At 31.8% G+C, this 69792-nt stretch overlaps 6 protein-coding genes across 7 annotated transcripts; 5 read left to right on the top strand and 1 right to left on the bottom strand.

Annotated features, from left to right (window-relative positions):
* The first annotated feature begins 20687 nt into the window (after window positions 1-20687).
* LOC129287822 (disease resistance protein RPV1-like) lies at window positions 20688-21643 on the top strand. The gene is made up of 2 exons (XM_054924073.1): window positions 20688-21287; window positions 21507-21643. Exons 1-2 carry the CDS (start codon window positions 20788-20790, stop codon window positions 21556-21558), a joined length of 552 nt encoding a protein of 183 aa, XP_054780048.1. The 5' UTR covers window positions 20688-20787; the 3' UTR covers window positions 21559-21643.
* Window positions 21644-21665: 22 nt separating this feature from the next.
* Window positions 21666-22162, top strand: LOC129289355 (TMV resistance protein N-like). The gene is made up of 2 exons (XM_054926114.1): window positions 21666-21682; window positions 21733-22162. Exons 1-2 carry the CDS (start codon window positions 21666-21668, stop codon window positions 22160-22162), a joined length of 447 nt encoding a protein of 148 aa, XP_054782089.1.
* A 270-nt stretch (window positions 22163-22432) lies between these two features.
* On the top strand, window positions 22433-25166 carry LOC129289412 (disease resistance protein RML1B-like). The gene is made up of 3 exons (XM_054926174.1): window positions 22433-22574; window positions 22701-23000; window positions 23097-25166. The coding sequence occupies exons 1-3, from the start codon at window positions 22452-22454 to the stop codon at window positions 24513-24515; spliced, it is 1842 nt and encodes a 613-aa protein (XP_054782149.1). The 5' UTR covers window positions 22433-22451; the 3' UTR covers window positions 24516-25166.
* Window positions 25167-34087: 8921 nt separating this feature from the next.
* LOC129289354 (disease resistance protein RPV1-like) lies at window positions 34088-34579 on the top strand. The gene has a single exon (XM_054926113.1). It carries the CDS (start codon window positions 34088-34090, stop codon window positions 34577-34579), a length of 492 nt encoding a protein of 163 aa, XP_054782088.1.
* A 7862-nt stretch (window positions 34580-42441) lies between these two features.
* On the bottom strand, window positions 42442-47732 carry LOC129288062 (phosphoglycolate phosphatase 1A, chloroplastic-like). The gene is made up of 10 exons (XM_054924385.1): window positions 47318-47732; window positions 47023-47090; window positions 46795-46887; window positions 46634-46705; window positions 46212-46283; window positions 45555-45614; window positions 45417-45469; window positions 43719-43816; window positions 43265-43364; window positions 42442-42802 (listed from the first exon to the last, which is right to left on the bottom strand). The coding sequence occupies exons 1-10, from the start codon at window positions 47598-47600 to the stop codon at window positions 42592-42594; spliced, it is 1110 nt and encodes a 369-aa protein (XP_054780360.1). The 5' UTR covers window positions 47601-47732; the 3' UTR covers window positions 42442-42591.
* A 4498-nt stretch (window positions 47733-52230) lies between these two features.
* On the top strand, window positions 52231-57190 carry LOC129288061 (disease resistance protein RML1A-like). Of its 2 annotated transcripts, none has more exons than XM_054924383.1 (4): window positions 52231-52758; window positions 52946-54026; window positions 54130-54429; window positions 54518-57190. In XM_054924383.1, exons 1-4 carry the CDS (start codon window positions 52262-52264, stop codon window positions 55988-55990), a joined length of 3351 nt encoding a protein of 1116 aa, XP_054780358.1. In that variant the 5' UTR covers window positions 52231-52261; the 3' UTR covers window positions 55991-57190. The 2 variants fall into 2 exon arrangements, with proteins under 2 accessions (XP_054780358.1, XP_054780359.1); XM_054924384.1 differs by having other exon boundaries at window positions 52625-52758; window positions 53038-54026.
* Window positions 57191-69792: the final 12602 nt, after the last annotated feature.

Raw genomic sequence — 69792 nt, 5'->3', positions numbered from 1 at the left:
AATAAATGATAGGATTCTCAATCTTAAATAAGTGCTGGGATTTAATTATTATATTTTTCAAATTAAGAGTCTGTTTGATTTCTGTTCTCTTCTTTTATTTTTAAAAACTATTTGTGATACAATTTTTAAAATAATTTTAAAACAAAATAAAATAAAAATTTATTTGATTATGTCATTAAAAAATGGATTGATAGTAATGGTCACAGACAATTAATGATTGTGATTAATAAGAAAAATTAATGAAGTTAATTATATTTTCTAATAATGAAATGTTAATAATTTTAAAAATAAGAAAAATAAAATAAAAAACTTAAAGTTGTTTCTATTTTTTAAAAATAAAAATAGTTTTGGAAAATGAAAAATATTTATCCAAATAAATTTTTATTTTTTTCAAAAATAAAAAATAATTTTTAAAAGATAAAAAACCCTAGGTAAATTTTTTTTTTTTGGATCAAACTCGTGCACTCTGTACTTCCCCTAAAAAAAAAATTCATATACATACACTATTTACTATTTATTTACCCTTGTCTAATTTGAACCTACAACCTTTCTATCTCCCTAATGTCCAGTGGTGGAGCCAAAAATCTTAGATTAGGAGGGGCAATGATAAAGTTAGAATTTTCAGTAAAAAAAAGTCATTTTTGTCTTTTTTAAATTAATTATTTTTTTTTTTTGTTTCTCTATCCATCCAGCTTTCAATTATAAATTTGGAAGTGCAGCGAGTTAGTGAAAAACATTCACCCAATTTCTCTTGAGTTTTGAATTTTTATTATTGATCATTGCCTTTTTTTTTTCTAACTAATCCCTAGCTAAAAAAAATAAGATTGAAATGAGTTTAAATTTAAAATATGAAATATGAGGGTGCAAAGTCGAATAAGTAAAAGGTATAAATTGTAAATAATAAAATCTATACTCTCAAACATATTATTTTTTTCAAGTGAAAGGGGCACATAGTTACATGTACTTCTATCTAAGCTTCACCACTGTTGTGTCATTAGGCAATAGGCCACTAGCCTAAAGTAAGGGAGAATAACATTTAAGGTATTTTCAAAAAATTTATATCAAGTCCTATCAAATTTGAATTGAATATTCTCATGTAAAAACATATATATGTTGTCATTAAAAATTAAACATTAATTTATTAAGTTTTACTGACAAAAAATACAAGTAAATGTTTAATTTTAACAACAATAGATACATGCATGCATACATTACATACAATACATCATACATACATAACATACACTACATATATATATATATATATATATTTATAAGACAATATTTAATGCAGAATTTATGAATTTTTATTACGATAAATTCTTTTAAAAGACCTTAAATATCATTCTCTTTGGAGTGAACTTATCAACGATTTCACTGTGTTGAGAGAGATTTATCCCACTTTATGTCACAAAGATTATTATATATGTATTGTCCAAGTAAAGAAAAAAAATTGAAATAGTTAGGAAAAGGCGGGAGACATTCATTACCGAGGAAAAGGAAGGTTATACTTAGATCTTGGCATATTTATATGTGCATTCATGTTCAAATAAAGAGGAGTGCATATGAACCAAAGTAGTGATTACTTAAGACTTAATCTTTCTTTTAAAAACAATAACAATGGCATTTATTTAAAGATGAAGATGAATATGACGAGAAAGCCACAACATGAAAAGTTTGTACTCCCTGGATCCTGGGTTTCATGAAGCCTCAATTCTGCGATTTGTCACATTTTGCAAAGTATGTTATGGATCTAATTTTGCAACTAAAAAGCCAACACCTAACTCTTTCCTAAAAGAACCATAGTCCCACCTAATCTTATTATGCCAAACTTTGCCTCTACCTAGATTAATAAACAAGATATATTTACTTTTTCTAAAGTAATATTATTCCAACTTTACTTGTAGAAGCTAATTGAAGTTGTGTGGATTCTTTTTATTTTCAAAAGATATAAAAATTATATAAAAGAAAAAATCTATATAAAATTTATTTCAAATTTTTAAGTTTTTAAACCAAATATCCTCCATTAATCTAAACACATTTAAAAAATTTTTACAAATCAAATACATGAGGTAAACAATATGTATTACTGGGCTCAATAAAATAATTGTATGTAAAATGGAGAAAAGAATATACACGGATATACGTTAATATTGTTTTTTAATTAATATTTAAGTTTTCTCTAGTTTTTTTTTTCACAAACACTGGTGGCAAAAAGATATATATATATATATATATATAAGAAATTAGTTAATTATCTTTAAATTAATATCATTTTCTCATATTTTACTTTTATTTAATAAGGGATTTTAATTTAAAATAAATATAAAGTAATTTATTTTTATGAGTACTTTTAAAAGAAGCATATTAATTACATCTTAAACAATTAAATTTTTTTTATATTTTTTAATTATCAAACTCCTTAAAAACTATTTTTATATTTTCTAATAGAAAGAATATATAAACTAAGACTTCAATTAATAATTGGTCATAGCTAGTTTCAATGGGCATAACTTTGAGCTGAATCAAGTTTCAATGAAAGTAGCTCTACCAAAGTTATCTTCTATACATTGATGTGAATTTAAATATTAGATATTGTGTTTAAATAGTATAGCCTTTTTTTTTTAATAAAATCAATATCAGGTAGAGACATTTTTCTTTTTCTTTTGCAAGAACAAAGCCATCTACTTTATCCAAAAAAAAAAAAAAAAACAAAGCCATCTATGATAGATGTGCATTAAAATATGTGCCTGCCTTCAGCTTCAATAGGACAGCATGGGGGTTAGATTAGGGTTTAATTAAGGTACTTTAAGTTCTTGTCAAGAAGAAGGGAGGAATAAAGTGAAAAAGACACTTTTATTTCTTTTCCATGGTGAAAAACACTTTCTTTAATTTCTTTGTTTTCTTTTTCAAAATTGTTTCCATACCAAGCTATGCGTTGCTTGATTCCATATAATTAAATAATTCATGAGAATTCTTATATCTTAAGAAATATTAATAGAGAAAATTGTATTCAAAGACTTTTTAATAGAATTATTCACAAATAAAGAATAATACAAAATTATTTGTTGTTAAAATAATAATATAAACTTTTTGTTTGAATGGTGACTTGTTGTTGTTGGTCTTTATCAGCAAATAATTTTCTTGGGTGATCATTGGATGCGATTCTCTCTATTAATATCTAAAACCTCACATGCATCTCAAAATTTTAAGCTATAATGCTATTGTTTGGTCATAACCATACACACACACACATTCCTTTCAAACCACAATATAACACATTTTTTAAAAATCTACTTAATTCAAAATATAAAAAATTGTATAACTTTTACTCCCTTTGTTAAAAAATATAAAATATTTTTAACCGAATCTCATTTTCAATAAAGTATTTATTTACTTTTTAACTAACCATATCTTTTCATATTTATCCCTGTTAAATACCCTACAATAAATATAAAGTCATTATCAAAAGGGGCACTTTTGAAAAAAAAACAATGATTACATCTCGAAAGACTAAAAATGTCTTATATTTTTGAACATCCAAATTCTTAAAAATGTCTCATATTTTTGAATGGAGAAAGTATAATTATTTTTTAACTATACCCCTACTTTATTTATTAGTCTTTTTGAAAAAAAATGATATCTTAAATTTTAATTATCACCATCAAAACATTTATATAAGGTATTTAATGAAAGTAAAATTAAAAATGTGTAATTTTTTTTAAAAACCAAGATTTTAACTAATATTTTTTTAAAATCATAAATTAGCTACTAATGTTCTATATTTTGGTCTGGTGGGAGTATTAATAAATCAAAAGGTTTCGTTTGTTTTTTTTTTCCCAATATGAAAGTGGTCTATAACTCTAAGGCATTTGTGGGCTTTGAAGCAAAAAATAAAAAAAACAGAGAGAAAATATAAAATATTTAAATATTTTTAATTTAATAATCTAAATATGTTAAGTTTCTTTAATTTGTAGGGTATAATATAAAAATTCATGAAATAAAACCTTGTGTTCTGCGCGTCTTTCCTCTCACGTTTGCACTTTACACACACACACGCACAAATACTTAATTCAAAAGGCATATTAGAGTAATATTGTCCCAAAAAGGCATGTTAAAGTAGACAAGTCGGACTTCATTCCACATCTAATCATCCTTTAGCTTTCTTTTAGCTTCATATAATTGATTAAATTAATGATTCCCCATTTTTAATTTTTTTTTTGGTAATAATGATTCCGTTTTTTAAACTTGTTCAAAGAAGCTACTATATATACAATATACATGATCAACCATGCAACTCTGGCTTAATTTTTTTTAAAGGTATAATTTGCATTTGATCCCTTCTTCAACTTTAACCAATCAAGAATTTTCAAAACTTGACAATGGACTACCATATCTATTAGTAATATAATGAATTAATTAATGATAAGAAAAATAGATCAATCAATTAAAAAACTTCATAGTCAAATTTTAAAAGTCATGTACATCGAGCTCAAGTGTAAGATAATTCTTTACAATTTAGAACGACGAGCTGGAGGGAAGAAAAATCAAGCACGCAACTCAAAATTTTATAAAAGAAACTATTAATTGACAGAAAATAGTAAGCAAGGGACATAAAGCTTGTCAATCATGCATTAATTACAGGGCGATCAAAACGTCATATAATTAATGCAAGTAATTGAGGAATTAAGTTAGCTTAGAAGAGAGATTAGCAATGATAATAAATTATTTGGGTATGAGTAATAGAAGGATAATCATAGAAGTGGACCATAAAATCACATGCCTTCAAACCAAAAAGGGAGGGAAAGTTGTGTGATTGCTTTTGTGAAAATGTATATAAGTCTCGACCATTCACATTACATGGAATGTATGAGAGTGTAGGAATATATAGCATGTGAAAGCACTTTGCTGTGAGAGCAGAAGAATGATGATGGTACTCCAATGGAGAGCTTCAATCATTTCTGTTCATGATTCATCCAGGAATGAATTTGCATTCACTAATGATGCAAAATTAGATAAATATAATGATTAAATACTACGTTTGGATTTGGATGATATATAGATCGTGTTCAATTGAAAAGGTTGGGGTGGGTAGGAAGGAATCCTCAAACATATTAATTAATGTTTTCAATTTCTTGGCTGTGCACGAGTGTGTTTTTATTAAAAGTAATCATGACTTTAAGGGATGATAGAATATTAAAGGTAAATATATTTATTACCGAAGAATTAATCTTGAGTTCATCATGTGATAAGAAATTAACTCATTCTGAATAACTTAATCTCCATTTTAAGGACGGACCTAGGTAATGTTTGAGTTGGGGGGATTTTTTTTTCTTAACTTTTTTTTTATCAAGTTAAGAGGTGATTATTTATAAGGAAAACATTATTGCTTTGGCCCCTCAATCTTTAAACTTTCATTTTTATCATATTTTCACCATGTATTTCTTATTCCTTAGTCCCTATGCAAGCATGCATTCTTTACTCTCTAGTCCCTATATTTATTCATGTGTAGCCTTTTCACTTATAGGACGGAGAGATAAGTGTTTTTTTTTCCTCCTCATTTTATAAGTTAAAGTATTAAATTTTTATCATAATTTTTTTATTCTCTATTAAATATTGGAGAGAAAAAGTATGTTATTAAAATATATATATATTTAATAAGGTCAAAATTAAAAACTTATTAAATTTTTTAAACAAAGTTAATAAGTTTTAAGATTTTCTAATTACAATGAAACATGTTAAAAATGACTTATAAATAAAATCATAAAAGTATCTTTATAAGTAATAGTAAATAAAAATATTAATTTATTATTAATTTCTTTTAAATTTTATAGCATGGGTTTTTTTATATATTTTGAAAATCTTTTTCTTAATTTTTTAAGTCTTTTATGAATAATTTGTTATCTTGTAAATTTTCTTAATTTATTGTAAAATTATTTCTAATTATTAATAAAAAATTAAATAACTTGATCTATATATAATTATATATTATAAAATTGGCGCCCCAGCTTTACTAGTCTGGTTCCGTCCTTGCTCCATTTGGTTGATGTTTTCTAAGTAATCATTTTTTTTTCAGAAAAAAAAACTATGGTTTAGACTGTGTTAGAAAAATGTTGGAGTATAAAATATAAATATATAATATGTATTATAATTACACTCGTAAGTCATTACAAGTATACAATTAGACTTATGTTAAGTGATAATTTTTTTTTTTGAAAAATGAAGTAGGAGTTTTTTTTTTTTGAGCAAAGAAATAGGAGTTGATAGGCAAAGAAATATGGTGAAATTTTATATCAGATAGATTTGTGTTATAAGATTTTAAAGAAAAGAGTTGAGTGACATAACCAATAAACTTATTAAGATTTCGTGTTATAATATGATATTGAAGTTTATATCCATATTAAAGTTTAGAGGGGAATGATTTCATCCTAAAATACGTACTTCAAAAAACTTCACCAAAAGATCATTAGAGATGAGTGTGATCATTTATGCTCTTCCGGCTAATTGGATTGTTGTTGAGGCTTTAGTTCAACTCTATATAATATTAATGGAGTTTTTTCTCCCTATTTTTAACTAACTTACACTTGACTACCAAGGATAAGCTTTGCATTTACTACTGGTTTTGTTTTCAAAGATTTTCTCTTGGTGGCCACAAAATGGAATTCGATTTTTGTTTTTTGTTTTTGGCCCACAGAATGGAATCAGATTTAAAAAATGAAGTTTTAGTACGTTCTCCATTATTGTTCTTATCAAATTATTGTTCTTTCATTTCATGTCAATAAATTTATCTTTGATGTGCCACTTTCTTTTGTTTCTTTTGTTTTTTAATTTTTGTTACAGGCTAAAATAATAGCTGATTGTACAGTTAAAGACAAATCATTGGCTCTTAGCCAGGGATGTGGGAGCAATTATTGGGGAGGGAATAATAATAATAACAATAGTGATGGGCTGTGTCCAGAAGGCCCACATTCTCTCTCCAAGCATTCAGCATCTTCTGGACTCTAGATAACGTTTCTAATAAACGCTCATATGCTATCCAATGTCTTGATCTGGCGGTGAGGTATGCCCCAAAGAGGTGCTCGTAAGTTGTCAATCGAATTAATTTTGGTCAAGGATCAAGGATACCAAAATAGAAGGGGAAAAAACTCAATATTGTTACATGACTTTTTTTCCTTATAATTTCTCACATTATAGAAAAAATATGGATATTTAAAATCTGACAGAATAGGATATGGAAATTAATATGATCATATCATATGTATATAAATCTAAGGCCATATATATATATATATATATTTGTTACAAAACCGTAACTATATTTTATTTTATACTTAGAATACAGAATTGAGATGCAAAAAAAAAAAAAAAAAACAGAGAGAGAGAGAGAGAGAGAATTGAAACCGTAAATATTTCATCTGAGAATTTTCATCACAGGCATGCACCTATTTTAATACCTAACTTTTAAGGTACACATCGGAGGAAATTTAAATAAGGAAGATTTGTCTATTTCAAAACACTTTAAATTTAAATAAATACAAAACCTAATCCAAGTTTGCATGCTTGGTTCTGCATCGACCAACATCTTTGAAGGGGTCATGTTCGGTGCCAAAACTAGTCCTTCATTACTCAGTAATTATTATTCTTTCCAATAACAATCTTTTTTCCTTGACCGGAAAAAACAATCTTTTTTTTAGAGCATAAATATAACAATCTTCAGTAAAAAAGCCAACGTTAGAAAGATTTGTCACTTTGAAAAAGTGAAGTAGTTCACATCGAATTTGGTAAATCGAAAAGCCAACAACAACAGATAAACTATCTGTTATATATTTATAATCTACTTATTAGCCGTTGCTGCTACTCTTCGTATACTTTTATGGATAGGACGAAGTAAAAAAATTCATGTATGAAAAAAAAAAATGAAACTAATGTACTGGAATAGGATTAATTAGTTCATCATCCTAAAGAAGAAATGTTGATCATGATAGTGGTGGACCATATAGTCCACAAGCCTCAAAGGTTAAAAAGATCGGGGTGCCATTGGCTAGTGTGCTATTCTATTAATTAATTTATATATATCCGGTGAATCAACAAAATATGTAATGTGTCACACTATTTATAAGTTATTCATTCAATATAAATTTATTAGAAAACTTGTCTATCACCCACACACACACACACACACACACGATGCTACTTTGGGAGATTCGATCATTTTATTACTAATTCGTTACTTATAGTGACTAAGTACTCATTATTACATGGTAAAAACATGGTGACCTGTAATTTCCTTATTGTCTAACTGCGGAGCAAAAAATTTTCTGATACATATTCATCATAACACCTAGGGCTGTGCAAAAGTCTCGTGATCTCGTTCGATTCGGTTCGACCCATGAAAATCCGATCCTGTCCAGTCCTGTAAAATGCTGGTCCTATAGGATCAAAAAGACCAAAAAGACAGGACTGATTTTTCGGGTAAGACCAGACTAGAGACCAAGCATCTGGACTAAGTGGTCCGGTTTGATCCTATATAATTATTTTAATATAATTAAAATTAATTTATAAATTATTAATTAATAAGCCTTAGAAAAAAAGTCTTAATCCTGCCTTGCACTTTGCACTCTGATCGAAAAAAAAACCTCAGCATTGTCACTCAACAGCACTTAGCGTCTCAGCCACTCACTCAACTTTGCTCTTATTCTCAATTTCTTCAGTGCGCCAAAGCCCTAGCCCCTACCTTGCACTTTGCACTCTAATCTTGATCTGTTCGAACTTTGAAGGAACATGTCTGTGGGCTAATTTTTATTACTTCTGTTCTTGCTGATTTTTTCCTCTGGTCTATTTTTGGTCTTTCCTCTGATTTTTATTAAAGTTATGTATTTAAATTATTTGGAGTTTGGCCTGTAACTAAAATATTATTTTCTTGGTTTTAGAAATTATTATGGATTTATTATGATTATAAGTGTTTTTATTATCTTAATTGAGTTTGTTAAGTTGAAATAGATTATTGGTCATCATAGAGAAAAAAAAGAAAAAAAAGGCCAACTGAGTATTGGACTAACAGGACCAGTCTCCCAGTCCTATGGACCAAGTCCAGTCTTGTTAATCTTCAGGTTTTCATAGGACCAGACCGGACTACGGGTTACCTAAGCCAGTCCTTTTCATGAAAAGGACCAGATTTCGGGTTAGGCTAAAGTCCAGTCCCGTCCAGTCTTTGTGCAGCCCTAATAACACCTGTCTAAAAAATCTTGTCATCCCCTTTTATATGTATGTATGTATGACGGTGGAATAGTTTGTCAAAAAGTCAGTAGCAAAATCAATTTGAACTGTTTTTGTGTGTGGCAAATTTCCTTTTTTGTTGTAGTTTTTGTATGTCTAAATGGTTCTAGTGAAGGTTTACATAATTTATCAATATATTTCAATCTGAACTATGTAATTCGATAACTAAGTGATTTCGATATAAATAGGAGCAGATTAAAGTATTTGCTGGATTTATTTTGGTGTAGAGCTTTAGAAAACTAGGTATTCTGATTGAAGACAAGACTTGATCAAAACCTATATCAATTCTAGATGTTTTAGCCAATGAACTCGCCTTGAACCTTGATGTATGGTGTGCAAGCTTCTCATAAGTCACGAGTTCAATTCCATTTATAATCTTGGGTTGTTAGTATTTGTCCCTCTAATTTAAAAAAATTCTAGATGTTTTAATTTACGTAGTTGGCTGTAGTTTCTAAGTTGAACGAATTTGAAGCTAGTGCACCGCATAACTTTCTGGCAAGAACAATAAAAAATAAAAAATAAAAAATAAAGTATACTGTGTAACTTTTATTTATTTATTTGGTCAAATGAAGTACACCGCATAACTTGAAAGTTTATCAATGCCTCTAACCCTTATTTTCCGTTTTAGAGTACAAAACATATCCTACATAACTTTTTGACTACCAAGTACCAATCGCTCATTTCGATGGCCACTAAGACTACCAAGTAATAAAATTCACTCTTTTGATGAAAAGACTATGAATCCCTCCGTCCTGAAAATTTCATGGCCTACACGCACTCATATTAGACCTCACTGAGGAGTATTTCTTTCTAGTTTGATAATTGGTCTATTAAATATTCCATTAATTTAGCTTATTTTGGGCTATAAAGGCTTTATTGATAAAGAAGAGAAGTTGTTTAATTATGCACGATAAAATGGTGAGTGGAACAAAGAGAAAATATTAGACTGGCTTGATATTCCTGTTGTGAACTGTTTGACTTGTGAATGCCCACCCTATGAGGAGAGAGGATACGATAAATACTATTGAAAACCATCTTTGGATGGCTATTTCACTGTTAAATTTCCCTATAATTTTCTTTCTGCAGGCATGCAACAATAGGTGGATGCTATACGAAAGCTCTTATGGAGATGGCCCATTTTGAAAAGATCAAATCCTCCATGTGGCTCTTCACACATGGAAGGTTGCACACCGCGGACCTAAGGAAAATAAGTATCTAGAATCACGATGTTGGCCTAATAGGATGCAATTCTAAGGAAGACACCATGTGCCTTCTTAGAGACTGTGACAATGCTTTCAACTGATAGAAATGTGGTTTTGAATAGTAAAATGGAGACTTTATGCTATCTCTAATGAGTAGATTGGGCCAAATGGAATTTAAAAAAAATGAAAAAGTTAAAGAACTAAGTAAGAAAATCCCTTGGTCGATAGTGTTTGGATATTTATGTTGGGACATTTGGGTTCATCGTTGTAATGTAATCTTTGGCTATGAAGAAATAAGGAACTTCCAGGATAGTTTTTCTAGCTTAAGTAAAGCATGTATGGATAGGGATCTTATTAATAACGCCCTTTTGTTTAATCATATATCTAATGCTCAAGCACAAAAAAGCAATAGTGGAGATTATTTCTTTTGACTTTATGAGGATGGATTGGTCAAAAATAATGGAAGCAGTAGATGTGGAGGTGTCATACGTGATGACTATAACAATTGGATATGTGGTTTCAGCTCCAAATTGATTAATGTTCCCCTTACAGTTGTAGAGTTGATCGAGATCATGCAAGGACTCACCTTGTGTTAGGAAAGGAACCTTTGTAGAGTGACAATTTTCTCAAAATCTTTAGAAGCAATCAACCTTGTCATTCGTGGTTGTGATTAGAACTATCCATTTAGAGATATTGTAGAATAGGCGAGATCTTTCTTTTGCAAGGAGGGTCAGATTACCCTTAATCATGTACATAGGGACTATAATTGTGATGCTAACTATTTATCTAGGCTTTTCATTCTTTACAGGTTAATCTTTGCCTCTTCAATCATCATCCAAGCTCAACCTTGGAGATGGAAGATGGTTAAAGAGGAAAGGGGCTTCTAGAATTTCTTTTGTATTTACTGTTGGACTTGTTGTTATCTTTTAGATTGTTTGTGTATCTTTTTTAGTTTCCACTCAAAAAAAAAGTGGACTTATGTTAAGTGATATTTTTCTATGAAAAATGAAGAGTGAGTTGATGTGAAAAGAAATATGGTGAAATTTTATATCGCATAGATTTAATTTAAAGAAAAAAGATATCAATGAAATAACCTATAAACTTATCATCTTAAGATTGTGTTATGATTTAATATTGAAATTTATATCCATATTAAAGTTTAGGGAGAATGATCTAACCCTGAAATACATACTTCAAAAAACTTCACTAAAGACCATTAGAGGTGAAGCGTGATAATTGTTAAGGTTCTTCCCGCTAGTTGGATCACTTGTTATTGAGGCTTTCGTTCAACTATATATAATGGAGGTTTTTTTTTCCCCTTTCCTTTCCTTTTCTTTTTTTTTTTTTCATTTTTAACTTACACTTGACTACCAAGGATAAGCTTTGCATTAATTGTTGGTCTTGTTTTCAAAGATGTTCTCTAAGCCACAAAATGGAATTCGATTATTTTTTAACCTACATAGTGGAATCAGGTTTAAACATGAAGTTTAGCCAAAAAAAAAAAAAATTTGGACATGAAGTTTTAGCACATTCTCTATTATGGCTCTTTAATTTCATTTCTTATCAATAGATTAATCGTTCATGTTGGGGGAAAAAAAGGAAAATTATAGTGAAGGACCTCTAGAGCATTCTATGTATAGAAAAGAATCAAAGATCTTGAATTTACTTTGCAGAACTAAGAGATCAAAATGTAACTGAATTTTAGTATGAAAAGACAAAAGTATCCCTCATTTTTTTAAAAAAAATCCCCCTACTGTCATCGATCACCAGAGCTCCGATGCCAATGGTCGGATCGGATGCCGGATGGTCACCGAACCAATGAGGAAGACAAATTAAATTTTTTTAAGGTGGCCAAAGATGGTTTGAACTCACATCCCTTTGACTGCCAAAAAGATTATTAGCCACTAGGCTAACAATTCTTTTCAATTATATAATACAAATCTTTATACACACACACACACATTACTTTGTTTTTACTTTTCATACTAATATTTGTCAGGAGTTTAATGATTACTTGTCATTTTGCAAATAGCTATTTGTTAACTATTAATAAAACTTGTTAAAAAAATTTAAAATGCGCTTACTTTTATAAATATTTATTTATTTTTATTATCAAAAGCTTACATGTCAAAAGCTTATATAAATTTATTATTTTATTAAAATTTACTTGTTAAATTATTAAGAGAAAATTTCAAAGCCAGTAACAGCACTTTTTATTTCATAAATAATTACCTATTAAATTATCAATAAGGACTTGTTTGTTAAATTATCAAGAGAAATTTTTAAAGTTAAGAACGAGACTTGTTATTTTACAAACGGTTATTTGTAAAATTATCAATGAGGACTTGTTAAAGAAGTTTAATATGGAATAATTTTTATAAATGTTTATTTATTTTTATTACTAAAATTTTACATGTTAAAAGCTTATGCAAATTTATTATTTTGCTAAAATTTACTCGTCAAATTATCAAGAAAAATTTTCAAAGTTAGTAATGAGACTCATCATTTTATAAAGGTTATTTGTTAAATTATTAATATGGACTTGTTAAAGAAATTTAATATGGAGTAATTTTATAAATATTTATTTATTTTTATTACTAATACTTTACATGCTGAAAGTTATATGAACTTGTTTTTTTTTAAAATTTACTTGTCAAATCATTAAGAGAAATTTTTAAAGTTAGTAATGAAATTTGTCATTTTATAAATAATACTTGTTAAATTATCAATGAGGATTTGTTTGTGAAATTGTCAAGAAAATTTTTTAAAGCTAATAACGAGACTTATCATTTTACAAATGATAACTTATTAAATTATTAATGGGGACTTGTTAAAAAAAATTAATATAGGGTGATTTTTATAAATATTGATTTATTTTTATTATTAACACTTTACATGTTAAAGTTTATATGAGCATGTTATTTTGTTAAAATTTACTTATCAAACTATTAAGAAAAATTTTTAAAGCCAGTAATGGGATTTATCATTTCATAAGTAGTTACTTGTTAAATTATCAGTGGGGATTTGTTTGTCGAATTATTAAGAGAAATTTTTAAAACTAATAACAAAACTTGTCATTTCATAAATAACTAATTGTTAAGTTATCAATGGAAACTTGTTAGAGAGATTCAATATAGAATGATTGTCATAAATGTTTACTTATTTTTATTACTAAAGTTTTATATGGCAAAAGCTTATATGAACTTATTATTTTATTAAAATTTACTTGTCAAACTATTGAAAGAAATTTTCGAAACTAGTAATAAGACTTGTCATTTTATAAATAGTTACTTATTAAATTACTAATTGGTATTTGTTTATTAAATTATCAAGAAAAAGTTTTAAAATTAGTAGCATGTCTTATCATTTTACAAATGGTTATTTGTTAATAAAGTTATTTCAGTCAACTCTTTAATTCCATTAAGTCCCTCACATGTGCAAATTTTTTTTTAAAAAGTTTTGATTAAATTAAATTGGATCAAAAAGTTTTCACAAAAATCTTGGTTGAAAGTCAATACCCAAAAGCTTTTACAAATCACGACTTAAAAATTCAATACCCTCAGAGTGTGAGTGTAACTTAAAAGGTATTGTAACTAAAATAAAATGTTGCATCTATTAGCTCAATCGATAAGGATTTGACTCATACCTCATAAGGTAATGGTATTAAATCTTACTATTGATGTAAGGACTTTATTGTTCACCGATCTGTAAATATATCTACAGACATTTTTTGAAACTAGAGACATACTCCAATCCTGATGGTCCCTAATATTCCTTTCAATTGAACTTTTGTTTATTAAAGGTGTTGTTAATTAGATGCCCCCTAATGTCATAGGTTCGTGTTTTTCTGAGTATTTTCTTCCTATTTGGGACGTATTTAGTAGTTTCTTACAACTTTCAAGTTACAGATTAAATTTCAAGGAAATGTTGCTGCAATTTCTGAGTTGAACATATTTGAAGCTTGTATGCGACGTAACTTTCTGGCAAAAAAGAAAAGAAAATATATATATTATATATATATCGACCGTATGACTTGAAAGTTCACCAGTGCCTCTAACCCTTATTTTACGTTTTAGACTACAAAACATATCCAATATATCTTTTTGACTACCAATCGCTCATTTTGACAGCCACTAAGACTCCCAAGTAATAAAGTTACACTCTTTTCGATGAAAAGATTGTGAATCCCTCCTTCCTAGAAATTTCATGGCGTACGCACTCATCTTGGACCTCACACTCTTCTCTATTTATACGTTGCTTCTGATGATACTCCTTCTACATTTCCACCTCTGATATATTTTCAGACTTCTCAATATAACAGCACACACAGTTCTCTCCTTGCTTCTTCATCAAATGGATATGGCCCTTGTAGCTGGTTCGTCCTCTTCCTCTGCTCAATCCCTCCCAAGAAATATGATGTTTTCATCAGCTTTAGGGGTGAGGACGCTCGCTCCAACTTCACTAGCCATCTTACGATGCTTTCTGCAGAAAACACATTAGAACCTACATAGACTACCAACTCCCGTGATGTGGGCGCAACTATAATAGTTTGGACCTTTGGCATGTGGATGAATCAATATCAAGTTACTTTCTCTTGATATGAAATAACCTTCGATTTATATGTTGTATCACCAGGATAGTATAGTTTTCTCAATAAGCTTTTTAAGTTTTATATTTAATTTAGAATTGAACTTAATAACACTAGTCAAGCCTGTATTGCCTGTTAGTGCTAGTTAATCCACATGCTTACTAGTATTTTAAGTTAATTTTAATTTGAATTTTGAGTAAAACAATAACAAAGCATGCTAGCCAGAAGTTATAAACAATAAAGCTCATTCATAAGATACCATGCAACATGGAAGGGCCAATATCTTATTTGAATTAATAGAAAAGATTGATATTGATTAGATCAAAGAGTGTCGTGCAATTTTATTAGATGTCCACAAAGGCATGTATGTGGAGAGTATTGTTTTGGAGATAATAATTTTTTGATGCTTAGATTTTTTAAGAGATTAGTTTCACGGTTGTCGATTGCAGGATATCTTGAGAAACACAAAAAAAAAAAGTGTATTGCAATTTTTTATTTTAAGAGAGAATACTATATATTTTGAAAGTAACAAAGGAGACATATGGTATTAATTTCAATTTTACAAGAGAAAGGTATAGATTTTTAAAATAAAAACCAAAGAGATGTAATTTTATAAAAAAGTCAAAAAAGGGATTGAGATGTAATTCTATTAATGAGTTAACTAAATATTTGGGGGGAAAAACCAGCTAGTGATGAAAAATCTCTTAATATCATCTAAATGCATTCACTCCAAAGTTAATTTACAAAAAAAATACAAAATTTATTTAAATTCAAACCCCTTTTTCTAATTTTTAAAGGTTTGGGAAAATTTTAGTTGACCTAACTTAATTTCAGTCAAAACTCAAAATTCTAAAATTTTATTGCACATGCGGGATATTGAAATGAAATTAAGGAACATATTGAAATGAGCATTTTGTCTTTGGTGAATAAAGCATATGAACAATTCATGTAGGGAAAATGAATAATTGATGTAGGCAAAATTTGCAACTCTCATGCATAGCACTACTAAGAATTTACAACTCTCATTAATAACATAATACTACTATAAATATAAACAAATGAAGGATAATAATAAGGTCATTTTAGTCAACTCTTTAATTTCATTTTAGTCTCCCACATATGCAATAAAATTTTAAAATTTTAAGAGTTTTGACTGAAATTAAGTTGGGTCAAAAAGTTTTCATTGAAATTTTCTAGATTGAAAGTCAATACCCAAGAGCTTTCACATATCACAACTTGAAAAATTAAAACACCCTCATAATGTGAATGTAACTTGAAAAGTATTGTAACTAAAATAAAGTTATTGTACTAATAAATGTTGGTCTAGTTAGTAAGAATTTGACTCATAACTCAAAAGGTTATGATATCAAATCTTGCTACTAATATGAAGATTTTATTGGTGAATGATATTTCTATAAGTTTTTTGATTTTAGAGACACGTTCTAATCCTGATGAACTACTAAAATTCAACTCAACTTTTGTTTATCAAAAGTGTTGTTAATTAGATGCCGCCTCATTAATGTCATAGATTCTTGTTTTTCTAAGTATTTTCTTTCTTATTTTGGACGTATTTAGTAGTTTCTTTACAACTTTCAAGCTACAGATTAAATTTCAAGGAAGTGTGGCTGTTGTTTTTGAGTTGAACAAAATGAAGCTTGTATGCCTCATAACTTTCTGGCAAAAAAAAAAAAAAAGTGTACCGCGTAATTTGAAAGTTCATTAGTGTCTCTAACTCTTAATTTGCGTTTTAGAGTCAAAACATATCCTATATATCTTTTTGACTACCAATTGTTCATTTTGATGGCTACTAGGGACTACCAAGTAATAAAGTTACACTCTTTTGATGAAAAGGCTGTGAATCCCTCCTTCCTGGAAATTTCATGGCATACATACACTCATTTTAGACCGCACTTTTTGACTTAAGTCACAAAGTGTCAGACTTTACGTACAGAAACATAATCAATTCCATCTTTTCTAGGAAATTGCCAAGCCTGTATTAAGACATAAACCGCGTGGGCCTCTCTCTTCTTCTCCATCTACATACGCAGCTTATGGTGATACTCTTGTCTACATTTCCATCTCTAATATATTTTTAGGCTTCTCATCAGTACAACAACACGCACATTTCTCTCCTCTTGCTTCTTCATCAAATAGATATGACCCTTATAGCTGCTTCCTTATAATTTTATGAGTAATATGTGATGTCTTAGCTAACAATGTGGTAAGAGATCCTTTCTTGTTTTAGCTTTTAATTTTATTATGTCTTCCTTATAATTTTATGAGTAATATAGACGTAATATGAGTCGATCTACTTACTACAGTTTTTGTTTTTTGTATTTAGGGAAACAAACAAAGTTGAAGGAATATAATGGGATGTTACTCAAATTAGAGACCTACATTTAGAGGCTGACATTTTCAAAAAGATGCGTATATACAATTTCTGAAATTTTATTCTCGTTTTGACTACGACTCAAGTCATGTGCAGCTTCCAGATGGTCTCGAATTTCTTCCTAATAAAATAAGGTATCTAGAGTGGCATGGATTCCCACTTAAATCTCTGCCATCCACTTTTTTGTGCCAAAAAAGTTGTTACGCTTTCCATGCAAAATAGCCGTCTTTAAAAGCATTGGGATGGGGTGCAGGTATGTATAATTAATCTTATTTGTTTTTAATGTTTTACATCTATTTGAAGCTTCACGGTAATCTCGTTTGCATTATCTATCTCTATTGTTATAGGATTTTTCGAATTAGAAGAGATAAACCTCTCAGGATCCAAACAATTAAAGGAGTTACCGGATCTCTCTAAAAGCTTGAATCTCAAAGATTTAAAACTCGCTAGATGTGAAAGTTTGTGTGATGTTCATTCATCAATTTGGTCTCTCCCCTCGCTTCATTCGTTGAGGTTGAGTGGGTGCAAGAAACTTAAGAGTTTAAAAGTGAGTTTCCTTTGAAATCTCTAAAATGGATTGATGTGTCAAACTGCTCAGATCTCATGGGACTTTCAGTGTTATCAGAAAAAAAAAACGCACGATCGGAACTATGTAGTACAGCATGGTGTTTACTTCTGACTGCGAGTATTTTAGGAGTCAATTTGAATTAACAATAGTCGATATACAACGCTCAACACTTGTGGACCTTCCAGCCAATTATCTTGGTTGAGAAGTTTGACGAAGCTTAGACTTTCTTATTGTGGGAGTCATTGATGATTTGAAGCTATATATCTTATTTGATCGCATGTTGTCTTTGAGAGAATGTGCTCATGGGGTTTTGTTCTAACATAACCGAACTTCCTAACAACACCAAACATCTTTTAAAGATTGGAAAGTCTATACTTGTATTCTTGCGATAGGCTGCGTTTTTTACTTACCGAAACTACCACCATCCATAACAACCATAACAATAAGCTATTGCAAGTTGTTGGAGACGTTGGCAGCTTATGAACCATTGAATGGTGGCCAAATACTGTTCTCATTTTTGGAATGCAAGCGATTGAATAAAGAATCATGTCACAATATCAATGGGGGCTGTCTATTCCGGAATTTATCATGCATTGCCTGAAAATAAGAACCACATGCAACTCTTATGAGATACGTGTCGCAGGAAGTGAAGTACCAGAGTGGTTCAAATACAGAGCAACAAAAAGCACTGTAAATGTTGAGCTCCCTTAAATTTCAGACTTGCTGGATTTCTCCTTCTGCATTGCTTTTTACGATGACATTGAAAGTGACATGTGTGTATCGTTGATTTGAAATGGGCATGCTACGTGGATGGTTTCTCAGGTGCATAGAAAGTCACGTTTCTATTTGATGCGGATATGGGATCCAATCTAGTTGTCATATGGAATGATACTGAGAAGTATAGAGAAGTAATGCGGGGAATTAGAAGAAGAGGAAATCAACAGTTGTTCACTGACACAAAGCTTTCCTTTGAATTCACTCTTGAGCAGCCGGGTACAAGGGGGGGTTATGACATTAAAGAATGTGGGGTGTGGCTAGTTATGGCTCAGAATGTGAGAAATTTTTTTCGGCATATGGAAAGGGAGAGGAATAAGAAGAGGGCTGGGGATGCTGAAGAGTAATGCCACTTGCTGAGGCCAAGAGGAGTCAAAGTTTTGAAGTGAGGCCTCATATTCATGAACTCAAAAGGCCATGAAGGCAAGGGAATCCTTCTTAAATAAATGGAATCCCAGGCCCCAGCCCCCTCTTTTTTTTGTCTCTGTCTATTTGTGATATTTCTTATCGAAATAAATTTTGCTATTTTGACTTAAAAAAGATATTCTATCAATCATTTAATCCGCGCACAAATTATTAATACAATCCAATTTTAATGGGCTTGTGTGCGCGCGTTTGCCAAAAATGATAGTTTCCTCTTTAATTAATAAAATATGCAAGACATGTTAAATAAAAAAATGGGTTAAAGGATAAAAAAATCGGTCAATCCTTTTCTTTTCATGATATTTTTTATTATTAATTAATTAATTAAAATTATCATGGAAGCTTATGTTAAGGTTAATTCTGTGTTTAATTATTAGAGGTATTACATCAAAAGCTTATATGAACATGTTATTTTGTTAAAATTTACTTGTCAAACTATTAAGAGAAATTTTTAAAACAGTGATAAAACTTATCATTTAACAAATGGTTACTTGTTGATAAAGTTATTTCAATCAATTTTTTAATTTTGTTTTTGTCCCCCACATGTGCAATAAAATTTCAAAATTTTAGAGGTTTTGATTAAAATTAAATTGGCTAAAAAAGTTTTTCACTAAAATTTTCCTAGTTGAAAAGTTAATACCAAAGAGCTTTCACAAATCACAACTTGAAAAATTTGACACCCCTATAATCTGAGTGTAACTTGAACAGTATTGTAGTTAAAATAAAATTATTGCACTTAGTTCAATCAATAAGGATTTAGCCCATATCTCACAAGATAATGATGTCAAATCTAGAATTTTATTGTTGGGCAATATGTAAATATAATCACAATTTTTTTTGAAACTAAAGATATGCTCCAACCTTGATGAGCCCCTAATTTTTGACTCAACTAAACATTTGTTTATCAAAGGCGTTGTTAATTAGATGCCCCCCTCCTCCTTCTAAACGCCACAGATTCTTGTTTTTCTGAGTATTTCTTTCTTATTTTGGATGTATTTAGCAGTTTCTTACAACTTTCAAGGAAATGTGGCTGTAGTTTCTGTGTTGAACAAATTTGAAGCTTGTATACCGTGTAACTTTCTGCAAAAAGTATATATATATATATAGATATTATAGATCGCGTGACTTGGAAAGTCACAGGTGCCTCTAGCCCTTGTTTTGCGTTTTAGAGTATAAAACAAATCCAATAGATCTTTTTGACCGCCAATCGCTCATTTTGACTGCCACCGTGACTCCTAAGTAATAAAGTTACACTCTTTCGAAGAAAAGTCTGTGAATCCCTCCTCCCTAGAAATTTCACGGCGTACACACACTCATATTAGACCACACTTTTTGATTGAAGTCACAAAGTGTCAGACTTTACATATAGAAACACAATCAATTCCATCCTTCCAGAAATTGCCAAGCCTGTATCAAGACATAACCATGTGGGCTCTCTTTCTTCTTCTCTATTATACGCAGCTTTTGGTGATACTCCTGTCTATATTTCCACCTCTGATATATTTTCAGGCTTCTTATCAGTACAACAACACGCACATTTCTCTCCTTGCTTCTTCATCAAATAGATATGGCCCTTGTAGCTGCTTCCTCCTCTTCCTCTGCTCAATCCCTCCCCAAGAAATATGATGTTTTCATCAGCTTTAGGGGTGAGGACACTCGCTGTAACTTCACTAGCCATCTTCACGATGGTTTCCGCAACAAACGCATCATAACCTACATAGACTACCAGCTTCCCAAGGGAGATGAGATCTTACCAGCACTTTGGCAAGCAATCGAGGATTCCTATGTATCTGTGGTGGTCTTCTCTAAAAATTATGCTTCTTCCAGGTGGTGCTTGAACGAACTCGCCCATATAATCCATTGCAAGAGGGATCAAGGCCATATTGTTATTCCTGTCTTCTATAAAGTAGATCCATCTCATGTACGCAATCAGACTGGCCCTTACAAGCAAGCATTTGAGAAATTTGAGAGGGATCCCAGGGTCAACCAACCCGATATCCAACGGTGGAAACAAGCTCTCACTGAAGCTGCAAACTTAGCTGGTCATCATGACTCTCACACAATCAGGTAACCAGTTCTTTAAGTTTCTTCTCTTTACAAATTATGTGGGTATAGTGGTGATTGACTTGATGGATCAAATACTTAAGACATATGTACGCTATTTAATTTATCCTCATCTATTTATTTACTATCTATTCGTCTTTTGTCTTTGAGAAATGTTGTTTTTTTTTTTTGGATTCATTTTGCTCTTCATTTATTTCTTCCTTTTATTTTTTCCCATGTTAGGGATGACTCTAAACTGATTCAAGAGGTTGTAAAGACGTATTGCAAAAATTGAGTCGCAAGTACCCACCTACTAAATTAACAGGACTCGTAGGTATTGATGACAATTGTAGAGAGATTGAATCACACTTGGAAAAGTTTGAAACCATTGGAATTTAGGGCATGGGGGGCATTGGCAAGTCAACCATTGCCAAAATTATTTTTTGCAAACACTCTTCCCATTATGAAGGTTCTCGCTTCTTGGAAATGTGAGGGAAAAGTCCAAAAACGGACTTGCTGAATTACGTCACAAATTTCTCTCTGATCTGCTAGAGGAAGATGATCATTTTATTGATACTTCAACCACTTTTGTTGAGTCTAGGCTCAGCCGCATGAAAGTTTTCGTTGTTCTTGATGATATTAGTACATTAGAGCAATTAGAAAATTTGGTCGGAGATTTTCATTGCTTTGGTCCAGGAAGTAGAATCCTTATCACAACTAGGGACAAGCATGTTCTTAGCAAAGGAGTTGATAAAATATGTACGGTTCAGGAATTGAAGCCACATCAATCCCTTGAACTTTTCAACTTGAATGCTTTCAATAATGGCCTTTCTACAATGGAATACGAAGAGCTAACAAAAAAGGCACTTGTTTATGCAAAAGGAATTCCATTAGCTTAAAAGTCTTAGGCTCATATCTTCGTGGCAAGAGTGAAGTTGAATGGAACAGTGCATTAAGAAAACTTGAGAAAAGCCCTCATGAAGATATTCAAAAGGTGTTAAGATTGAGTTATGATGGGTTGAATCATGAGGAGAAGAAAATATTCCTAGACATTGCGTGCTTCTTGAAGGGAGAATCAAAAGAATTTTTAATCAACTTATTGGATAGCTTTGGCTTCCACGGAGCTATTGGTTTAAGAACACTTCATGACAAGGCTCTTATAATGCAAATTATCATTGGCGTGTTGAAATGCATGATTTAATACAAGAAATGGGTTTGCAAATTGTTCGTGAAGAATCTATTGATGAACTTGGAGCACGCAGCCGATTGTCGGATTTTGGGGAAATATGTGATGTCTTAGCTAATAATGCGGTAAGAGATCCTTTCTTGTTTTAGCTTTTAATTTTATTTTGTTATGTCTTCCTTATAATTTTATGAGTAATATAAACGTATATGAGTCGATCTACTTACTACAGTTTTTGTTTTTTTGTATTTTAGGGAACAAACAAAGTTGAAGGAATACAATTAGATGTTACTCAAATTAGAGACCTACATTTGGAGGCTGACATTTTCAAAAAGATGCATAATATACGATTTCTGAAATTTTATTCTCGTTTCGACTGCGACTCAAGTCATGTGCACCTTCCAGATGGTCTCAAATTTCTTCCCAATAAAATAAGGTATCTAGAGTGGTATGGATTCCCACTTAAATCTCTGCCATCCACCTTTTGTCCTGAAAAGATTGTTAAGCTTTTCATGCCAAATAGCCGTCTTCAAAAGCTTTGGGACGGGGTGCAGGTATGTATAATTAATCTCATTTGTTTTTAAAAATGTTTTACATTTATTTGAAGCTTCATGGTAATGTCGTTTGCATTTCTATCTCTATTGTTATAGGATTTTTCGAATTTAGAAAAGATAAACCTCTCAGGATCCAAACAACTAAAGGAGTTGCCGGATCTCTCTAAAAGCTTGAATCTCAAAGATTTAAAACTCGCTAGTTGTGAAAGTTTGTGTGATGTTCATTCATCAATTTGGTCTCTCCCCTCGCTTTATTCGTTGATGTTGAGTGGGTGCAAGAAACTTAAGAGTTTAAAAAGTGAGTTCCCTTTGAAATCTCCAAAATGGATTGATGTGTCAGACTGCTCAGATCTCATTGAACTTCCAGTGTTATCGGAAGAAAACACACGCTTAGCACTATGTGAGACATCATTCTGTAAATCGCGCCGCGAGTTGGAAAGGGAATTAACAATATTCAATTTAGATGGCTCAACACTTGTGGGCTTTCCACGCCAATTATCTTGGTTGAGAAGTTTGACGGATCTTGCGCTTTTTGAGTGTGGAGTCATTGATGATTTGAAGCTACATTTCTTATTTGATCGCATGTTGTCTTTGACGGAAGTATGGTTATGTGGTTGTTGTAACATAACCGAACTTCCCAACAACACCAAACATCTTTTAAGATTGGAAAGGCTTCGCTTATCGTGTTGCAATAGGCTGCGTTCTTTACTGGAACTACCACCATCCGTAACAACCATAAAAGTCATAGATTGCAAGTGGTTGGAGACTGTGCCAGCTTTTGAACCATTGAATGGCGGCCAGATAGACTTGGCATTTTGGAGATGCAAGCGATTGAATGAAGAATCATGTCACAATATCATGGGGGCTGTCTATTACGCAATTTGTCATGCATTGCCTGAAAATAAGAACCACATGCACTCTTATAAGATACAAGTCGAAGGAAGCAGAGTACCACAATGGTTCAAATACAGAGCAGCAAAAAGCACTGTAACTGTTGAGCTCCCTCGAATTTCGGACTTGCTGGATTTCTCCTTCTGCATGGCCTTTTACGACGACGTTGAACATGGATATTCAGGTGGCTGCTTTCAATTGAAATGGGCATGCTACTTGGATGGTTCTCAGGTGGATGGGAAGTCATTTCTCCATTCTGATCCAGAGATGGGATCCGATCAAGTTTGGATATGGAATGATACCAAGATGTGTAGAGAAGTAATGCAGGGAATTAGAAGAGGAGGAAATCAACAGTTGTTCACTGACACAAAGCTTTCCTTTGAATTCACTGTTGAGGAGTTTTACCGCGGGCAGACATTGGGCATTAGAGAATGTGGGGCGTGGCCAGTTTATGGCTCAGAATGTGAGAAATTCTTTCGGCACAAGGAAAGGGAGAAGAATAAGAAGAGGGCTCGGGATGCTGACGAGCAGATGCCACTTGCTGAGCCCAATAGAACTAAGTTTGAAGTGGGTCCTCATATTCCTGAGCTGAACGCTCTGCTCATGACAATGCACATAACCTGAACTCCCTTCTCGGTATGTTTTGTCTCATTGTTCTGTCCCTTCAATAGGTTCCCATTTCTGCATTTCTCTCAAGAGTCAAGTGAGATTATTCTCGATTTATCTGTTGAAGAGCAAATGCCACTTGTTGAGCCCAAGACAAGTCAGGTTTGAAGTGAGACCTCATGTTATGTTTTTGTCTTATTGTTTTGCCCATTTATTCTCCATTTATCTCTTGAGCTTGGCATGGCATGAAAGCAAGGGAATACTTCTTAGATAAATGAAATCTAAGTCCCCCGCCCCGCCCCCGCCCCAAACCACATATTTCTGTCTAATTTAAATATTTTTTATCTAAATAAATTACTACTTTGACTCAAAAAAAGATATCCCGTCAATCATTTAATCCGCACAAAAAATTATTAATATCAAACCAATTTTAATGTGCTTGTGTGCGCGCATTTGGCAAAAAATGACAGTTTCCTCCTTTGCTAATATAATATGCAAGACATGTTAAATAAAAAAATGGATTAAAGGATAAAAATGCCTAAAAACATATTTTTAGGAGCACCTAGAATCCTTAAATGAAAGAGAGTGTAAAAATATCCTTAATATTGATGAAGCGGTCCAAAAGTGTCCAAATAATTAAATTTGATTATTTGACCATTGAAAAAAGAATCACATATAAGATGAAAAAAGTACTCATAAACTTTTTACTCAAGAGCTTTTAGTATCCTCCTTAAACCAACATTGATGTATAGTTACAGATTCCTGCAAATTTTATAAAAGAAGTCATATAGCTAAACTCAGTTCTAACAACTCAGACTTTTGAGTTTATTCAAGCTGTCTTGAATCTTGGAATTGTAAAATATATATTTTTCTTTTTTAAGTTAATTTCAATTTTCTTAAAAAATTAAGATTTTTCATTTTTCAATTTAAATGTTTTGTTTTTATTATATGGAACATAAATGACATGGTGAATGAGCCCCATTCAAGAATTTCTCCCTAAAATACGAGGAGATTCGATTTAAAATTTCAAAAAATTGTTTGTATCATGAATTTAACACTGTTACAAAGTATGAAAGAACATAGAAATATACATCGACCTCAGTCTCAGTTCTCTCTTTTAATTTTATTGATCATTCCTGTCATGTTCTCAAGAGTTTTTGTTAATTTGAGAAGACAAACATAGAAGACTTTGTTAACAGAAAAAAAAAAATCTTGGTTTGGTCGTTATGAAAAACTAACAATTTTTATCAGGCCATCCAACCTTGTTGGTAGAGAATAGAGAAAATATGACAAACATAGGTTGTGCTTTATTGTCTAAAATATATTATTTGGAAAGGAAAAAAACAGTAATATTTGTCCGATTTCATTGATTAATATCGAGGCTTTCGAATCTCCATATACGTAATCTTGACTAAATTATTAGTAAACTCTGATGTGATCCCGCATATAATAAGCCAAGTGTTGTCATTATAATAACCCAATTGTTGAGATATTTTAAATTGTCGTATAGTAGTTTTGTTTTAAATTAATCAATGTGAAATAAAATCATATTTTAGATATTTAAATTGCATTCAAAAAATTTAGACGTATGAAGTAAAATTCATAAAACTTTTCCTCGTTAATTGCCCGTTGACCAGACAAGATGAAGACATTTTGACCAAAATAAATTATACAGAACACGATTAGAATGATTTTAGTATCTGAAAATTAAAACATAGAATAATATTTATGATTTTTTTGGTCAAGAATAGAATTTATGTTTTGGTTTTTCTGGGAGCATTGTGCCCTATGCAATATTAGTAATTTTTTATTGAAGCTACATCTAAGCTAGAACGCGAAGAATTTTCCTTTTACCGCGTAAGTTTTACTGTTTATAAAATTTGAACTTGATCATGCCTTAATTAAAACAATGTAGGTATCATAATACGAATTCAGATCTTTTGATGCTTAAGCGTTTGAAGTCTGACATAAAAATATTAATATTTATATGTTTGTCATTATTTACACCCAAGAAAAATTTTAAAGAAAATTATATATAAGTCTTATAGAGCAAACTTATTTACAAATAAATCCTACAAAATTTAGGAACCATAACTAGGTCTCTTGAGACCTGAGTGTAATTTAAAATTAAAATAAAAGACAATTATGCTTCTATTAAACATATATACATTATATCAGTTAAATAATTTATAATTACTTTATCAATAACTTACAACTATAACTTCAGCTTTTTACAGTTGTAACTATACATATTTAATAGTTAAATTGATCAATTTAATTATTGAATACATCAAAGTTACAGCTATAAAAAGCTAAAGTTATTATTGTAAGTTACTAATAAAGTAGTTGTAAACAATTAATATTGAACTTTGTTAGTAACAAATGATTATTTAACTATTGAATATGTAAAATTACATTTATAAAAAGTTAAAATTATAATTATAAATTGCTAATAAAGTAGTTGTAAAATAATTATTTGATTGATGTAATATATATTTAATAGGGTATTATTGTCTTTGTAGCATAATTTTAAATTACACTCAAGTCTTAAGAGATTTGGCTGTAATTTATGAATTTCACGAGATTTATTGATAAATAAATTTGCTCTATGAGATCTATACACAATTTTTCCAAAATTTTTTATCCTATGTATATAAAAATATTATTACATTCGTTTTTATCTATAAGTTTATTTAACTAATTTTATTAGTTGTACTTTGTACGTGTCTTTTAACTTAGACATGTATAATTCACATCATGGTAAGTGATTGAAAAGAAAAGCAAAAGAAGTGCGTAGAACTTTTATAATTTAAGCTTTTGCTCTCATGTGAAGGCTGTTAGTTACCCTAAAAAATTATAAAAAAAATTTAGAAAACTTAATTTATATTAAAAATAAGATTGATATATAAAAAATTATAAGTCATCAATAAGTTTCCAGACAACTAATTTAAGTTGTTAATATTTAAAACATAATTTATAAATTTTGAATCAATATTTATAAATAATAATATTTAAATTATTAAATATTTTATTTTAAAAATATTTATTAAATTTTATTTTAATAAGAATTAAAAATAGACTTCAGAGTATCTAGCGCTCCTAAAAAAAATCAAGAGTAAGTTAACAGAAAAAAATATTATCATAGTTTTACCTGTCATTGTACAGCCCTATGCACGAAAGCGGCGCCACATTAGGCTTGGAGAAAATTACAAGAAAGGTTCATGTATTTTAATATTTTGTATTTTTTGGCCCAACTATTTTGCATCTCTTAGCTCAATTTTAAAGATTTTCAGTTCAAAATTTTTTTAATTATTTTTAAATATACTGTATTCCATAGCCCAAGGTCTTGGCACTGCCAGTGCCTATACACATGTAACGTTAGTAGAAAATGACAAAATTAATGGGTAAATAATGGAAGAAATTTTTTGCTCATTAAAAGAATAGTTCTGGAAAAAACTACTCCACTTATCTATCTTATATAGGATGCCTAATATTTCTAAAAAATGTTTTAAGGTAAAAATAACCTTAAGCCATTTTCCTTGCAGTTTCGCACTTCTTTCCGAAAAAAACATAACAGATCTGTTATTAAAAAAAAAAAACATGACAGATCGCTTTAATGTTTTGTAAAGTTAACTTGATTTGCATAATATATGCGTTCAAAAGTGAACCATTAGAAGTATTTTTTTTTATCATATCAAAAATAAAATCACAATGTCATATGCTATATTTTAATAAAATTATAAATTGGTCAATTTTATTGTTACATTATACAAGATTAACATATAGCTTCATATTGTGTAAAAAATATTTTTTATGAAGATAATCTTTAAAAGGTATAGAAGATATAGTGCAATAGAGAAAAAAAAAACGTAAAGAAGATTGATGGAAGTAAGAAAAAGTTAAAGATAAAAGAGCGGGTGAGAATTGAAAATATTGATGGGAAACGTTCCTCATAAATTTCATCAAATTTCTCACTCCAAATTATTCTAATTATGTTATTCAAAATTTATACATATATGGGAAACGTTCCTCATATGCTATCCAATGTCTTGATCTGGCTGGGTGTTGATTTAATTAAAATTTTCGAGTTTAGGCCTTAAAAGAGCGGCAGTGAGGTATGCCCCAGAGAGCAACTGCGGAGCAACATGGGGACCTGTAATTTCCTTATTGTCTAACTGCGGAGCAAAAATTTTTCTGATACATATTTATCATAACACATTTCTAAAAAATCTTGTCATCCCCTTTTATATGTATGTATGTATGACGGTGGAATAGTTTGTCAAAAAGTCAGTAGCAAAATCAATTTGAACTGTTTTTGTGTGTGGCAAATTTCGTTTTTTGTTGTAGCTTTCGTATGTCTAAATGGTTCCAGTGAAGGTTTACATAATTTATCAATCTATTTCAATCTGAACCATGTAATTCGATAACTAAGTGATTTCGATATATATATATATATAGGAGCAGATTAAAGTATTTGCTGGATTTATTTTGGTGTAGAGCTTTAGAAAACTAGGTATTCTGATTTGAAGACAAGACTTGATCAAAACCTATATCAATTCTATATGTTTTAGCCAATGAACTCGCCTTGTAGCTTGATGCATGGTGTGCAAGCTTCCCGTAAGTCACGAGTTCAATTCCATTTATAATCTTGGGTCGTTATTATTTGTCCCTCTAATTTAAAAAAATTCTAGATGTTTTAATTTACGTAGTTGGCTGAAGTTTCTGAGTTGAACGAATGTGAAGCTTGTGTGCCGCGTAACTTTCTGGCAAGAACAATTAAAAAACAAAAAAGTATACTGTGTAACTTTTATTTATTTAATTGGTCAAAAGATGCATGATAAAATGGTGAGTGGAATACAGAGAGACTACTAGACTAGCTTGATATTCTTGTTGTGGATTGTTTGACTCGTGAATACCCACCTCATGAGGAGAGAGGATATGATAAACACTATTGAAACCATCTTTGGATGGCTATTTCATTGTTAAATTTTCCTATAATTTTCTTTCTGCAAGTATGCAACAATAGGTGGATGTTATACAAAAGCTCTTATGGAGATGGCCCATTTTTGAAAAGATCAAATCCTCCATGTGGCTCTTCACACATGGAAGGTTGCATATCGCGGATCTAAGGAAAATAAGTATGTAGAATCATGATGTTGGCCCAATGGGATGCAATTCTAAAGAAGATGCCATATAGCTTCTTAGAGATTGTGACAATGCTTTCAATTGATATAAATTTGTGGTTTTGGACAGTAAAATGGAGACTTTCTGCTATCTCCAATGAGTAGATTAGGCCAAATGGAATCTAAAAAAAATGAAATAGTTAAAGAACTAACTAAGAAAATACCTTGGTTGACAATGTTTGGATATTTATGTTGGGACATTTGGGTTCATTGCTATAATGTAATCTTTGGCTATCAAGAAATAAGAAACTTCCAGGACAGTTTTTCTAATTTAAGTAGAGCATGTATGGATAGGGATCTTATTAATAACTCCCCTTTGTTTAATCATATATCTAATGCTAAGGCACAAAAAAGCAATAGTAGAGATGATTTCTTTCAACTTTATGAGGATGGATTGGTCAAAAACAATGGAAGCAATAGATGTGAAGGTGTCATACATGATGGCCATAACAATTGGATATGTGGTTTCAGCTCCAAATTGATTAATGTTCCCCTTATAGTTGTAGAGTTGGTCAAGATCATGCAAGGACTCACCTTGTGTTTGGAAAGGAACCTTTATAGAGTGGCAATTTTCTCAAAATATTTGGAAGCAATCAACCTTGTCATTCATGGTTGTGATCAAAACTATCCATTTAAGGATATTGTAGAACAGGCGAGATCTTTCTTTTGCAAGGAGGGTCAGATTACCCTCAATCATGTACATAGGGACTGTAATCGTGATGCTAACTACTTATCTAGGCTTTTTCATTCTTTACAAGTTAATCTCTGCCCCTTCAATCATCATCCAAGCTCAACCTTGGAGATGGAAGATGGTTAAAGAGGAAAGGGACTTCTAGAATTTCTTTTGTATTTACTGTTGAACTTCTTGTTATCTTTTAGATTGTTTGTGTATCTTTTTTAGTTTCCACTCAAAAAAAAAGTGGACTTATGTTAAGTGATATATTTCTATGAAAAATGAAGAGTGAGTTGATATGAAAAGAAATATGATGAAATTTTATATCGGATAAATTTAGTTTAAAGAAAAAAGATATCAATGAAATAACCTATAAACTTATCATCTTAAGATTTTGTGTTATGATCTGATATTGAAATTTATATCCATATTAAAGTTTAGGGAGAATGATCTAACCCTAAGATACATACTTCAAAAAACTTCACCAAAGACCATTAGAGGTAAAGTGTGATAATTGTTAAGGCTCTTCTCGCTAGTTGGATCAATTGTTATTGAGGCTTTCGTTCAACTATATATAATGGAGGTTTTTTTTTTTTCTTTCCTTTCCTTTCCTTTCCTTTTCATTTTTTTTTTCATTTTTAACTTACACTTGACCACCAAGGATAAGCTTTGCATTAATTGTTGGTCTTGTTTTCAAAGATGTTCTCTAAGCCACAAAATGGAATTCGATTATTTTTTGACCTACATAGTGGAATCAGGTTTAAACATGAAGTTTAGCCCAAAAAAAAAGATTTGGACATGAAGTTTTAGCACATTCTCTATTATGGCTCTTTAATTTCATTTCTTATCAATAGATTAATCGTTCATGTTAGGGGAAAAAAAGGAAAATTATAGTGAAGGACCTCTAGAGCATTTTATGTATAGAAAAGAATCAAAGATCTTGAATTTACTTTGCAGAACCAAGAGATCAAAATGTAAAAGTATCCCTCATTTTTTTAAAAAAAATCCCCTAGCGTCATTGGCCACCGAAACTCCGGCACTAGTGGTCAGACCGGGTGCCTGATGTTCACCAGATTGACAAGGAAGACAAATTAAATTTTTTTAAGGTGGCCAAAGGGGGTTTGAACTCACATCCCTTTGACCGCTAAAAAGATCATTGGCCACTAGGCTAACAATTCTTTTTAATTATATAATACAAATGTTTATATATATACATATATATTATTTTGTTTTTACTTTTTATACCAATACTTGTTAAGAGTTTGATGGTTACTTATCATTTCACAAATAGCTATTTGTTAATTACTAATGGAACTCATTAAAAAAATTTAAAATGCTCTTATTTTTATAAATATTTACTTATTTTTATTATCAAAAGCTTACATATCAAAAGCTTATGTAAATTTGTTATTTTATTAAAATCTACTTGTCAAGTTATTAAGAGAAAGTTTTAAATTCAGTAACGGCACTTGTTATTTCACAAATAATTACCTGTTAAATTATCAATAAGAACTTGTTTGTTAAATTATTAAGAGAAATTTTTAAATTTAAGAACAAGACTTGTCATTTCATAAACAATTACTTGTAAAATTATTAATGAGGATTTGTTAAAAAAGTTTAATATGGAATAATTTTTTTAAATTTTTATTTTTTTTCTTACTAAAATTTTACATGTTAAAAGCTTATGCAAATTTATTATTTTGCAAAAATTTACTTGTCAAATTATCAAGAAAATTTTTTATAAAGTTAGTAATGAGATTTATCATTTTACAAAGGTTACTTGTTAAATTATTAATATGGACTTGTTAAATAAATTTAATATGGAGTTATTTTTATAAATATTTACTTATTTTTAATTACTAACACTTTACATGTTAAAAGTTTATACAAACTTGTTATTTTGCTAAAATTTACTTGTCAAATCATTAAGAAAAATTTTCAAAGTCAATGACGGGATTTATCATTTTATAAATAATTACTTGTTAAATTATCAATGAGGATTTGTTTGTGAAATTGTCAAGAAAAATTTTTAAAGCTAATAACGGGACTTGTCATTTCACAAATGGTAACTTATTAAATTATTAATGGGGACTTGTTAAAAAAATTAATATGGGGTGATTTTTATAAATATTTATTTATTTTTATTGTTAACACTTTACATATTAAAAGTTTATATGAACATGTTATTTTGCTAAAATTTACTTATCAAACTATTAAGAGAAATTTTTAAAGCTAGTGACGGAATTTGTCATTTCATAAGTAGCTACTTGTTAAATTATCAGTGGGGACTTTTTTATCCATTTATCAAGAGAAATTTTTAAAATTAATAACGAGACTTGTCATTTTATAAATAACTAATTGTTAAATTATCAATGAAAACTTGTTAGAGAAATTTAATATAGAATGATTTTTATAAATATTTACTTATTTTTATTACTAAAATTTTATATGACAAAAGCTTATATGAACTTGTTATTTTATTAAAATTTACTTGTCAAACTATTAAAAGAAATTTTTAAAATTAGTAATAAGACTTGTCATTTTATAAATAGTTATTTATTAAATTACTAATTGGTACTTGTTTATTAAATTATCAACAAAAAGTTTCAAAGTTAGTGACATGTCTTATCATTTTACAAATGGTTATTTGTTAATAAATTTATTTCAATCAACTCTTTAATTTCATCAAGTCCCTCACATGTGCAAAATTTTTTTAAAGGTTTTGATTGAAATTAAATTGGATCAAAAAGTTTTCACAGGAATCTTGGTTGAAAGTCAATACCCAAGAGCTTTTACAAATCATGACTTAAAAATTTAACACCCTCATAGTGTGAGTGTAACTTAAAAAGTATTATAACTAAAATAAAGTTGTCGCATCTATTAGTTCAATCGATAAGTATTTGACTCATATTTCACAAGGTAGTGTGTCAAATCTTATTGTTAATGCAAGGATTTTATTGTTGGGCGATCCGTAAATATACCTGCAAACATGCTTTGAAACTAGAGACATACTCCAATCTTGATGAGTCTCTAATATTCCCTTCAACTGAACTTTTGTTTATCAAAGGTGTTGTTAATTAGATGCCCCCTAATGTCATAGGTTCGTGTTTTTCTGAGTATTTCTTTCCTATTTTGGACGTATTTAGTAGTTTCTTACAAGTTTCAAGTTACAGATTAAATTTCAAGGAAATGTTGCTACGGTTTCTGAGTTGAACAACTTTGAAGCTTGTATACGGCGTAACCTTCTGGCAAAAAAAGAAATATATATATATATATATATATCGACCGCGTGACTTGAAAGTTCACCGGTGCCTCTAACCCTTATTTTGCGTTTTAGACTACAAAACATATCTGATATATCTTTTTGACTACCAATCGCTCATTTTGACGGCCACTAAGACTCCCAAGTAATAAAGTTACACTCTTTTCCATGAAAAGATTGTGAATCCCTCCTTCCTGGAAATTTCATGGCATACACACACTAATGTTAGACCTCACATTTTGACTGAAGTCACAAAGTGTCGGACTTTACATATAGAAACATAATCAATTCCATCCTTCCAGGAAATTGGCAAGCCTGTATTAAGACATGACCACGTGGGCTCTCCATTCTTCTCCATTTATACACAGCTTCTGGTGATACTCCTGTCAACATTTCCATCTCTAATATATTTTCAGGCTTCTCATACAACAACACGCACATTTCTCTCCTCTTGCTTCTTCATCAAATAGATATGGCCCTTGTAGCTGCTTCCTCCTCTTCCTCTGCTCAATCCCTCCCCAAAAATTATGATGTTTTCATCAACTTTAGGGGTGAGGACACTCACTTCAACTTCACTAGCCATCTTCACGATGCTTTCTGCAGAAAACACATCAGAACCTACATAGACTACCAGCTTCCCAAAGGAGATGAGATCTCACCAGCACTTCTGCAAGCAATCGATGATTCCTATGTATCTGTGGTGGTCTTCTCTCAAAATTATGCTTCTTCCAGGTGGTGCTTGAACGAACTCGCCCATATACTCCATTGCAAGAGGGTTCAAGGCCAGATTGTTATTCCTATCTTCTATAAAGTGGATCCATCTCATGTACGCAATCAGACTGACACTTACAAGCAAGCATTTGAGAGGAATTTCAAGGGCAGGCAAGACGAGATCAAAATGTGGAAGCAATCTCTCAATGAAGCTGTAAACTTAGCTGGTTATGACTCTCACACATTTGGGTGACCAATTCATTAATTTTCTTCTCTTCACAAAGGAGGGGGGTGGCGGTGATTGACTTGATGTGTCACGCCCCATGAATAGAGGGTGACCGGCACGGTCGTAAATTACTCACACATTTTCGTAAACCCAAAATAAATATTTATTCCATTTTATGAAAGAAAAGAACAAAATTAATCAAATTACATGAGAATTAAAGTAATTCCTTTAAATTCATTATCATAAAAAAGTGTCGACATTTTTTTGTAGAAATTTTGGCAGAACCTTTCCTGTAACTAGGATCTTCCGAAAATTCTACAACAAATTTTTTTACAGATAACAGTATAAATCAAGAGTGTAGCTCCCTCCAGCTAGCAACCAATATACAGACCAAAAATAAGGTTTATCAACAACCTATATGGAGCATTTACTCTTTCTTTCAAATCAAAAAGACATATAAATTATATATTTTCATAAAAGCAACAATACCAATCAAAATGTCCACCTTGTAGCTAGTTGCCTTTTAGAGATCGATGGTGGGATCAGCGTCAGTTAATAAATTTGAGACCAAAATAATTTTTTCAGTGAATAGCATTCCCATGGCATAATTCTTAGAATTTAAATCAATAAACTTCAATAATGGTGTCAACTAATTAAAAACGATTTCACAAAGATTTATAAGCCTATAAGTTATATCCATAATTGTAAAATAAGAGTAAATTAAAAAAAATTATGTTATCATGCTTAAAGAAAACAATTTACTCACATATTCCTCAAAGTGGTAAAATTGTTAGCCAAAATCATGTAAATTTTAAAAACACTTTAATTAACATTTAGAATTTTGAGAATTCAACAGAATAGGTTACAAACGTGAACACACAGTCCACGAGGGTAAATAATCAAACGTGGCTTATGCCACAAAAACAAACATGGACACACCAGTCTATGAGAATAAATAACCAAACGCAGCTGAAGTTACGAAACAAACGTAGACACACAACTCATGAGGATAAGTAACCAAACGTAGATCAAGCCGCGGAATCAAATGTGGGTACAAAGCCCATGAATACCAAACGTGAGAATAAAACTCACGAAACAAACTAGCTAGTGTTTAACCACAGCGCGCTATGAGCTAACGGAACTGCTGTTAGCAGCAATGTTCTGTTTTGAGTTTTCTTAAAATCACATTTCAAACATACGAGAAAAACAATTATCATTGAAATAGATTATCATTCTTACTACCAAACTTGCATGAATTATTTCAATATTTGTCAAAATCATAAACTTGCACTAATTGAGTATCAAATAAATTTCAAAGTTTAACAACCATACAAGAATGCTTTCATCCAACTTGAAAATATATTTCAAGAATCAATAAATACACATATCATAATTCATTTATTCTTCATTGATATTTCATAATTTTCAAAATTAATATAATCTATAAGAATAAAATATTTCAAGAAAAAAGGCTATTAAGAATAAAAATAAATTAAATGGAATGCTATTTACTTACTTATTGAAGTTTCAAATTCTTAAAATGTTTTTTCTTCAATTTCTATCAGGATCTTCTTCTTCCGCACGTCCTATAAGGATATTATTAAAGAAAATTTAACAAATCGTCTTTAATTTACAAAGACTTCCTTCTACTTTGCATATGAACCATTATCATTTAAAATTCATCACCAAAATTCATGCTTTAAATTTTTTTCAAACATTTCAATAGGCATCTCCATGAAGTTAATATTCAAGTAATATATCAAGACTGTCCTCTTTCAATCTTTCCTTAATAAGTTCTTTAACATGAATCAATCCAACCAATATCTAAATTCTATGCCACTCACATACATATTATTATCAGGCTTCTTTAACATAGTTTCCTCCCTCAAAATTTCCAGCTTAATTTCATTTTCATTATTTTTTTTTACTCATCTTCTTGACACACATACGGACAGCAGCAGAACAAAGCAAAAAAAATGTTGTAACTTCACGCATATGGCAGCAACAGCACACATTTTCTCTCACACGTATAACATGCTAACAAATAGAAGGTCCAAATTCCCTCACCTCAACTCAGCCAGCCTAAACAATGTGAACCGAGAGAAAGAAGAAATAGACGTGCTATTGAACGCTGAACAGGGGGAGCACCTTTTTAAAGAAGGTTCTGTTACTAACATGTTTACTTCCATTGTGGGTAATGTATTTGAGTTCAAGGTCCTGCGCCATAATCTAAACGTTATCACCATATCCAACAATGGAAGAAGACTAATTCAGCCGCACAAACACAAGCTCACAGTAACAGCCTTCCAGCACTCAATACTTTGCGACTTCTCAGACCAGAACGACACGGACAGACAGCATACAAAGAAAATGTAGAAACAAGGAGCAAAGACTAGTACAGCAGAGCATAATGCTTACGGTTCAGTTGAAAAAAGAAAGGCTCATGAGTAGAACCTCTAGTTCCAACGATTTAGCCTCACGCCAGCTGCAACCCGAACAGACAACAAAAATTGAGCAGCGACTGAACCCAACAAAGATAGCCAGAAACAAAAATAGAGAATGACTATAAAGACAGGGAACATAGGGGAAATGAACCAGAGCAATTACAGCTTCAATCACACCAGCCGCTGCCACGAACACAAAAGGGAGATGAGTCGGTGATCACTGAAACAAGAAAAGGGTCAGAGGTACAGGAAGGTTAAGTCGGTCATATTCTCATACTCTCTCTCGCTCCCTGTTTTTTTGGAATGGTCGAGGAAGAGAAGGAAGCTTTTATCATATTTGGAAAAAGGTAATTTCATAATTTTGAAGAAGCTGAACAAAATAAAATTCCCTTTTATTGCATTAAGGATTCGAACCGGAAACCTTCAAGTTGCTTGGCATACATACTTCCATTCTACAGTACTCCTTATTGTTATAATTACCCCAAACATAACTAAAATATATTCATATAGTTAATTAAATAAGTATATATATATATATATATATTATTTAAGGCTATTACATGATAGATCAAATACTTAACTCTATTTAATTTATCCTCATTTATTATCTATTTGTCTTTTGTCTTTGAGAAATCTTTTTTTTTGGGATTGATTTTACTTTTCATTTATTTCTTCCTTTTATTTTTTCCCATGCCAGGGATGAATCTGAACTGATTCAAAAGGCTGTAAAAGGCATATTGCAAAAAATTGAGTCAGAAGTACCCACCTAGTCAATTAAAAGGACTTGTAGGTATTGACGACAACTGTGCGGTGATTGAATTACACTAGGAAAAGTTTGAAACCATTAGAATTTGGGGCCTGGGGGCATTGGCAAGTCAACCATTGCCAAAACTATTTTTCTCAAATACTCTTCCCGTTATGAAGGCTCTTGCTTCTTGGAAAATGTAAGGGAAAAGTCCAAAAACGGACTTGCTGAATTATGTCACAAATTTCTCTCTTGTCTACTAAAGGAAGATGATCATTTTATTGATACTTCAACCACTTTTGTTGAGTCTAGGCTCAGCCGCATGAAAGTTCTCGTTGTTCTTGATGATATTAGTACATTGGAGCAATTAGAAAATTTGGTTGGAGAGTTTCATTGCTTTGGTCCAGGAAGTAGAACCCTCATCACAACTAGGGACAAGCATGTCCTTAGCAAAAGAGTTGATGAAATATGCAAGGTTAAGGAATTGAAGCCCCATCAATCCCTTGAACTTTTCAACTTGAATGCTTTCAACAATGGCCTTTCTACAATGGAATACGAAGAGCTAACACAAAGGGCACTTGTTCATGCAACAGGAATTCCATTGGCTTTAAAAGTCTTGGGTTCATATCTTCGTGGCAAGAGTAAAGTTGAATGGAACAGTGTATTAAGAAAACTTGAGAAGAGTCCTCATGAAGATATTCAAAAGGTGTTAAGATTGAGTTATGATGGGTTGAATCATGAGGAGAAGAAAATATTCCTAGACATTGCATGCTTCTTGAAGGGAGCATCAAGGGAATTTGCAATCAACTTATTGGATAGCTTTGGCTTCGACGGAGCTATTGGTTTAAGAACACTTCATGACAAGGCTCTCATAAATGCAAATTATCATTGGCGTGTTGAAATGCATGATTTAATAAAAGAAATGGGTTTGCAAATTGTTTGTGAAGAATCTATTGATGAACCTGGAGCGCACAGCCGATTATGGGATTGAGGAAATATGTGATGTCTTAGCTAATAATGCGGTAAGAGATCTTTTCTTGTTTTACCTTTTAATTTTATTTTGTTATGTCTTCCTTATAATTTTATGAGTAATATAAACGTAATATGAGTCGATCTACTACTACAGTTTTTGTTTTTTGTATTTTAGGGAACAAACAAAGTTGAAGGAATACAATTGGATGTTACTCAAATTAGAGACCTACATTTGGAGACTGACATTTTCAAAAAGATGCGTAATATTTGATTTTTGAAATTTTATTCTGGTTTCGACAAGGGCTGAAGTCATGTGCACCTTCCAGATGGTCTCGAATTTCTTCCTAATAAAATAAGGTATCTAGAGTGGCATGGATTCCCACTTAAATCTCTGACATCCACTTTTTGTGCTGAAAAGGTTGTTACGCTTTCCATGCCAAACAGCCGACTTCAAAAGCTTTGGGACGGGGTGCAGGTATGTATAATTAATCTCATTTGTTTTTAATGTTTTACATTTATTTGAAGCTTCATGGTAATCTCGTTTGCATTTTCTATCTCTATTGTTATAGGATTTTCTGAATTTAGAAGAGATAAACCTCTCAGGATCCAAACAATTAAAGGAATTGCCGGATCTCTCTAAAAGCTTGAATCTCAAAGATTTAAAACTCGCTAGATGTGAAAGTTTGTGTGATGTTCATTCATCAATTTGGTCTCTCCCCTCGCTTCATTCGTTGAGGTTGAGTGGGTGCAAGAAACTTGAGAGTTTAAAAAGTGAGTTTCCTTTGAAATCTCTAAAATGGATTGATGTGTCAGACTGCTCAGATCTCATGGAACTTTCAGTGTTATCAGAAAAAAACACACGATTGGAACTATGTAGTACAGCATGGTGTTACTCCGACTGCGAGTCTTTTAGGAGTCAATTTGAATTAACAATAGTCGATATACGACGCTCAACACTTGTGGACCTTCCAAGCCAATAATCTTGGTTGAGGAGTTTGACGAAGCTTAGACTTTCTTATTGTGGAGTCATTGATGATTTGACGCTACATATCTTATTTGATCGCATGTTGTCTTTGAGAGAAGTGTGCTTATGGGGTTGTTCTAACATAACCGAACTTCCCAACAACACCAAACATCTTTTAAGATTGGAAAGTCTATACTTGGATTCTTGCGATAGGCTGCGTTCTTTACCGGAACTACCACCATCCATAACAACCATAACAGTCAGTTATTGCAAGTCGTTGGAGACTGGCAGCTTATGAACCATTGAATGGTGGCCAAATACGGTTCTCATTTGTGGAATGCAAGCGATTGAATGAAGAATCATGTCACAATATCATGGGGGCTGTCTATTCCGGAATTTATCATGCATTGCCTGAAAATAAGAACCACATGCACTCTTATGAGATGCGAGTCGCAGGAAGCAGAGTACCAGAGTGGTTCAAATACAGAGCAGCAAAAAGCACTGTAACTGTTGAGCTCCCTCGAATTTCAGACTTGCTGGATTTCTCCTTCTGCATTGCTTTTTACGATGACGTTGAAAGTGGACATGTGCGTATCTTTGATTTGAAATGGGCATGCTACTTGGATGGTTCTCAGGTGCACAGGAAGTCACGTTTCTATTTTGATGCAGATATGGGATCCAATCTAGTTGTCATATGGAATGATACCGAGAAGTGTAGAGAAGTAATGCAGGGTATTAGAAGAAGAGGAAATCAACAGTTGTTCACTGACACAAAGCTTTCCTTTGAATTCACTCTTGAGAAGTTTAGGAGGGGGCGGACATTGGACATCAGAGAATGTGGGGTGTGGCCAGTGTATGGCTCAGAATGTGAGAAATTCGTTCGGCATGAGGAAAGGGAGAGGAATAAGAAGAGGGCTGGGGATGCTGAAGAGCAAATGCTACTTGCTGAGGCCAAGACAAGTCAGAGTTTGAAGTGAATCCTCATATTCATGAACTCAAAAGGCATGAAAGCAAGGGAATCCTTCTTAAATAAATGGAATCCCAGCCCCCGGCCCCCTCTTTTTTTTATTTCTGTCTATTTGTAGATATTTCTTATCAAAATAAATTTTACTATTTTGACTCAAAAAAGATATTCCGTCAATCATTTAATCCGCACACAAAATTATTAATACCAATCCAATTTTAATGTGCTTGTGTGTGCGCGTTTGACAAAAAATGATAGTCTCCTCTCTTATTAAAAAAATATGCAAGACGTGTTAAATAAAATAATGAGTTAAAGAATAAGGGGTACTTATGAACTTTTTTTTTAGGAACATCCAGAATCTTTAAATGAAAGAGAGTGCAAAAATACCTAATGTTGATAAAGTAGATGTAAAACTATTCAAATAAGTTAAATTTGACTGACATTCGTTAACTGTGACAATTAAAAACAAAGAAGCAAATATAAGATAACAAAATACTCAAACTTTTTATCTATGAACTTCTGGTATCCTCCTCAAGTCAACATAGATGCAGAGGTATCCACTAATTTTATAAAGAAAGCTATATAATTAAACTCAACTCTAACAACTAGAGTTTTTGAATTTATTCGAGTCATCTCGTATCTCTAAATTATAAAATATTATTTTATTCTATTTTTTAAGTCAATTTAATTTTAACTTTGTTTTATCAATAATAAAAAGAAATTCAAGTATTCAAACTAAGTCCATTTACATTTGAGTTCAGGCAGTTCGAATAAGCCTAAAGTAAAAAAAAAAATATTCTAAACTTCTAAGCTTAATATTAAGATTTTTTGGGTTTAGTCAAATTGTCACATTGAGCTTAATCTAAATTACTTAATCTAATCTTTTTTAATATGTTAAAATGACTTGATATTGATCGTGAAGCTTTAAGAATAGAGCTTAAATGATTGGAAAAAGTTGACCTATTAATTAGGGTTAAGTCCAAACCTGAATAGGCTTAGCCTAAATATTTGAATTCTTTTTTATTTTTAATAACATAAAATTAAAATTAGATAAAAATTAAAATTGATTAAAAAAGAAAAAATAATATTTTATAATTCATGTATTTTGATCAGCTCAAATAAGCATGAAAGCCCAAATTGTTAGATCGAGCTTGGCTATATTACTTCTTTTATAAAGTTAATAAATACTTATGCACTATCATTAACTTAAAGATATCAAAAGCTTCTAGATAAAAAATTTATAGACATTTTGTACCTTATATTTGCTTCTTTTTTCTTCACAGTTAACATTAATGTACATTAGTCAAATTTAACAATTTAAGTACTTTTACATCCATTTAATCACCATTAGTTGTTATGGGTACTTTTGTACCTTTCTTTATTTAAGGATATTGGGTGCTCTCAATGGAAAAGTTCAATATATTTTTACTCTTAAATTCCAAAAAAAATTAAAACTTTTTTACAACTATATAATGTATTTTTTTTCCTATTTAAAACTGTAATTTTTGCCGATTATCTTTTTGGGAAAATGTCCATGAGAACCCAAAGGTATCGGAAAAATGAAATTTAGGGACAGTAGCACCCTGTGCTGTGCTAAGATAATATATATATATATATATATATAATTAGATTTTCCTTTTCACTTTAAATGTAGTTTGTATTTATGAGTTGTACTGTGAATGCAATGCTCCTAAGTCCTAAGGAAGATAAAACTAATATATGTCTGTAAATTAAATTTCAAATGATAACAGACAATTTACTGAAGCTGAACTGTCTTCAAGGATTGAAAGAGAATAGGAGTGGTAACAAATTAAAAGATTAGCTTATAGAACAGATAAAGATTCATCTCGAAGGAAGATAAAAATGAATAGAAATGATTTCAAATAAGGTAGACAGGAATAAATATAGGAGTAAATTACACTCTGAACACGAGAGACTATCATGAAGAGATCATACAGGTGCAGCTTTCAGGGAAAGAAAGTCTGAAATTTTGTTGGTGTAGAAGTCTGGTTGTATTTTGTTGTTGGGATTCTGAAGCATGGCCAATGAGGTTACCCCAGACAGCACAAGAAGAGTTTTGCAGCCTCCATTTTGTCCAAACAAAATATCTGTGTCTAATCTGTCCCCAACCATGCAAATCTGTGACTTCTGAATCCCAAATCTGTCATTTGCAAATATCACGCCAGGTTTAAGGGAAGGGAAACTCCTTGACCCAAATGTCAAGTTTCATACAGAGAGACATGCAAATGCATATAGAGAGAGAGACACAGTGATGCAATGCGCAAATATAATCTGGGTAGACTAATAACTAATTGATAATCTATTTTCTTGCATGTGATGCTTCACTCCCTCGTGGTCTATGTGCAACAAAATATTGAGATTTTAGACAACATAAAACTAAAATCTTTTGAACTGTATGCATTCCGGAAGGCAAGATTATAAAGGCATATGATTGAACATTAATACAATAATGACACCGACAGGTTGTAATGCAGAAAACTTTGGGTATCCATGGACAAACCATGTAATATAGGTGCTATCCGCTCAATTCAGGTTAATGATCCTATTAGACGGTCATTATTCAACCGTCAAGAACGTAAAATAGGGAAATTTAAAAGTTTACTTATTAGCCAAGTAGTCCATCATAAAAGTTGAGGGCTTTCCAACCACTTGCGGCTCACGTTGAGTAGATCCACTAATAGCACCAACCATGGATCCCCCACCTAAAATCAATTAGACATTGCAATAACTATTAGAGCAATAGATAGATTATTAACTTCCGGGGAAAAATATCAGGTAATTTCATATTTATAGGAAAGTTTTAATGATATCTATACTGAAACTTAAAGTACTACTGAACAAGATGAGTTTCAAGATGAAACATAAGAAAAATTCCATGTAATTGAATTATTTGAAACTTTATCTTGTAGTCTAGCAGCCAGCTCAGAACCAGTTATTTTGCTATTTGGTTAACATGAATCTAGCTTGATGTTATAAAAAAGAAAATCCAAAATGTTGTATAATTAAGATTTGCAATGTCATTTGCAAACACAAGAGGAAAGAAGGCGTGTAATGACCTGCCCATTCCTGCGCATCTGTGAGATGAGTAACAGCATCTCGATTTGTCGCGATGAAAAGACATCCAGGATTTTCACGTATGCAAAGCGTTCCATACCTTTTGATCATGAAGAAAATACCTTCTATTATGAAGAAAATAAAATCATCTATTAAATAACACCATAGCATAGTGGCACAGAACTCAATTATACAAAACTTCGTTAAACACCCTGACTAACATAATGGTGCCTAAAGTGACCGATGTTCCTTACCACTAACAACCACAGTTCATATGAGGGAAACAAATACAAATGTCTTGTATAAACTAAAACCACCCCCCCAAAAAAGAAAAAAAGCATCCATGTGATTAAGGATGAGAGGTGCAATAGTGTCAAAATCTAGGAACCGCTGGGGCGTAGTTTCCAGTGATTCCCAAGGAGCATAATCTGGACTAGAGTGCTTCCATTGAAGAAGCAACTACATTAGTGGCTTATTATCCTCCCTCACAACCTACATACCTAACACAGTTCTCATTCCATACAAAAGTAGCCATAATCTCCCACTGTAGAGGCATGTTGGGGCTTACTGGTGTCCCTTTCCCTACACAGACCTTGAGCAATGATACATGAAATATAGGGAAGCTACATGATTTAGCAGTCAACTCCAGCTAATAAGCAACTTGTCCCACCATCTATAGGACCTTATAGGGTCCATAATACTTGGCCGCTAACTTATGCAGTGACTATTGTTGATAGTATTTCTTCTGGATGGGTGCAACTTGTGACAAACCATATCCCCATTAGTCAGCATAAACTGCATTAATTGCTCCATGGCATTCTTCTGATCAAGGACATAACTATAGGGTTTGATTCTTAAGGGCCTCCTATATGAGAGGAATTTGATAGTCAGAATCCATTGGCGGTGGCAAGGCAGTTGACTCCCCAAAAACATTTTCATATTCTTGCATAAAAGTCTCCAACCCTGCTATTTGCTCACAAGTGACATGCCAACATTTCTTCCCTTCCATCATGATCACTAATTCTGCCAACCAAGACATCTCTTGTGAAACAGACCATCACTCCAACCTCCTTGTCTTCTAAGAAAGTTAAAGGATACCCCATGCCTTGGAATTCATAGTCTTTACCTTCTTGAGAGAAACTCATCAGCTAGTTCTTCAAATCCCAGGTTATCGATCCTAATGTTCGCAACCATTGCAGCCCTAGGATCATATCAAACAACCCTAAGTACATCATCTAAGAATTAGCTCAAAAACATTGGCCATTCATATTCCATTCCAACTGCCTACACTCAACCTCCACCTTGAATTGAGCTCCATTGGTTATTTCGACTCCTCTTTCAACCAGGCAAGTCTTCAATTTCAATCTCAACCAGCTTGCATTCACAAAATTGTGGGTGCTTCCTAAGTCTAGCACAAATGTCTTGTATCACATATTGTTACAAAACTACATTTTGTTCGCAGAGAAAAAAGTTCTTGTGCATATATAACCAGTACAAATACAAAAAATGCCTCCATTTTACAAGGAAAAGCAACCTATTCACTATAGTCCTTTCTATGGAAATGGACTTACTTATAAAAGGATATAACTGCCAACATGATGCCTATTTTCCTCAATCAAACGCATTAGTTAATCTCTAATTTGAGTGCATAAATGAACTTATCATGTCATATGTGCGAGTGTTAGTATTTGATATCTTACTGGATTTTATAGTAGTTGAAGTAGCGATCAAATCCAACAACAACAGCTCCAACCTAATAATGAAGACACTTCTTAGATGTGGACCGGAAAAAAGGAACACTTACTAGAAAGAAACAAGGCAAGAACTTAGTATCTTACGTCCTCATCATGTTCCATCAAAAATCCTGGCTTCAGCTCTATCTTTTTCACACCATCTTCCTAAAAGAACAACACATGTATAGGATGAGAGCGTATCTCATATAACAACTCCATATTTAATGTATGTAACGCAAATGACATAACTATCAACATCGTAACTATCAAATCCTGAATACACGTATCTGGACTACAAGAGATTTGCACATACTATCCTTAACCCTTGGGAAATTTAACTCTAGACATCAAGCATAGCCATAAAATTGTAGATGAAACTAACGCATCTTTTTTATAGTTAAAAACTTGAACTATGTTTTCATCCGTATTTTGCATTAGCTTGTTTTTCCTTAAATTTACCATTAACATTAAAAAGGTCCTAATTCTTAATGCACTCACATTTTATTAGATTGTAAAGTAACCTTCAATTCTTAAACCTTAAAACTCCAATGGAAACTTCTCTGCCCACGCATCAGACAGTGAAGCTATAATATGCCGTGCATATCAGTCCAACTTGATTTTAAGTAGCAGTAATGGTAACAAAAACAAAAACAAGTAAGGCTTTTGCATGTAAAGCATAATAGAACCAAGTGATCACACAAATTTGAAAGCATAAAAAGAAACAATCAGTAAAGCTTTTGTGTGACAGAACTAAAAACATACTGGCCCACCAAGGTACTGATACCCAGCAAGCTCAAGCTCCTTCAAGATGCCATCTTCTCCAATGACATAAACCTAAATCAAACTCAACGATTAGTCCTTTGAATTCAACAACACGCATCGGGCCAAAGAATACTTACAGGCACACAGATATCAAGTAATAGAAGTTGCGTTCAAGACTTAAAACGCGTATAAATACAATGGGCCTACAGAGAATTTAAGTTCCTTTTTCTCCTGCATGGTGTGTCATCGTTAAGCTTGATAAATAACTAGCTAATATCAGCATTCATGAACGTCAAATACCCGAAAGTTCCCATTTTAAACTGAATCTGCTTTTTAGGTGAGATGAGCATCTAGCCCGCGGAATAGCAATTAAATAGAATATTAGTTTCAGGTCGACTGGAAACCCAAACCATAGATCGTACCTTTTTATCTTTCGGGAAATTAATGGATTTCAAATATGCGGCAGCTGCAAAAGATGAGGCAAAAATTTCCTCCTGAAACGATTCAGGAATTAAAGGTTATAGTTGTTGATCTTTGTGCCAATCAAGAATGTGAAGAGCGAAAACTATGAGCGTGGACTGACCTCATTAACATTCAGGCCAAGAGTCTCAAACTTCTTCCCGTATTGTTTCCTTGACTTAGTAGAGTTGTTAGTAACGAAAACTAATCTTTTGCCCTAAGGAAGTTTATCAACAGTTGTAAATACCCAAGTTTGAAATTTCAAATTTAAAAAAAATAAAATCAAAGGATCAAAGAATATCGAATGTTTACAATTTACAAATGCAGGTAATTAGCCACAGTAGTAACAAACCTTTGACCGAAGCAGGTCAAGAGTTTCTGGGACTCCTTCTATTAATTTATCACCTTTCCATATAACTCCTGCGAATTAAGTTAAAAAGGAACGTGTGATAAGGAGGGATGATTGCATCAACACAAAATTCACCGGGTAGATGCCGTCAGGATTATAGGGAAGGAGACGGAGGGATTTAATCCGACTAGAATTTAGACATTAGAAAAGATGAAGTTGTACAGCCAGGTAAGTATAATGGGGCTGATAATGGTTCCAAAGGCAACCAAAGACAAGGCTGGAAGAGAATGTACTGTACCGTCACAGTCGAAGATAAAAGTCTCGACGGAATCGATGAGCTCGTCAGCGTTCTTTAGTGGTTCAGCTAATGCACGTGTTGTGAAAGTTTCCATTGCCGATCGGTTACCGTTGGCCTTTCTTTTCCATCTGATACTCGCAAAATTGGATGATGTGTTCGTCACAGACTGAGTGTGTTTGTTGAGGCGCACTAAGTTTAAGTCTATCGGACCTGATCGGTACCAAAATCTACAAGAAAGAACAACAGAGTGAGAAACGGTGGGAGTGATCGTGCCCACAAGCATCTCCTCGGCTCAGTTTTCAATATAATTTTCTTTTATTTTTCCCGTATTGTCTTTTCATGATCCGTATACTGAAACAGGAACATATAGCATTGAGAGGGAGACAATAGTAGGGAGACCTGGGAGAGACGATAAGGTTAGCTTTGTGTGTGAGAGAGAGAGTGCCAATTCGAACTCGTGGTTTGGAAGGGGAAAGCAAATCACTTTCACCATCGAACCACATGTTCGACAAGCGATAAGGTTACCTACTTAGCCTCAAGTTTGTACTGTGTAACCCATCTTCTTTTACTTCCAAGTCATTCTTTTTTGTGGCCGAGAGACTCCCAAGCCAATTTGGAAACTTTGACGCCCTCGGAGTGTTAATGTAAGATAGAATCCATCAAATATTACACGAAGGACCGCGTGAGCTCCTTCTTCTTCCACTTCTGTGCAGCTTCTAATACTCATTTGTACACTTCCACCTCTGGTTTTCACACTTCTCAATACACACATACAGTTATCTCCTTGCTTCTCGATCAAATAATATGGCCCTTGAAGCTGCTTCACCCTCTTCCTCTGCTCAATCCCTCCCCAAGAAGTATGATGTTTTTATCAGCTTTAGGTGTGAGGCACTTCACTAGCTATCTTTACAATGCTTTTTGCAGAAAACACATCAAAACCTATATAGAGTGACTACTAACTCCCAAAAGGAGATGAGATCTCACCAGCACTTCTGCAAGCAATCGAAGATTCCTATGTATCCAAGGTCGTATCCTCTGAGATTATGCTTCTTCAAGATGGTGCTTTGATGAACTCACACGTATACTTCATTGCAAAAGGGCTCATGGCCAGATTGTTATTCCTGTCTTCTATAAAGTTGAACCATCTCATGTATGCAATCTCATGTTCATTAAAGGAAGATCTCTTTATTGATACTTTAAGCACTTTTGTTGAGACAAGGCTTAGTTGTTTGGAAGTTTTTGTTGTTCTTGATTATATTAGTACTTGGGAACAATTAGAATATTTGGTCAGAGAACTCTATGGCTTTGGTCCAGGAAGTTGAATTCTCATCATGACCAGGGACAAGCATGTGCTTAGCAAAGGAGTTGATGTAATGTAGAAGGTTAAAGAATTGGGGTTCCATTAATCTCTTAAACTTTTCAGCTTGAATGCCTTCAACAAAAAGGGCAGTTGTTTAAGCAAAAGGAGTTCCATTCGCTTTAAAAGTTGTGGGTTCATATTTCCATGGCAAAAGTGAAGCTGAATGGAATGGTGCATTGAGAAAACTTGACAGGACTCCCCATGAAAACATTCAAAGAGTGTTAAGATTGAGTTATTATATAGCTATGGCTTCAATGGAGCTATTGGTATGATAACCCTTCATGGCAAGGCTCTCATAAATGTAGATGACCATATGTATGCAGAAATTCATGACTTGAAACAGGACATGGATTTGCAAACTATTCATGAAGAATCTATTAATGAACCAGAAAGACGGAGTAGGTATTGCCATTTTGAAGAACTTTATGATGTTTTAGCTAATAATATGGTAAGAAATTTGTATTTGCTTTTCTATCCTATATAATAATATAATTTTAATATGATATGATTTGCTTATCATGGTCCTTGTTTTTGTGCCTTTTGAGGGATAAAAAAAAAAAAAGTTGAAGGCATAAAGTTGGATGTTTCTCAAATTAGAGCGCAACATTTGGAAGTTGATATTTCTGAAAGATGCCTAATATAAGATTTCTCAAATTTTATTTTGCTTTCAACCGTGACTCAAGTCATGTGCACCTTCCAAAAGGTCTTAAATTTCTTCCTTGTAAAATAAGGTATCAAGAATGGCATGGATTCCCACTTAAATCTCTGCCATCTACTTTCTTCCTAAAAAACTGTTTAAGCTCTACATGCCCAATAGCCATCTATTAAGCTTTGGAACGGGGTGCATGTATGTATAAACTTATTGGTGTTCATGTTTTTCATTCAGTAGAAACTTCTTGATGATCTCATTTGAGCTGTCTACAATCTCTATTGTTATAAGGCTTTGTGAGCTTACATGAGATAGACCTTAGTGGTTCCAAACAACTACAGGAGTTTCCGAATCTTTTTAAATGCTTGGATCTCAACGTAACACAACTTACTAACATTGAAAGTCTGTGTTACCTTCATTCGTTAATTTTTGTCTCTTCACTCACTTGTTACGTTGTACTTACATGGGTGCAAGAAGCTTAAGAGTCTAAAAGGTGAGTTTTATTTAGAATCTCTATGATACATTGATTTGAGATATTGCTTGAATCTCAAGGAATTTTCAGTGTCATTGGAAGAAATGACAGAGGTGGACCTATCTAAAACAGGAATCAAAATCTTGCGCTCATCCATTGGGTTTTTGAGTAAATTGGAAGTGCTTGCTTGATCTCAATGACTCAAGACTTGCGGACCTTCCAAACCAAGTAACTTGCTTTTGACGAAGCGTTGGCTTTGTAATTGTGAAGTCACTGATGATTGGAAGCTACATATCTTATTTGATGGCATGTTGTCTCTAAGAGAAGTATGTTTGGATAACTGTTGCAACATAACTGAACTCCCCAACAACAACACTGAACTTCTTTTAGGATTGGAATGCCTTTCTTTCCCAGAACGACCGCCATCCATTACAACCCTTGAATTGAAAGCCATAAATGCGTGCCAAAGATGCTTCCCCCCTCCTCCCTTTTTCTGGGGATTTAAATGCTTTGTGACATAATCTTGTGTAGTTGGGTGGTTTTATTGATTATTTGATAGAATAATTGATAATTTGAAGCAGCTTCAGTACATAAATTCTCAGGGTGCATGTTTTCGTTTGATAAAAAGAGTATTTCAAGTTGAAGATGTTGTGGACATAAGTATCTTACGGTTATTAACTTACTATTATTAGCAAAGCTTTCTATTTTAATTTGATAAAAAAAAAAAGGGAGATATATAATTGTTTGAACTTATACTAGAGCACTAGGCCCAATTACGGTGGTATCCAAAGCCCAAATCAGAAAAGAAAAATGTTCTGCCCATTAACTGTTTAGTCTTGCACGAATAAGTGGGACGGTATGTTTTGAGGAAAAGCATGATGAAGTTATGTCCACATCATCCCCTCTTCAAGATTCTCAGCACACTCACGCCCATTGCTTTGCATGATGGAGCTTCCTCAAGGATTTAAAGACATAACAGTTCCTACTAGCTCCAAGTTTAAATTTGAAAGGGAGCTCGTCGTTGCCATTTGCTATAAAGAGGCAATGAGCACATAACTCAAGGTCTCTTGACACTATCAAATTTATATCAAACTTGCCTAGCACAAATATCCTACTACTAACCTTGTGTTATCTCCAATTCACCCAATGTGATTTACTTTTCTTATACAAACTTAGTGTCCAAAGCTAATTTCACAATCTTATTGGGCTTTATGCTCATTCATGGCACACCCATTATTATTCTCACTGGTCACTTGACTCTTCAAAAAAATTATGATAAATAACCTTGAGAATCCATTCAATCACTTGATCATAATTTACTCTTTTGAAGGCATGCTTTTCTAACATGGCTGGCACACTCACACCCAAAGTGTCGAGACACTTGACCCTTTTACCTAAAATTGGGCCAACAATAATATATATACATACATACATATTCTCATCATACAACAATTTGATTCTAGTTATCATTTTTATATTATTTTTTCATTTTAATGACATAAGATATTTTCAAACTACTTAAAATGAAAATCACTTTCTCTTTCTGTTGTTGATCGAAATCTTTTAATCAACAACATTCTTCAAAATTTAATAAATAATATAGTATAATGACATAATGTGATTTATGTAGCTAATCCCACCTAACGGGATAATTTTTTTTTTATTGTTGGTCTATAAAATCACTTTCTCTTTCTAGTTTTTCCTATTTTATTCCGTTATTCCGTATGGCATATCAAACAGTCAAGTGTTTCTTATTAACTTGTTACATTCTTTAAAAGATATTACATGTAAAAAGAACTCTTAAGAGATTCATATGTTATTTATTATAAACTACATCTCTTTGTCAGATTTTTTAATTGTAGCTTCATAACAAACAAATTTCAAGACTTGCACCTAAACTTTATCTTTTAAATATTTAAAAGTTTAAATTTAAAATAGGATGAGTGGGATGAAGTTTGATTTCAACGCCCGAAGCTCTTAAATTGTTGTTAATGCTTGTAGATTTGGTGGAATACGCACTAACAGAGAAGAAACTTACATTGAGAAGGCTGATGTCAATTTTAAGCCTTTATAATATGCCAAAAGTTTGAAGCACGCGAGGCTCAACCTTAATTCATTTGCACGAATAAGAGAACAAAGTGAATAACAACAAAAAGGATCTTAGTATTTTATTATTATATCGTTGATTTGTTTGCTAGCTACAAGAAGGCTGCTTCATTTATTTATTCAATGTCCTATAATTTATAGCCTCACTTCCTGATAAGAGTCAAAAAGTGGCACTATTAAATAAAGAATTGATTCCCTCCATCATGGAATTTAAAAAATTTATCAAAACAGAATCGCATGGGCTCCTCCTTCCACTTGTGTGTATATAAATGAAGCTTCTAACCTCCCTTCTATCCTTCCATCTCTGCTTTTCTTCTGCACTTCACACTATACAAGTATTCTCCAGCTCACTGAGACATGGCAACTGATACTGCTTCATCCTGTGTCTCTGATAAATTTTCCTTGAAGAAGTATGATGTTTTTATCAGCTTTAGGGGTGAAGACACTCGCAACAACTTCACAAGCCATCTTTATGAAGCATTCTGCAGAAAGCAAATAAAAGCATACATAGACTATGAACTCCCAAGAGGAGATGAGATCTCAGCAGCACTTATGCAAGCAATCGAGAATTCCTATCTATCTGTGGTGGTATTCTCAGAAAATTATGCTTCTTCAAGATGGTGCTTGGATGAACTTGCCCACATACTTCATTGCAAAAGGGTTCAAGAACATATTGTTATTCCAGTATTTTATAAAGTTGAGCCATCTCATGTACGAAATCAGACTGGCCTCTACGAGCAAGCATTAGAGAAACATGAGAGGGACCTGAAGGTCAACCTACACGAGATTCAAAAGTGGAAGCATGCTCTCAATGAAGCTGCAAACTTAGCTGGTTATGATTCTCATACATTCAGGTAATAAATTCATTTTCATCATTTGCTAGATGACTGAGTGACTGTGGCTTAAAAGGTCAATTTCAGATGTATCTTTACATGTAGTATGTATATTTACTCTGTTTTATCCTCCCTTAATTTGCTATTTCAACAAATCAAATATTTCCTCAATTAATTCAGACTTGCCTTTTTTTTTTTCACCTGTTAGGATTGAATCTGAACTCATTCAACAGATTGTCAAAGATATACTGCAAAAATTGAATCATAAGTACCCACTTACTGATTTGAAAGGCCTTGTAGGTATTAATTACAACTATGCAAAGATTGAGTTACTATTGAGAGAGTTTCAAACCATTGGAATTTGGGGCATGGGTGGCATTGGTAAAACAACTCTTGCCAAAGCTACATTTGTCAAACACTCTCCCCATTATGAAGGTTGTTGCTTCTTGGCAAATGTAAGGGAAAATTCTGCAAAGCATGATAGTGGACTTGAGGATTTACGCTATAAACTTCTCTCCTGTCTGCTACCAGAAGAAGATCTCTTTACTGGAACTTTAACCTCTTTTCTTGAGTCTAGGGTTAGTCGTAAAAAGGTTTTCATTGTTCTTGATGCTGTTAGTACTTTAGAGCAATTAGAGTACTTGGTTGGGGAACCTCATTGCTTTAGTCTAGAAAGTAAAATTGTCATCACATCAAGGGACAAGCATGTGCTTAGCAAAGGAGTTGATGTGATATATAAGGTCAAAGAATTGAAGTTCCAAGAATCCCTTGCGCTTTTAAGCTTGAATGCCTTCAACCAAAATCTGCCTATAACAGGATATAAGGAGTTATCAGAAAAGGCAGTTGTTTATGCAAAAGGAATTCCATTAGCTTTAAAAGTTTTGGGTTCATTTCTTCATGGCAAAAGTAAAATTGAATGGAAGAGTGCATTAAGAAAACTTGTAAAGATTCCCCATGAAGATATTCAGAAGGTGTTAAGATTGAGTTATGATGGATTAAATCATGAAGAGAAGAACATATTTCTGGAGATTGCATGCTTTTTGAAGGGAATGTTGAAAGAACATGTGATTAGCCTATTGGATGGCTATGACTTCTATGGAGCTATTGGCATAAGAACACTTCATGATAAGGCTCTCATAATTGCAAATGATCACATGCCTTTAGAAATGCATGATTTGATACAGGAAATGGGTTGGGAAATTGTTCGTGAAGAATCTATCAATGAACCTGAACGACGGAGTCGATTATGGGATTGTGAAGAAGTCTATGATGTCTTGGCTAATGACAAGGTAATTAAGACAAACATGCTTGGATCCCAATATATAATTTTACCTTAAAATGCATCTATTATGATATGCTTTACTTACTATCATTCTTTGTTTTTCTTTTTAGGGCACCGATAAAGTTGAAGGCATAATGTTAGATGTGTCTCGAATCAAAGATATACATTTAAGTGCTCGCACTTTCAAAAGGATGCCTAATATGCGATTTCTCAAATTTTTCTCTGCTTTAAACCATCACTCAAGTCATGTGTATTTACCAAAAGGTCTCAAGTTCTTTCCTAACAAAATAAAGTATCTAGAGTGGTATGGATATCCACTTAAATCTCTGCCACCAACTTTTTGTCCTGAAAATCTCGTTGAGCTTCACATGCCCAATAGCCATGTTAAAAAGCTTTGGAATGGAGTGCAGGTATATATAAACATTTTTTTTTTGTGTTTATGCTTTTCATGCATTTGAAAGTTTATGGTTCTTATTTGATTTTTCTATGTTGTTATAGGATCTTGTGAACTTAAAAGAGATAAACCTTAACGGATGCAAACAATTGAAGGAGCTGCCAAATTTCTCTAAAGCCTCAAGTCTTAAGGTAGTATCTCTTGTTGATTGTGAGAGTTTGCATTACGTTCATTCTTCTATTTTGTCTCTTCACTCACTTGTTGAATTGGAGTTAAGTGGGTGCAAGAAACTCAAGAGTCTAAAAACTAAGTTTCATTTAAAATCTCTACAATACATTCGGGTGGAAGAATGCACAAGTCTCAAGGAATTTTCAGTGTCATCGGAAAAAATAAGGGAGTTGAATTTATGCCACACTGGAATCGAAAATTTGCACTCATCCATAAGGCATTCAAGTAATCTGGAAGTGCTGGATCTGGGTGGCTTAAGACTGAAGAAAATTCCAGAACAGTTATCATGCTTGAGAACATTGACAATGGTCAGGCTTCCTAATTGTGAAGTGCTTGATAATTCGATGCTATATAGGCTATTTGGTGGCATGTTGGCTCTAACTGTAGTGTATTTGACAGACTGTAGTCACATAACTGAACTCCCCAATAACACTGAACATCTTTTAAGATTGGAATGTCTGTTCATATCGAATTGCAGGAAGCTTCGTTCTTTACCAAAACTTCCACCATCCATTACAACCTTAGATGCTTATAACTGCATGTCATTAGAGATAGTGTCAACTTTTAGGCCACTGAACGTGAGTGAAAAATACTTCTCATTTATGAATTGCGTGAAACTGAATGAACAATCACTTCACAGTATCATAGAAGATGCCTATTCTGTGATCAATAGAGCTGCTTGCGAATTTCAGCAAGAAAGAAAGGCTAAAGGTGCTCGTAGTTTGATTTGCTTTCCTGGACGAACAGTACCTGAGTGGTTCAAATATCGGACAGCAAAGGGCTCCATGATTATTGAAGTCCTTCAAAATTCAGACTTGTTGGGTTTTTCTCTGTGTGTCGTTCTTCAGTTTCACTCAGAAAAGACATGTTATGTTGCATTGAAATGTGCGTGCCACATGGGAGATTCTAAGGTGTCAGATTTACCGTACAACAATCTGTTTCTTCCAAATATGAATTCTGATCATGTTTACATATGGAAGAATGAGTTTGCTTCGGATGAGATATTGAAGGTGATTGAAAGAATAAGAGGAAATAATCAAGAGTTGGTCACTGACATAAAACTTTGCTTTGAATTCAGTGTAGAACCTCGTTTTGGGTACGAGGTTGCTAATATCAACGAGGTAGTTGGTATCAAAGAATGTGGGGTGTGCCCATTATATGTCTCTGATTATCAGAAATTCTCTCTGCAAATGGAATTGGAGAAGAATAAGAAGAGGCCTCGAGATGTTGATGAACAACCACCACTTCTTCAGTTGAAGAAACGGAAACTTTATTATGATTCTCATACCAACTCATGTCATGATATTGAGGAACTGGACGCTCTTTTCATGACAATTAATATCACTTGAAATCCCTTCTTCATCACCAACTCTGTTTCATGGAGCTTCTGTTTCATCTCAAATTTGTTCCCAAGATGAAACGGAAGAGACCCTCATGCAAGTAACTTTCTTGTCATCCATTGCTTGATCGGTATTAACTCTTTCTCTCTTGCTCTCTTATAATTGCTTGTTCCCTTTATTGAGCTTTTGCTAATTTCCTGATGAATTAGGAGAATTGTCCATGACTATCTTCTAAACTTGGAATGAAAGTCAGCAAAATCACCAGACAGAAAATAAGATAGGTCCGGCACATTAATCATAGATTGTTAAAGAAATCTGTAAGTTAAACCAAGATTTTTCTTAACTGTCTTCCATTGTTATTTTCATCTACAAATTCTCTCGTTTTTCTCGTCGCGGTTGGGGCAAAATGATGGAATATTAAAGAAGAGAGATATTTATTGCGTGCTAGAATCAATATTACTACACTGCTCATTTATATATTGTCTATCAAACATAGTAACATTGCTTTATATATAACTTCTTTTTCTTGGACTGCCTTCTTCGCAGGATTTGTGTTTCGTTATATAACTTCGCTTTTGCAACACATAATTATATCACACAGTTTAAAAAAATTAATTAACTATATTAATTGTACCTGAAATTAAAGGAATTTGATTATAATATCGTTTGTTAATGGTGTTAATCAATCTTTCATTAATTGTTTCTTATAATTATGAATGATAAAATTATAAAGAATAATTTAAAAAGTTTACAATAAATTTCTATTAAAAATATAATTTTATTTATATAAAAAACAAATTAAAAGTAATAGAAACGAAAGGGTATTGATTATTTAGGTGTTCTTGACTTCTTTCTCATCTTAATTTTAGTGTCATTTTGTTGCTTAAAGTGGAGGGCTTTATATTTTGTTCACTGCAATTTTCTCACTCCTTTTTCATATTTTGTATTTTTCTATTGGGGTTCTATCCCAGGCTGATACTAGAAAAAAGAAGGAAATAGTTCCCTTATCTTTGTCCAAAAAGAAAATTACCATTCACCCCACATGCACCCATATTCAGTACATGGTCAACTATGGTTAATGGGTTGTCAATATGGGCTCTGGAGCCCAATACGTGTAAGCTCAAACATTTTTGCAAGTCCACAATGGATTAACAGTTCTCTTTGTACTGTCGCTGTGGGTTCCAGAAAGAAAATTATTCTTTGCCCTGTGAGAAGTAGTGCATATGGAAGTTCATGCTTTAAATGAATTTGAACGGAATAATGAAATTTTTTACCCTTAAATTTGCCTCAGTTATTGGTTCAATCCATGAAATTCAATTTTATTAATTAAGCCCCTAAAATTTATTAACCATGCTCAATAAATTCTTATAATTTGAAGATATATAATTCTAGACATACAAGTGATGTAACATTGACTTAAGGATGTCAATTTTTAAGGGTTTGATTGATAAATATTAAATTTCAGAGATTAAATTAATAAATGAGATAAATTATTTTTTTAAATTTCTTACACTTTTGAGTGCATTGGAGGATGGGAAGTGGGAAAGATTATTAAATAAATTATTTATTTAATTCTGTCTAAGCTTGGCTCTAATTGTTAAGGAACACTTGAGGAATCACCTTCTAATTAAAGTTATAGATTAACATGAAAAATTGGATCATATATTAACTAGCTGTCCACTACACTCCACAGACCGGTATGTGGAGTTCCAAAAGTTACATACTCTGCCCTTATGGATTGTCTTTTCATTACGACTATGAAAAAAACAATGATTATGCAAATAAAGTTGAAAACAAAGTATACTAGCTTCTATACAATTTTTTTTTCCCAAAAAAAGTGAATATAGAGGACTAGTACTTTACAAATAATTTCACAAATTATTATAGAGGCTGAGCTTCAAAGAATCCAAATCCTACTTTCTCATCTCTTTATAATCTTCTTGATCGTCATGTATTTGGGGAAGGAGTGTTTAATACTGAGCCAGAAAGGCGAGAAAATTGTGATTTCCTTCTCCCTTCATTTAAGGAATGTGCACTTCGTGATAGAATGTGCACATTGACATACATAAAGGATATGATCAATGGTATTATGAGTTAATGTTTAAGGTAATTATAATGTTTTCTTTATATATATATATATATATATAATCAAAACTAGCATTTACCTTTCCATACGATGCACTAGAAGAGAATACTACACTCATTTATAGCTTAGCTATTATATATAGTAGGTACTCACCTCATTTTTTAAAAGGTGATCATAAGAAGTTCAGTTTTGGTAATCAACCCAAAAACCAAAAAGATAATTAATTCCTAAAAGCTCAATTTCGTTTTACCACATGCATGGAAAAAATGAAAAAAAAAAAAAAGTGATACAAGGCTACGTTAAGAGCAAAAAGCAATGAATAGTTACATGTTAATTGTAATGCATTCATTGATATTACCATACAAACTTTCATATAATTGTTAATCAAAATAATTTACTTTGAAAAATGCAAGATCCAAAAACAAAACTTTTTAAAATCTCTTTATAAAAACCATACATTATTTAGAATAGTACACAGCAGAAGCACAAAGCATATGCACATCAACTCGCAGCTCAAAACAGCATAATTCACTCAAAATTTGGGCAATGCATTGCGGCATGTGGCACAAAAATCACAACTGCCAGCTGTGTGATGTGTGCCGCGACATGTGAATACATGCACCGCGGTGCACACACCTGAATATGCTATAACATAGCAATTTTTGGTACGAACTTCGGATGTACGTCGTTTTCATATCCAATGTCCGATTGGGGTGGTTCAAGTGTCCACACAAAGCTTGTCTCATAATCTAACTAATGACACTGGTTTTATTTAAATTTGATATTTCATTTGAAAATTGAACACTCAAGTGCATTTTGACCATTTCAAATTAAAATTTACCACTTGAGCGTTATCAATTGAAATTGTATGTCATTAGCCGCATTTATAGCCTTGACCACTTTCAAATGGACAATATATACCTAATTGACTAATCAAACTAGCAATATATAACACATATACACACATTTGACCTGTAAACTGCACATAACACATAACTTAGGCAAATTTTCATTTTTCATTTAACTCACTACCGAGGCCAAATTTTCACACACACTTTGAGCATACCACATATCTATAAATATTCACATTCATCCACTAGCCTACTTTATTATTTTATTATTCACACACATACAAAGGGCTGGGGAAACAAAACCTCTAAAACATAATAGTCACAACATTATGCACATGTATTTCATTACACCAATTCTTACAAAAAGGCTTTGGTGAAAGGTGTCAACTCAGCTTATGTCTTTTCCCTTTGCACCACCATTATCAGAACCTAAAAAATGTAATAACTACGGGTGAGATAAAAATCTCAATAATCAATATAGTTCATTTAATATTTATTATCACAAATAACCATGTCAAAATAATAAAACTAGAGTAATATAATATATATATATATATATATATATATCAAAGTATAAAGAAATTTCTTCTTTTCAAAGTATTTCCACATAAATACACACTAGCATGATCATTTAGCCATTAAACCTCCAATGCTCCTCGACACGAAACTATAGGCTCTGATTGGATCAATCACTCATTGACCCGAGCACACTTTCGATGATAGAAACACCCAGTTAAAGGTAATTTATCCCACCTATAGACTATGATTTTTCTCATTTCACACACTTGTGATAGATGCGTCGTTAACTCTTAACGCACCCTAACGGGCACTAAGGGGTTGGTAGACTGTCCAGATATCCCATGGTAACAATCTCATAATATGTTGTACCGAATTACTCATTGTATCAGCCTATAATATGTTGCACCGAATGTCCCATAATGCCAGTTTAACTATATGAATTTGTTCACTCATATATCCACCCACACATACCCTGGGTGAACTCCTACCCCTTATGATCATGCTTTTCATGCAATTTCACTACTTTTCCATATTCGCATACTTACATTTACATATATATATATATATATACACACATACACATACATATATTTACATAAATCAAAATCTATAATCAGTATTCTTCATTGTTACAAATCCAGTTCATGCTAAAAACCATTTTATGAAACACAATCATGCATAAAAACTAATAAACACCATTTTACAATTACTTCAACACAATTATAATAGTTAATAAACATAATAAACTATGTGGTTACCTCAACCCTTCTGTTTAATAGAAAGGGTTACCCGTGTTTCACAACCTTATTCAAGCTTCTTTCATAATTTACGCATTACACACTAGAATCTACACAATTTAGGCAGACCTAAAGTCAATAACTCTATTGACAAAAAGTGCCATTTGCCACAACTAAACATTAAATTACTATCACTTCCACAATTTACATTTGTTCACACATATCATAACCAATTACCACTCTCCTCATACATTAACTTTCTCAAAAATAAATTTTCTCTTACTACTCTCTCTCTAGATTAGGGCAAATTGTGCCTACAGTTTCAAAGCTTTACATTCCAACTCAAACTAGTCATAAAGTACCGATTTAATCTTAGAGGACCTTTCTATTACTATAGGGTAAGAAATCATCTTCTTAAAACTTTCAAATTCAATTTCTTAATAATTTAAACTAAGAAAGAATAGGGTAAAATTGGAGATTAAGGCAATATGAGACTTACCTAATAAGTAACAGGTTAAAAATGTCATTCTTGCTCCCGATATTACTTGCCCTAACAGAAGTCTCTACTCTTCTCTATGTCTAACCCCTCTAACTTTGTTTCTCCTTCTATTTCATGAGCTGTTCCACAAAGCTACTTATCAAAGTTTTACACCATGCACCGCGACGCATACATCCTTTACAGCAACGCATGGTATAGTGAGGAAAATCCTTACTGCACTCACACACTCTACCATGGGACCTCATTCTTCTACTCGTATATGCTTATATAGCATCCCAACGAGTCAAAATAATACTTCACTATCCATAATCTTAATCTTACCTTAAATCACTAATTCATTTTATAACAAGTAATTAATACATGATTGAAAATTTGGGATGTTATATTAATAGCTCAACATGGTGCAATGATTAGCGTTGACTCTTTTTAATTGTCATATCAAAAGAAAGTGTAATTGAAAATTGTCTTCTCTTTCACACAAAAAGGCCACCTACTTTTTAAGAGATTTATATCCATTCACTGTATTAGAACATTGAGATTTGACTTTAATCCATTTAATGTTACCGCTTCAATTATTGTTTTATAAAGATAAGTTACACGCAATCTTGTTCCATTGTAAAGACTTGATGATTGATCAATGTTTCTTAACAATAAGATTGGTGCTCCTACCTTTATAGTAAGTTCGTGTGGAGGTAAGTCATAATTATTAATTGTGTTCAAGGATTTGATTACGTGCAAATCATCAAAGGTATCATTGTCATGGGTTGACTTGCACGTTGTATCATAACTTAGGTACTCAATTGATTTGCAAATTAGCAACATAGAACACATATAATCAATCAATAGGTTAACACTTTCGATTGTTGGTGCAAGAATTATTCTATCATTGAAGTAATTTGAATATGAGAAGCTCTCTAAAAAATCTAAGTAAGTTGAAGATACAATAGCACTAATTAGATCTTTGTAATCAATAATTTTGAAGGGATTTCAATGTCTGTTATTCCATCATATGGCTATCCTAATTTACCATCATCTATATCCAAAAGCCATTTTGAAAACTTCTTTAACTTGTTAGGGTCATACTTTGACGAAGATAATGACAACCTCATATTCTTTGTCAAATTAAAAGACGGTGCAATGATTCTAAAGATATGAAGAATTAACGCAAGCATTAACAACAGTAGCCCTAGTACCATTAGGAATGACTTGAAGGATTTGACGAAAATCACTTCCTAGCATGATGCACTTCTCACCAAAATCTTCATTAGAATGCATAATATCCTTTAGTGTATGGTATCGATCCAATATCGCAATGTAATATCATTGCACTATTGGTGCTAAAGCTTCATCCTAAATTATTAATTTCATGCATTAAATGAGCTTCGCTAATGGAGAATTTTGTTTAATACTACCAACGAAATCTTCATTAATTTGAATAGAAATTGCAAACCTTGAGTATGTAATCTTGCCTGCTGGAAAAAAGTGTTGTCATTATGCCACTATTAAAACTATATCACCTCTAGCACAAAGTGTTAAAGTCAATGCATTTTCCAAAAAAGTCTTACTAGTCCTTCTATATCCATGGACAAAAAAACCACCATTCATTAAAATCATAGATGACATGACTGAGTCAAAAACATGTTTTTATTCAGAATTTAAAGAGTTAATTAATTTCATCGACTCCTCCTGCAATGTGGCATGTCATAACTTAATTCTTGTAAAATGAGGTGACTAGAAGCACCAATCGTAAGACTTCCAAAAAGAAAAGGAGTTGAAGGGAAGTTAAGCAGAATCTTTCCATTCTTTTGCAATAGAAACTCAATTTCACTAAGTGTAGCTTGTTCCTTATCACCTTGACATATGTGCAGACCTACTATAATAAATAATAAAAGCAACGTTTCAAGGAAGCGAAGAAAGTAGAGGCCATGTTGGTGAGGACATTAGTCTAAGGGTAAGCAATGCAACTAAGGACGAATCCATTGTCAATTTGGTCGTTGTCCGGAAAAATGTTGTCGGATTGATCGATGTTGCTTTCCACCACCTTGCTAGCACAGGAAGAGCACAACCTAGGCTAGCAAGAGTATGAAAGGTCGATTTTGAGATCCTCTGCCTTGTCCAGAATGTAGATATTGTTAGGGCATTCGAACTCTTCGAGGTCCATTGAGGGTAAAGAGGTTGATCTTGAGAGACATTGAAGAAGGAAGAAGACCAAAGAAGGGACTGGAAAATTCAAGAAACCAAACAGCAAGGGAAATTGAAGATTGATGGAACCCACATGCGACAAAAGTTTTATAAAAAAGGACTGATCACTGTAGGTAAACACTGAAAAGTTGGTGCAATTTAGAAAATGTAAGATAAAAGGGAAAATATAGCATAGGTGAATAGTATTTTTTTCCCCCAAAAAAATAGCGAAAATGAAAAATTACGAGAAAAAAAAAAATACCTTTCCAATGGAACCATAGGGGCCAATTAATGAAAGGCATTTACGGAAAAATACTGCAATGGAATAGTGTGAATAGTAAAAATCAAATGGAGATTACAGGATATAAGATAAGATTGATTGGTGAAAGCCATCAAAAAACTAAAGAAGATATTATTGACACAAATCTAGCCAATGGTGCTTACCAAAAATAAGAGATCAGCTCGTGCGTGCATCATGCAGCAGATCTTTAGAAAGTGTCTCTGACAACTCTTTCCAAACAAATTCAGGAAGGACGATTAAGACAAGAACACATAATCATACTAACATACATCTTTCTTAGTAAATTCATTTCAGTAATTAACCAAAGAGAATGGCAAGCGGATAGAGAGAATAAAAGGTGTTAAGTTGCGTGACATTGAAAATCATTCATTATTGTAATTTAGAGAAGCGTACATACAGTTGAAATTGGATTTTGGAAGAATAATATTTAATGTGAGATATGAAGTACAAACTAATTAACTATTAATGCTTGCTTAAAGACTACTCTATATGCTTGTACTAGGAGTTCACCGCAAGAGAGGAGATGCTTGTCTTAATTAGGTGAGAAATTATTGCATGAAGTCAGATCGCCACATCATTCATATCGGATCAAATTCATTTAATTTGTTGTATTATTATTTATTTGTGTTACTTTAAATTATATTAATTTATTAACTTTTTCTCCCTCCTCATTTATGATGATGCTTGAGAGAGAGAGGAAAAAAAGAGAGACACTCTATTTGAAAAAGAAATAATTAAAAATAATGGCATAAAATATTTTATTTAATTGAACCACTACAAGTTTATTGGATGAAGTATAAATAATATAATATATTAAGTCTGTATAAAGAATTATTTGTTATTATAAATCATTACTTATTATTTAATACTATGAGTAAAATACTCTCATCACTTTTCTATTTTATCTTAATTACATAGATCTTTCTTTTATTTTAAAAATATACAATTTAATTCAATCTGTTAACTCTGTTAGAAATATTATGAAAAATTCTAAAAATTTATTTTTAAATTATAATTTATAATAAAATAAATTTTATTTACTAATGTACCCCCTCATCATCATAAATATTAAATTATATTATTTTAACAGTTACATAATTTCATTATAAAAAGCATGTTTACAAATTTTAAATTTAAATTATTTATATAATCTCTCAAACTTCTATCATTTAATATTATGGGATAAACATTTGAAATATATTTTTAGTAATTTAAAAAATAAATAAGTTTCAATGAATTTAATAAAAATTAAAATTTTATAATATAATAACAATTAACAAATTTTATAATGTAATAAAAATTTTAAAGTGTTTTTATTATATTTTTTAAGTTGTATACAAAAAAATTGTTTTTTGGCAAATATATAGTTTTAGATATTTCTTATGTTAAAATGAAACATTTTGATCAAATTAAAATTTTAAAATTTAATTTAATAATTAAATAATAGTTAGATAAACGAAATTAAAATCTTAAATATATAAAAAAAATTATATAATATATATCTTAATTTTAAGGGAGGTTTATATAAATTTTTAAAATAAATAGAAGGTTTGTCTAATTAAACATAGCAGAAAAATGATGAGTATATTTTACCTTAATAATATTATATATATTTTTTATTATTATTTTTATTTATTTTGTACATCATTTAATGTGTATCCAAAATCGTTTCAGCTACAAGAGGACCCAATTGAGTAAATGCCTGTTACACTGCAAAGGGTCTGACCCACTGCCATTATTAACCAACCAGCCTGATCTCGTATTTATGACCCTCCTCATATTCCTCACGGCCTCGCCAAACATTACGAGGCCGTTTGATTTCTTCAATTTTACATTAAGTAAAATTTTATTTTTAAAACATTAAAAATTATTTAAATAAAATATTTTATTAAAAAATACATTTTGAAAGTAAATTTTTAAAATGTAACTATTTAAAATTTTTAAAAATTAAATTTAAAAAGTAGGATATTATTTGATCATATTATCTCAAGTTTAATCTCTTATTTTTTATTTAAAAAATATTAATTCATTAAAAATATAACTATTTTTTCAAAAATAATAATTAGGTATTAATTTTTTTATCATTATAAATTAAATAATTAATCATATTAATTTTTAACATTAATTTATAATAAAAATTATAAATCTTTATCACATTTTTTAAAATTATAAATTAAAAAAGTACAAATAAATAGAAATTAAATTTTTAGCATTATTGATCAAAATTTATGTTATTTAAAATATTTATCACATTTTTTAAATATTTTAAATATATTACAGTTGTATAATAAAAATTACAAATAAGCATAAATTAATGTCTTTTTTGGTAATTGTATATTCAAAAGCACATTTCATTATCACAACCCAAATAACTTTCAGTGTATCAAATTGACTTTTTAAAAAAATGTATCTAAACATAAATTTCGTTACAATAACTGACTTTCACTAAACTGACTTTTATCAAATGGACTTTCACCAAATGAACTTTTGATAAACTGAAAACCAAACGCACACTGCATTCAAAATTCTTTTAAGTTGCATTTTGGTAGGTGGATTTGGGTTAAAAATTTAAATTTAAAAATTATAAATTATAAATTTTTTTATTTAAATAATATAAAAAATTTTAAATTACAATATTAAAATTTTTTGTTTAGATTTTAAGTAAAATTTTTGGACGACTAACTTCCATGGAGACCAAACCACTAGTGCCAACCAAGATCGCAAACTTCCATTAAGACCGTATCACTGGTGACAATTGGGATCGGAGGATTGACTTCTATTAGGACTAAACCACTGGCATTGACACAGCCATTCTATCCCGAACACAGGTGTCCAATCTCAATTAGCGCCTAAGGTCCTATCTTGGTTGGTGCCTATAGTCCAAGCTTGATGGAAGTTGATTGTCTGGTCCCAGTAGTCGCCAGTGGTATAGTCCTTATGGAAGTTTGCCATTCAATCCCAGCCATAGGCAATGGTCTGGTCTCGGTCAGCGCTGGTCGTCCAGTCCCGATGGAAGTCAGTTGTCTTGTCTTGATCGTCTCCTACACTCCTGTCTTGGTCAATTTTGACTGTCTAGTCCCTATGGAAGTAGGTCGTCTGGTCTCGATAAGCGTTGACAATCCGATCCAAGTGGAAGTCAACGTTCTGATCTCAGTTGTTTCATGCACTCTAATCTCAATTGTCTCCTGTACTCTAATCCTAGCCAGTACTAGCGATCTAATCCCAGTGAAAGTTGGTTGTCTGATCCTATTCGGCTATGGCAATGGTTCGATCCTGGTCACCGATGGTGATTTGATCTCGTTTGGTGCAGCCAACAAGCCAGTCAAATTACAAAAAGATTGAAATAGGATTTTAAATTATAGGGGTTAGAAAAGATTTTAAATTATAAAGAACTTGATAAAGAACTTGAATGTGAATTTTGGTAAAATCTATATATTTTTAATTATCAAAACAATGAATTTGGCTCAAATTTAAATTCATATGCATCCAAATATAGCATTAAATTACTGACAATTTAGTTAATTATCATTTATCATTATTAATTAAACTAGAAAATAAAAATCATATTATATATGTTTAAATTTTGTTTCATACCTTATTTTCCTTTGGGTGGTTATAATAGGGCTAACAGCCCAACCAAATAGAAACAAGCTAGCGTCTTGCACATTACGCGCGAAGAATTATTAATAATTTTCCATTTATCTATCCATGTTTTTAAGTTTTAACAAGGATAAACGTTAAATAACCTGGCCGGCCTTATCCTGCCACTAGATGGTCCTTATGATATTATTATTAAAAAATATCTATAAAATTAGGGAGAATTATGTTAAAATTAATTCAATTGGCTTAGTTCAGTTGTTTTCCAACAAAGAATCAAGTTAAATAATTGTGAAATTAGTTAGGGTTGTTTTCCAGCGAAGTATTAATAAATTTTCAACTTAATTTCACTGGTCTTAGTTGTAGTGATATAAAAACTAAAAAAAAAAAATAGTAGGATTGGACTAAATCCCAAGTGTAGTTAGGAAGTTAAATAAGTTTTTGCAATCAAGTATTAAAAAAAGTCCAACTCAATTCCCTTGTTATTAATAGTTGTGACATGGGGGGTATTTTTGTTAGAAGCAAATTTTTCTAATTGCTGAGAAAGACCACGATACTTAAATGTAATTTGATTATTTTACGATCTTGAATTGTAATTGTCAGCATTACCACATCCTTATTTGTTTTCCCTTAAAATTACTCCTCCTAAAATTTATAATTTTCACACTTGTTTAAAAAAAATTTGGTGTAATATTTTAAAATCTATACCTTTTACTTTATAATTAAATATAAAAAGTATTTTAACTAACTCATACCTATCAAGAAAAATTTCTAGGTAGTCAAGATTTTAATTTTCTTCAACTTTACCTTCTTTTTAATATATCTATGATTTATTTCCATTTAAGGATTTTGGACCAGCAGAGAAATTTAAGATTCATTTAAATCTTAAAATACACTTATGATTTATTTCCTTTTAAAGGAATGCAGGATGAGATTCTCTCTTGAACTTTTCTGGTTCCATATATTCCCGGGTCTATTGGAAAAAGGAGGATGGAGCGTCCCGTTTTATGGACAATTGGACATAATGCCAATTTTATAAGGGAGAAAATCAATAAAAGATGCCTAAAAAAATAATATTTAAATATGAACGGATCATATACTTATTAAAATAAAAACTTTTATTTTTAATTATTGATATTTACTTGTTAGCAGTCTTTTTGTAAAATCAAATTACTTCCAGGGCCCTTAACTGATTTCTCCCGTTTTATAATTCAAACATTGTAATATAGCAGGCAGGCTATACTACATAATTATAAAAGAAACATAACAAAATTATTGCATTTTCTTCCCACGAAAGATAAATTGGTAGAGTTAAATGATAAATGAGCTCTTAAATTATAAATTTAATTGTTTGAAATCCTAGACTCATTTTTGATATAATATTCTTTTTTAACTTTTAAAAATAATGTAATATGACCCTTACTATTAACAAAAGTTAATTTTAACTATTAATTAATTAGATGATCTCAAAATTTTTAAGAAAGAACCAATAAAATTTTATTGGTCATTTTTTGAATTATTTTTTTAATAAGTTTCTGTAATTTTGAATTTTTTAACTTTTTTATTATTTTTTAATCAATTAATAATCAAAGTTAACTTTTGTTAACTGTAAAAGTGACACTGCATAATTTTCCAAAAGGAGGAAAACATTGTACTAAAAGAGAATTTAAGGTCTCAAACATTTTTGAACATATATTTTAGGATCAATTTGTGATTTAATCTTGATGAATTATATAACAGACTCATTTCTTATATACAAACCTCAAACTTTTACCTGTAGTTTTTTTTTAATTCCAATTCGCAAGGACATTAAGAAAGATAGCAAAATCATTTTAATAGCTAATGTATGATACATTATCAATATTTATGATAAATACAAATTCTAGTTGAGAAAAATAAGTAAAACAGGAGTGTAAATTTTTAAATACTTATTTTTTACCATAAATTTTTAAATACTTTAAAGTCATATAATATCTCTTTTTGGTATTTTATTTATGTATTGTCACTCTCCTTCATCCACAAAAGACGACTAAGGACGTATTTATCATGAAATGACATGATACCGTGCGTGGAAGCTAAAGCTATCTCATGAAGTTGAATAGAATACGTTTTCCTCGGTCTTTATGTTTAATATTTATTCTTAAAAAAAATTATATTGCATATATACACATATGAGATATAAAAACTCTAATAAATTAGACTATTTATTTATGATTTTAATATATTATGTTATTTATCAGAGAAAGAGTAAATCGTTTTTGTTTAACGAACAAAATTAAACCCACATTAGTTGTATATAAAGGCCCGGTTTGGATTTACCATAAATGAAGGCCTGATTTAGTATGTGGAATTGGGATTGGATTAAAATAATATTACTTTTGACATATTTGATATGAGTCATTCAACAATATTTGGGATTGTCTAGTACCACTTATATTTGAAAATACTGAAACCCACTACTGTTGTTAAAGCCTATATGGATTGAAATTTTTATAATTAAAATGCCCTCATAAAAAATGTCCACATCTAACTTGTTCCCTTTCCTTCACCATGTTTGCTTCTCCTCTATCGGTAACCTCTAATCCTCCACCTTCCTTGTATACCCTCTTCCATTGCAGATGCACAAAAGGCTTCTTCCTCAGTAACCTTGACGTCCCCCACAGCTCCTCCAATTTCTTTGTTGTCGCCCATGACCTTGTAGAAGGCTCCTCTTCTTCCTCTGTCGTTACCAACGATGATAATGTCAATAAATTTAGAACCAGAGATTACTTATGAAAGAAGTAGAGAAGAAAGAAACTATGAGATCCTTGAGCCTTGATTTGTCAATGATGGAGGAATTGTAGAGAGCAATCAAGGGCACGATGGCATGCCATCAACACTGGTTTGGAAGCAAGAATGGAATGAAGAAGATGCGGGCAATTGTGCCTTTTTATTTAATTTTTTTTTTCTAATTTGAGTGTTATTTTTTTTTTTAAATCTATGACATGCCAAACATTATTTTAAAACTTATCCACACTCCCAATTACATTTTCAATCCTTT

This window comes from Prosopis cineraria, unplaced genomic scaffold, assembly GCF_029017545.1.
Source record: "Prosopis cineraria cultivar Desert tree isolate PC_DT_omini unplaced genomic scaffold, ASM2901754v1 PC12, whole genome shotgun sequence".
NCBI lineage: Eukaryota > Viridiplantae > Streptophyta > Magnoliopsida > Fabales > Fabaceae > Prosopis > Prosopis cineraria.
Note: the sequence above shows the minus strand (reverse complement) of the source record. Positions and strands in the feature narration are given on the sequence as shown.

Coding starts and splice junctions, on each gene's coding strand:
- LOC129287822 (XM_054924073.1), top strand. CDS start 20,788: ATGGCCCTTGTAGCTGCTTCCTCCTCTTCCTCTGCTCAATCCCTCCCC. Junction 21,288..21,506: donor CATGACTCTCACACAATCAG/GTAACCAGTTCT, acceptor TTCCCATGTTAG/GGATGACTCTAAACTGATTC.
- LOC129289412 (XM_054926174.1), top strand. CDS start 22,452: ATGCATGATTTAATACAAGAAATGGGTTTGCAAATTGTTCGTGAAGAA. Junction 22,575..22,700: donor ATGTCTTAGCTAATAATGCG/GTAAGAGATCCT, acceptor TTTGTATTTTAG/GGAACAAACAAAGTTGAAGG. Junction 23,001..23,096: donor AGCTTTGGGACGGGGTGCAG/GTATGTATAATT, acceptor CTATTGTTATAG/GATTTTTCGAATTTAGAAAA.
- LOC129289354 (XM_054926113.1), top strand. CDS start 34,088: ATGGCCCTTGTAGCTGCTTCCTCCTCTTCCTCTGCTCAATCCCTCCCC.
- LOC129288062 (XM_054924385.1), bottom strand. CDS start 47,600: ATGCTTGTGGGCACGATCACTCCCACCGTTTCTCACTCTGTTGTTCTT. Junction 46,888..47,022: donor TTGACCTGCTTCGGTCAAAG/GTTTGTTACTAC, acceptor AAACTTCCTTAG/GGCAAAAGATTAGTTTTCGT. Junction 45,615..46,211: donor ATCAGTACCTTGGTGGGCCA/GTATGTTTTTAG, acceptor TTGTTCTTTTAG/GAAGATGGTGTGAAAAAGAT.
- LOC129288061 (XM_054924383.1), top strand. CDS start 52,262: ATGGCAACTGATACTGCTTCATCCTGTGTCTCTGATAAATTTTCCTTG. Junction 52,759..52,945: donor TATGATTCTCATACATTCAG/GTAATAAATTCA, acceptor TTCACCTGTTAG/GATTGAATCTGAACTCATTC. Junction 54,430..54,517: donor AGCTTTGGAATGGAGTGCAG/GTATATATAAAC, acceptor ATGTTGTTATAG/GATCTTGTGAACTTAAAAGA.